The sequence below is a fragment of the Helobdella robusta genome (assembly GCF_000326865.2).
Source record: "Helobdella robusta unplaced genomic scaffold HELROscaffold_2, whole genome shotgun sequence".
NCBI lineage: Eukaryota > Metazoa > Annelida > Clitellata > Rhynchobdellida > Glossiphoniidae > Helobdella > Helobdella robusta.
In genome coordinates this window covers 3,381,547-3,453,635 of record NW_008704083.1, presented here as the reverse complement: position 1 = coordinate 3,453,635, position 72,089 = coordinate 3,381,547, and the positions used below count along the sequence as shown (strand labels likewise).

The 72,089-nt window shown below is 31.3% G+C and overlaps 9 protein-coding genes across 9 annotated transcripts in view; 1 reads left to right on the top strand and 8 right to left on the bottom strand.

Annotated features, from left to right (window-relative positions):
* The window catches only part of HELRODRAFT_160279 (hypothetical protein), a gene marked incomplete at both ends in the record, with an annotated part of 1,475 nt that extends 1,404 nt beyond the window's left edge, over positions 1-71 (bottom strand). Inside the window, one exon of the mRNA XM_009017253.1 lies at positions 60-71. Within this exon, the coding sequence (XP_009015501.1) occupies positions 60-71 (12 nt within the window). The remainder of the gene's footprint in view (positions 1-59) is intronic.
* A 1,905-nt stretch (positions 72-1,976) lies between these two features.
* HELRODRAFT_64615 (hypothetical protein) lies at positions 1,977-3,062 on the bottom strand (the record flags this gene model as incomplete). The annotated part of the gene is made up of 3 exons (XM_009017252.1): positions 1,977-2,087; positions 2,704-2,879; positions 2,939-3,062. Coding segments are annotated over 3 exons (411 nt in total), but the record flags the coding sequence as incomplete, so codon positions are not given.
* Positions 3,063-6,813: 3,751 nt separating this feature from the next.
* HELRODRAFT_144824 (hypothetical protein) lies at positions 6,814-7,209 on the bottom strand (the record flags this gene model as incomplete). Its single annotated transcript, XM_009017251.1, has 1 exon — positions 6,814-7,209. A coding segment is annotated over one exon (396 nt), but the record flags the coding sequence as incomplete, so codon positions are not given.
* A 1,050-nt stretch (positions 7,210-8,259) lies between these two features.
* On the bottom strand, positions 8,260-8,847 carry HELRODRAFT_64996 (hypothetical protein; the record flags this gene model as incomplete). The annotated part of the gene is made up of 1 exon (XM_009017250.1): positions 8,260-8,847. A coding segment is annotated over one exon (588 nt), but the record flags the coding sequence as incomplete, so codon positions are not given.
* Positions 8,848-26,864: 18,017 nt separating this feature from the next.
* On the bottom strand, positions 26,865-30,580 carry HELRODRAFT_160277 (hypothetical protein; the record flags this gene model as incomplete). Its single annotated transcript, XM_009017249.1, has 5 exons — positions 26,865-26,921; positions 27,574-27,617; positions 28,468-28,628; positions 28,874-28,941; positions 30,509-30,580. The coding sequence occupies 5 exons, from the start codon at positions 30,578-30,580 to the stop codon at positions 26,865-26,867; spliced, it is 402 nt and encodes a 133-aa protein (XP_009015497.1).
* A 2,547-nt stretch (positions 30,581-33,127) lies between these two features.
* On the top strand, positions 33,128-33,691 carry HELRODRAFT_63876 (hypothetical protein; the record flags this gene model as incomplete). Its single annotated transcript, XM_009017248.1, has 1 exon — positions 33,128-33,691. The coding sequence occupies one exon, from the start codon at positions 33,128-33,130 to the stop codon at positions 33,689-33,691; it is 564 nt and encodes a 187-aa protein (XP_009015496.1).
* Positions 33,692-46,070: 12,379 nt separating this feature from the next.
* HELRODRAFT_160275 (hypothetical protein) lies at positions 46,071-49,321 on the bottom strand (the record flags this gene model as incomplete). The annotated part of the gene is made up of 4 exons (XM_009017247.1): positions 46,071-46,619; positions 47,188-47,289; positions 47,375-48,351; positions 49,225-49,321. 4 exons carry the CDS (start codon positions 49,319-49,321, stop codon positions 46,071-46,073), a joined length of 1,725 nt encoding a protein of 574 aa, XP_009015495.1.
* A 4,084-nt stretch (positions 49,322-53,405) lies between these two features.
* On the bottom strand, positions 53,406-59,982 carry HELRODRAFT_123852 (hypothetical protein; the record flags this gene model as incomplete). Its single annotated transcript, XM_009017246.1, has 3 exons — positions 53,406-53,573; positions 53,664-53,768; positions 59,749-59,982. Coding segments are annotated over 3 exons (507 nt in total), but the record flags the coding sequence as incomplete, so codon positions are not given.
* A 4,708-nt stretch (positions 59,983-64,690) lies between these two features.
* The window catches only part of HELRODRAFT_64267 (hypothetical protein), a gene marked incomplete at both ends in the record, with an annotated part of 7,897 nt that continues 498 nt past the window's right edge, over positions 64,691-72,089 (bottom strand). The window contains 4 exons of the mRNA XM_009017245.1: positions 64,691-64,847; positions 64,931-65,145; positions 69,451-69,825; positions 71,964-72,076. Coding sequence (XP_009015493.1) covers positions 64,691-64,847; positions 64,931-65,145; positions 69,451-69,825; positions 71,964-72,076 — 860 coding nt within the window. The remainder of the gene's footprint in view (positions 64,848-64,930; positions 65,146-69,450; positions 69,826-71,963; positions 72,077-72,089) is intronic.

Here is a 72,089-nt window from a genome sequence, read left to right as displayed (position 1 = left end):
TCATCATCACATTTCATCTAATAACAGGGCTATGGTATCTGCGTTTCATAAAAACAAACTTTGGGGCACATTTTTGCTTTCTGTAATTTTTATTTCGTTTTTTGTTATAGCAAAAACTCAAACTCTGGCACCATGCAATTATAAATTTATTAGCAACAAAGTATGAAAAGTAATGAAAAAGTTAAAATAATAAGGGGTCATTCGAGCATTATGTAACGCTTTAGGGTAAGGCTTTAAGACAGTGCTACAAGCAAAGAGGGATAGCGACTTTGGTGTCAGCTGTATCTTATTTTGTATTTTTTGTTTAAAACTTTGTTTTTTTCAGTTAAATTCAATAACTATGGCTGGAAAAAGTAAAGCTGCCAAAAAATCTACTACAAAGTGACAAAGAATCGGTAATAGCTGAATTCATTCACCATGGAGCTTCTTTCTCCGCTGGTTTGGCAGAAAAATTTTTAGGGTCAGTAAATTTGTTTGCGTTTGCATTTTAATAGCTCATTGACAGATCTCGCCAGTGTCTACTTCTGTCTTGTAGACAGATCTCGCCAGTGTCTTCGATGATTTTAAAAATTTTAGGGTCAGTAAATTTGTTTGCGTTTGCATTTTAATAGCTCATTGACAGATCTCGCCAGTGTCTACTTCTGTCTTGTAGACAGATCTCGCCAGTGTCTTCGATGATGGATTTACATGTCAAGTTACCGACTAGAGAATATAACCAACAGCTTCATATGATGAGACTAATTAAATATTTGCACACTGAAATCTCTTCTGGTTTCTAAGTTGCAGTAGATTCAAAATCAAGTCACGGAAATTGTTGTTGGAGGCATGAAATTGAATCACAACACTGATACTTCAAGATCTTCACTGGCTCTAATCAACAAAAGAATAATTAATAAAATCGCTGTCATCATGTTCAAAGTGTTAAAAGAACTTACACCAGAATATCTGACTAAGCATAATGCAGAGATCTCACTTGTTTAAAAATTTTGTTTGAATACTGATACTTTTAAAAAGTTCTAACAAACACTCAATTAATATTAATTTCTACCAAGCATTTTGAAATAAGATTTTTAATCATTTTAGAAAAAAAACTAGTATAAAGATCTAAAAAGAATAATTTTGTTAAAATTAAAACTTTTTATAGAATAAAATATATAAACATTTCTAACAAAACTTGTATTTATTTGGAAGAAACATTTTACATGTAACAGGAGCTCATTAGTTTCTTACAAGGAAACGAGGGAGGGAAAAACTATTCTCATGTCACCCAATATTTGAATGGCCCCTATCGTCCCAACCAGGGTCTTCCCGATCAAACAGTGTCACACTAATAAATCAGCACGCCATTCATTTGAATCATCAACATCATCGCCATCATCATGTACGTTTATAGGCGCTCAAACCTGCTATTTTTTTAATCCAATTGGTAATGTATCGATATATAAACCCTATAACCATCATCAGCCGACACTAAGAAGCACAAATGAAGTATTATATTGACATGCTTACAACATCGACATCCTTGTAGCTCAAAGTGGCTCTGTTGTTGAAAAGAACGTCCTTCTCATCGTCATAATCATCATCGTTTTCGTTATCCTTACCATCATCAACCCAATTTTTGATGTTTTCATTATATTGTTCGTTTTTCTTTTCTACATTTTCGGACTTTTTTGGAACATCTGAAAAATTTATGAAAAAAATAACGACTATGAAATGATAAATTAAAAACTTGTGTAACTTCTTTTGAATAATTCCCTCAGAGATATCAATAACACACGTGAATCAACGCATCACACAAATTGCATGTTATGGATAAAGATCTCTTTGCATCTAAGCTGCATTATCTCCCAGCATTTAATATTTGTTTTGAGACAACATGGTGATATAAAATCATGGAAAGTTTTATTATTAAAGATATAAAAGTAATGTATAATACCATAAAAATCTGCACTTTATTAATTAGAAAAAACGCCTTTCTACAACCAGGTTTTGCTGTTTAACTGTTCAATTAAACAAATTATAAAGTAAAATAAACCTTTTTGACAATTTTCAACAACTTCTTTGAACTCTCTCGCTACATCTGCTGTCTTAAAATTTAAATAATTTTAATACTTTTAAAAAATTACACATTGATTTTCAAAAATAGAATAAAATAAATAAATTCCATAGATCATAAAATCATCTCTGATAAAATTAAATTTACAATTGTTTAAAGTTGATGCAAACAATCTTCAGTTGAATTACAACTGCAAAAAGGATCGTTTCCAAATTTGATGGTAGGCTGTTATGGACTTAGAGATTTTACAGAAAAAACTATTCTAATTTGCTAGATTTTTTAATTTTTTATTATACAATTTTTGCAATCTGCTCGTTTTTTTAACATAGTTTTATATTAAACTTCTTATGCCAGCAAGGCTGCAACTTTCTTATCAAACACTAAAAACTGACTTTTATTTTTATTGATAAAGCAAGAAAAAATAAATGATAGAAAATCACAAATGCATAATAATTAGGTCAACTGGTTGGCAGCACACGGCACTCACACTAATGCTCAAATGTCATTTTTAAAATGAATGACAAGATAAGGAAACTGAAATGTAACAACTTTAAAGATAACACAACATCAACAAGCAAATAATATGTAACGAATCAAATTTCTAGATACGGCTAGTGAAAAACAACACAAGTTAAAAACAACTTTACCTTGAATCTGATAGCAAAATGCTCCATTTTAACTTCTCCGTCAGAAAAATCATTGGCAAACCAACACCAGGCTTTCTCTGACGTTTGCATTGGCTTTAGTTTTATGTCCGGCGTGAGCAGGTGGTTGCAGACGACTTTGTGAATTTGATCTCTTCTAAACAACAAACGGTAGACACCTGTTGAAATATTTTAAATTAAAAAACAAAAGGACAATAGAAAAAAGAAACAAAATTACGACCGTTGGTTTTATTTTTGAGTATTTTCATATCACCAACTCCTCGCTCTTTCCACTGATTGTCATCAAACCTGTACAGCACGCTCCTCTGCTTATGAACTTCTGTTTCATCTTCTTCTCCTGTTTGCAAACGTGCCAATGAAAGAATGTAAAATAACAATTAATTGTATGGGGGAAAAAGAGAAAGAAAAAAGAAGAGAAAGAGAGAGCATAGTTAGAATTATTTGAGGAATTTGAATTTTTTTTAGCAAACTGAAAAACTTTTCAAAACTGTAAATTTTGTTCTTTTGACCGCAAACAACTTAATGTAACACATGAAAGATACCTAGTGACAATCTGACGAACGACCAATAATTTTTCTTTGAAAATGTTTACATTTCTATTTTTTAATAAGAGGATTGAAACTGTTATCAGATACCTATCTTATACTTACTTACATTTGCTATAGTAGCTATACTGGATGATAATTAGTATTTAAAGGTTGAAAATCATGCAAGTTTCAGGGATAGAGAGATGAAAGGTTAGATAATCAGTTCAAAACAGTGTCACGGTGCAGGGAGATGACTGTGACTGCCATTCAAAACCAGCAGACAGAACATCCAAAAAATTTTTAAAAAATATTATTTTTATTACCTGTTTTTAAATCAACTAATTCAGGTAATTGAACAATGGGCTCGAAATGAATATCATCGGCTTGTGATGGCTCCACTTCACCATCCTCATTATCATCTGTTCGTAACATGCAATATAAATAACTGAATGGTTATAATTTATGAATTATTAGGAAAATTATACATAAAAACACACACACACATACACTCATATAGAATTATTAATGTCTTTAGCCAATTTTTGTAACTAAAAGGTAACTGTAAGTTTCCGATTAACTTAATAAAGACCTAGCCGAAAACAATGAAAAGCATGAAAAAATTATAAACATTACACAAATGATTAACTACTGTTTCAAAATTGAACTCATCATATTTCTGCTAAAGTTGTATTTTATTTTGTATCTATTTATCACCTTATCTATCTGGATGCTTTGCAATGGTTTATGGCCCAAAATTAGAAATTAGGCAAACAAATCATCAATCAAGTAAATTCCTATTTCAAAATGATGTCAAAGGTTTTGTTTAGCATATGAAAATATAAATGCATCAAATCATAATTTTAAATCAAGCAGCTAAAATATAAATTCATGAAAATGAGTCTCATGAAAATTTACTTACAATTTTTTGATTTTAATTTAAACAAAATAATTATTTCCTAAAATATTTAATTATCACCTCAAGACTTATAAATGACAAGAAACAACTTATCTATTGAAAAAAATTATTAGCTGTTGGGGCCCAGGGATCATTAGAAACAGATTAAAAAATAGATATAAAAGAAAACATTGAAAATAATTAAAATTTGAAACCTGATTTCACTGGAATGGTTTTATCACTAGAGCCACTGAAGAGTTTTTCACCAGTCCCCGTCCATGAAAATGAAGAATCTGTCAAAAGAAATTTGCAAATGCATTTCAACAGAAATTTGTGACCTTTAAATTTTTGCGAAAATATAATCTAACAAACAACCTGTTTTAAATGCATCTGTTTTAGGAACCAAACTAGAGAAATCAATAATTGCAGTTGCTGCAGACCCAAATATAGAATTTGTTGGAGGATGTTGATTTGTATCTTTTGATAGAGATGATGCATTTATAGAAGTTGATCCAAAAATTGTCGGTGCCACAGATGTTTTTGAACCTGGTGGTCCTGTCACTATTGATGACGATATAGTTACAGCACCAAATACTTTTAAACCATCTAAATCAAGAAACAGAGCCGTCAACAGCAAAAACAATAAAACATATGCAAAACATACTGACCATTTGCAGAAGTTGATCCAAAAATTGATGGTGCCACAGATGTTTTTGAACCTGGTGGTCCTGTCACTATTGATGATGATGTAGTTACAGCACCAAATACTTTTAAACCATCTAAATCAAGAAACAGAGCCGTCAACAGCAAATACAATAAAAAATATGCAAAACATACTGACCATTTGCAGAAGTTAATCCAAAAATTGATGGTGCCACAGATGTTTTTGAACCTGGTGGTCCTGTCACTATTGATGATGATGTAGTTACAGCACCAAATACTTTTAAACCATCTAAATCAAGAAACAGAGCCGTCAACCGCAAATACAATAAAAAATATGCAAAACATACTGACCATTTGCAGAAGTTGATCCAAAAATTGATGGTGCCACAGATGTTTTTGAACCTGGTGGTCCTGTCACTATTGATGATGATGTAGTTACAGCACCAAATACTTTTAAACCATCTAAATCAAGAAACAGAGCCGTCAACAGCAAATACAATAAAACATATGCAAAACATACTGACCATTTGCAGAAGTTGATCCAAAAATTGACGGTGCCACAGATGTTTTTGAACCTGGTGGTCCTATCACTATTGATGACGATGTAGTTACAGCACCAAATACTTTTAAACCATCTAAATAGAAAATAGAACCCATCAAAAGCAAAGATAATAACAAATACATAAAAAACACACTGACCATTTGCAGAAGTTGATCCAAAAATTGATGGTGCCACAGAACTTTTTAAACTTGGTGGTCCTGTCACTATTGATGACAATGTAGTTAAAGCACCAAATACTTCTAAACCCTCTAAATAAAAAAAAAATAGAGCCGTCAAAAAAATATAATAGAATGTACAAACAAAGCATACTGACCATTGAATGTAAGCGCCTTCCCAAATATTGGATCATTTGACGTTAATTTGGAAGAGCTGCTGCTAAGTGACGTTTGAGGTGCAAACAAGCTGAACGTTGAAGACACATTTGTTGTAAATGAAAACAGATTGGATGTTTTGCTATCTGCAGTTGTCACTTTATTTGTTGAAGTTTGTTGATCAGAAATCAGTCTGGAAGGCGTCAATGAGAAATCAGGCGTTGCTACTGGTGACGAGGATATCTTTGACGACAGTGCTGAAGAAGCACCAATATTAGATGTAGATGGCAACACTGAAACAGAATTCAAGCAATGAGTGGTTTGTGTCTTCAAAAGATAAGATTCTAAAAGCCAAAATTGTATCACAACGTAAAATTTCAAATCAGGATATGATCATAAAACTATAACTTAATTTTTTGTACTTATAAAGAGCATTAATATGAACTAAACGAAAACACAAACGAGTATAACTAACAATAAGATAAATATTTAACAGAAGTGCAGGAAATATAAACATGAGTTTCAATTAGAATGAGCCTTTTTAAATAATCAACCTTATTGTAGAACATTGAAACCTATTGGTGCCAAAACTTAAAACTCTACACACTCAAATTTATCACTAAAACTTTAATTCAACTCAAAATTTGATATAAAAAATAAGATTTAAAAACTTAATTAAATTAATTAATTAAATTCGCTTTTACATCAACAAAAACAATTACTATGGTAATGAAAATTAGAATGAAAAGACTTGGGCAAATTGAGAAATGTAAAGTTTAAAAATGTGACACAATTTTTGAAAACATTTGAACTTTGATTACCGCTTGTTTTATCAATGGTGTCAAAATCAAATTCATCACTATTGCAGCCAACACATCCTGGACATTGAGGTGCTTTCAAATAGTTGAAAAAACTTGGAGGTAACATGAAATTCGTGGAGAGGTTTCTCAAGTCGTTTGATGGCATTTCAGTGTGTGTGATCCGGCAATCATCTATCATTATATTTTGCAGAATAGTAAATAAGCAATAAAATAGTAATGACTCTAAATAGAATTAATTATATTCATCCTTCTTACCATCGGTTTTATCGAAGGATGGTGCATTTTTGCAATTTTTCAATGAATCAATGACCGTTTCAATGCATTGCTTGAAAGATAATGCCACTTCTTCAGTCTTGAATTTGATACAAAACTTTTCATGTGTTACATCCCCATCAGCAAAATCATCAGCATGCCAAACGAATGCTTTGTTGTTTGAATTCGGCATCAGAATCAGTTCCATTTGGGAACTAATCCAATGGTTGCAACATATTTTCAATATTTTCTCACGACGCATAATCAATCTAAACTTTGTTTCACATTTTTTCAAGAGCTTTACCTCTCCGACACCTCTTTCTTTCCATTCATTCTGGCAAAATCTATAAAGCTTAGCTTTTTCAGCAAAGATAACTGTTTCATCTTCTTCGCCTGTTTTAACTTGAAAATTATCAGGCAATGAAACAACTGGTTCAAAGTATATATGATCGTCATCTCCATCAACATTTTTGTATAATTCTCCAGCTTCTGGTGATTGTGGAGATTGCGGACTGGCGCAAATGTTTTTTACATTTTTGCTTGCATCATTTTCTTCAGTTTTCTTAGAAACAACTCCACCAAAACTAAATGTGGGAGTTCCAAAACTAAAATTACTTGTACTAATATTTGGTTTAGCAGAAGCTTCAAAATTAGTTTCGACTTTTGAAAAGCTTGAAATTTTATCAAAATGTGATGATTTTGGTTGGTCGTCATTTTTGTCAAAGGTATAAATTAGTTTTGTAGAAGTTGGCAAGCTTATAACTCTTGTTGGTTGTACAGCAGAAATCTGTGATTCATTGTCTGACGTTTCTTTAATTTTTCCAGAAGCATTAAAAGCCATTGTATTGAAAAGAATGGTAGACGTAGATGCAACAGATGTGGTAGTGATTATATTATCACTTTTTGCACATTCCTTTGTCCCAAAACCAGAAAAATTAATGTTGAATCCTGTTGGAACAGCAAAACCACCACCATCAACACTACTACCAAACGAAACAGGGTGACTTTTATTTTCAAATCCTGAATTGAAACCTGAAGACACAAGCATATTGCCAAAAGTAAACCCACCTTGAGGACCTAATTTGACTGCTGGACGGTTTGAACCTGAACTATTTTCACTTGTATTTGACTGAGATGAACCTGAAGATGTTGGATGAGAATTAGGTTTGATGGCTGTACATGACAGACAACTCTTTTCAAGAGGCGGATTTTTAACATAACAAACAGAGCATGACCACTCTCCCTCTTTGGGTTTAAATAGCTCTGATAGCTTCATTTGTGATGAAGAAACAGGGGGTTGTACATTTTTTGGAGCATCTGCATCAGTGCTTTTGCCTTCAGCTTTCGGTTGTTCACAAGCTAAACACTTGAGCGTGTCCTTTGTATTCTTTACATAGCAGCTATTACAAATCCATTCATCATGCGAAAGTTTGAATAAACTTGATAAAGGTTTTGTTTCCAAATTTTTTGACTTTTCAGGTGAAAAACTATTGCCTTTGCTATCTTCTTTTTTAGTCATCATGCTAAATTCATTCAATCGTTTTTGACAAGAAGTGAAACATTCTTTAAACTTGGTAGCCTGTTCTTTAGTTTTGAATCTAATGCAGAACTTTTCCTCTTTCATTTCTTCATCGGCAAAATCTTTAGCCAACCAACAAAAAGAATTTTCAGATGATTGCAATTCGACAAGATTCATGCCTGGCGTTATATAATGATTAGCGCACACCTTTAGCACCTGTTCTCTGCGCATCAAAACCCTAAATTTATTATTCAGATCATTTGACAACAATTTAATTTCGCCAACTCCTCTTTCTTTCCATTGTTTAGATGCGACATCCATTCTATATAATTTGGCTCTTTCTCCAAACAATTTAGTATCATTCTCTTCTCCTGTCACAACATTTACTATAGGGAGAGACACCAAGGGTTTGAAGTCTCCAACCGGTTCAAATTCTTCTACTGCTTCTTCTTCTATGTCTCTTGTAGATTTGTCAATAAGAGATGCTTTTGAATCTGTATTAATTTCACTTACCTTAACCAGCGGAGTTGGAAGGATAAATGATACAGAGCTGTTACCTGAGGTGGTGGGAATCATAGAAGTTGAAGCAAAAGTAAAATTTTCAAAAATATTTTTAGGAGCAGATTTCTTGATTTCTTGTTGAACTTTTGAACCATCTTTAATATCAATCACAGGTTTAACGACTGGAGTTTTGTTAAATGACAAGCCTCCAAATACTGTAGAAGTGCTTGCAACTAATTTAGAATTCTCAACTGATGTATGAACAGTGGTTTTATTAGTTAGATTAAAAGCAGGTGCTGTGTGAGCTGATATGGGATTGCCAAACGCTAAGTTATTATATAAATTAGTATTTACTGATGTTTTTGCCAAACTTTGGATATTAGATTGAGCTGATGCTGACGTGTTCATATTTAATGAGACAGAAAAGGATGACACATTTTGGCTGACATGTAGTTCGTTAGAAGAGCCACCCGACGAATCTGATTTTAAAAGTTGAGCTAATGAAGAAACGGGACGGTTCGAATTTTGAGAAAATTGGGTGGATGACGGAGGGACATGAGTTATAGAATCAGAAGTTTTAGCTGAAGCATCTAAGTCAACAAACTTCTTCAAGTCATAAAATTGTTTTTGTTGAGAGAAAAACCCGGGTTCAATAGCTTTACACACTTCGGGCAAAATATTTGGTACTTGTTTGAAGCCATTGCTAGAAGAAACTGGTAACGTATTCTCAACCATGTAATCTAATTCTTCATAATGCTGTCTTTGTGGCATTTGGAATGATCCAAGCATTCCAGTTTGAGCATGAATCATTGGATTCAACATTGGCTGGTGATGGGATCCATTAGCTTGATTCATTCCATCTGGCAAATACATTTGATTTAATATCGGTTTACCAGTTTGTATGGAATGTGAAAATATCCCTGGCTGAGGAAAAGAAGATAACGAATGGGGAGGGAGGGGAGGAGGAGGAATCATAGTATTCGGCATTGGAAAAGGCATTGCAGGCATCCATGCATAGCTCTGAGATTCAAGCACCTGAAGTTTTGTTTCTAGTCTGATAACTCGTTCCTATGAAAAATTGTATGAAAAAATAAAATTATGATTTAGCCATACTTTAATGTTAATATTTTATCAATGAATAAAGTTTTGAATAATTAGGTACAAACCAGTAATTTTTGATTGTCTTCAACAACACTCCTGAATCTCTGATCCATAAAATGGGTCAATGTTTCCAATCGAAATTCAAATTTGTCAAGATTGGATTCAGAAATTTTGTTTCCCTGTAAATTGTTCAAACATCTAATTCCATGAGTATAAAATAATAAAGCAATTAATTGTAACTTAAGAACTTTTACACATTAAATAATTTAATATTATCAATTCAGATTTAAACATATCATACCAAATTGGTTTTCTGAGATGTTTTATTAAAGGGCGTACTAGCAACGAATGAAAAATCCTTTTCTGGTGACAAGTTACAATTGGATTTGGTAGATAATATTTTGATATTCTTCTGAGGGCTGCAACTAGCTTTTGAATTCTGAGATAGATTTTTTTCAGTTTCAATGTTCTCAATGCTGTTTTCATTTTCTATGTCAACTGACTCTGAAATCATAAAGTTATAAAAATATAAGACATTTTTTAACACAGAAAAAAATAATATCATATATCTATTGGGATCTTACAAATTTAAAATTGCTGATAATGAGAAATTTTTTAAATCGCGGGACATAATTTAAACAAGAATATAAGCTGATAAATAAAAACATTCATTAACGAATAAATTATAGTAATATTAAGCATTTGAACTGGAGATCCACAAAGAGAATCAAATGAGTGATTCTCAAGTAATTAGTGATATGTTACTGCAAATGAAAAAAAATTATGATTTTCAAATAATCAGTAATATATTACCACAAGATAAAAGTTAAAAATTTACCTTCATATCTACGAAGCTGCTCAAGTTTGGCTTCTATTTCCTTAAGTTCTACAGAAACTTTCATCTCGAAGTTCTGAAGTTTTAATAAATTTAGTTATTATTATTCATCAATCGATCTATTAATGCAATGTTTTAAAATATTAAATTTAATTATTTAAATTTATGTACGTGCGTGTACATTATATATATATATATATGTGGGTGTGTGTATATATATATTGTTATATAGTGCTTTTAATTTTTCTGATGCTGTCCTTTAGTGGTTTAAATTGTATTTGGTGGGTCAAACGCAGCAGATTTTGTTGACGGGAGACATCTCTAAAATTACTCAAGGCTCAGTCCTTACGTTCTATATTGTCTTTTATTATATATGTCAGAGGTTCTTGAAAAGATCCAGTCGTATGGGTTTTTATCTCATGTCTTTGCCGATGACATTCAGATAATTGTTGCCAATAAACCAGAACTGATTCAGGCAGAATTGGATAAGTTTGTTGATTGTCTATCAAAGATTAATTTATGGATTCTGAGCAGTGGTTTGCGGCAAAAATTCTCAACAACAACACACGTTTAGACGACATTTTCCCCGAGATCGGGGGTTGCCGTTTGGCTACCTATGATGAAACCGAAATACACCTCGACACCATTCACATCTGTCACTCGCCTCATTATCCCGCAACCCGCTTTCACTCTGTCCTTCTCCACCTGCTCTCTCCATCCCAATCGCGGACGACCCCTTCCTATCACTCCTTCAACCTCGAACTCCAACCCTCGCCTAATCCCGACCCTTTCATCCCTTCTCAACACATGTCCATACCACCGCAATCTCGACCTCCTTATCAATGTCACAATGTCCTCATTCAGTCCCATCATCGACATCAGCTCTGTACCACTCCTCCTATCCTTCAATTTAACCCCACACATCATCCTCACCATAGCTCTTTCAGCCCTCTGCAGTACACTTTCCTCCTCTCTTCTCAACACCCAAGTTTCACAACCATATACCATCGCTGCTCTCACACATGCTTTATATACCCTCCCTTTCATCTTCATTGACCATTTCTTTCCACACATTACTCCACCCAGTTCCCTAAATTTCCTCCATCCCACACGAACTCTAGCCGTAACAGCGCTCAAACATCCTCCATCCGCGTTCAGCTTAACCCCTAAATAAACAAAGCTTTCCACTCTTTCAATACCACCACTCAACCCCGTCCTTGAGTCCGTCCTATTATATTAATCACACCATGAACACACTTCTTACATTTGAACGTGCCTTCCACTTTTTTCAGTGCCCCCCTCACTACATCTTAGGCACCCACTTCTGACATCCTATACACAATACCGAGTTAGCCTTCACTCTCCTGTCACATACCCCACAGGGGTCTATTTTACTTATCACTCGCTCCTCACCTTACCCACTCACCATTACCTTCGTTTTACCAATATTAACTTTTAACACTTTCTATCTGTCAAATTTTAACAGCAATTCTTCCATGCTATCAGCCATCAAGACTAAATCATCTGCATACAAAATCTCAAATAACAACCCATCCATTATGTTTCCACACACAACATCCATCACAATTGCAAACAAAAACGGTGATAACACTGATCTTTGATGCACTCCTACCCTAACACTAAAAGCGTCCGACATTCCCCTTCCGACCCTCACCTTTGTCTTCGCCCCTTCATACAGCTGCATCACAGCTTTAACAAGTCTCTCATTCACTCCTTTCTAAGTCAACGCCCATTCAATGACCTTCCTCTGTGGTACTCGATCAAAAGCCTTTTCTAGATCCACAAAACACATGTACAATTTTCGTTTCTTCTTTCTATAATTCTCACTATCGAAAACAAATGCAATCATTCTGAAAAATAGTCCCATAAAATTTATTCAAAAAGCTATCGATCTTGGCCTAAAAATTATCATAGAGGCATCACATCAAAGTGCTTGCATCAAATCAGAAAGCTCAGGTCATTGGATATCATTCCAATACAGACATTGTCTTATGCGTTTGTGCACTCCAGACTCGATTTACTGCAACAGTCTGTTTAATGAACTACCTGATAGGTCTGATGCAGTGTTACAATCTATAGAACTTGGATAATGATGAGTACAAGTGAAATCACAAAACACGTCGATCTACCACACATTAGTGAACTACTGATATTTGTGCCAATAATGGAAAATATAATTTTCCAACTGATTGCAAGTGAACAAACCTCATCTACCACCACATCACTTTCATCCTTTTCAAAGCAGGCAACTGCATCATTAAGAGCATGTTTGGCCTTAGTCAACAAATTGATTTTTGTATAAAGCCAGTCTTCAGCCATTGTGTCATCCAATGATGCGTTATTTTCAATATCATATCCCGACATTTCCTTGTAAGCCTAAAAATGTATGTTCATTGTAAACAGTTAAGTAAAATGCAGACTGACAAAAATAGATCATAATTTTCCTGACATAAACCGTCATTGTGTAAAATAATTATATAAATATAAAATGGAAAGCCAAAAAAGTTAGCTAATTTATTTATTGTATTGATCTAAACAAAAAAAATTCTCAATTAGAATTATCTATTTGCATTTAAAAACCCAATATTTCTACATTTGAACTTTATAAGCTACAAAGTTTTTATGTCTTGACTATGACTATGTACAATGGTTACAGCAAGAAATGGAGCAACAACGAAAGACAGTCAGATAGTGGGAATTACTAGGTCACTTAACAATCGCTGTACAAACTATTCTAATAAGTTAATAACCATCAAATCAAAACAGACCTGAGCCAATTCATAAAAAGCTTTAGAATTTTTAATTCTGCTCAAGATTTTGACAGTTCCCTCTAAATCACCATTGCTCTTTAGTTGCAAAGCTTGAAAGAATCTGCCTTCATCCAGGTACTTCTTGAGAACAATGTCTGAAGAAAACGTATTAACACGTCTGCTTTGAAACAAAGCATTCCGAATTGGAACAACTGACTGTTTGCTGAATATGTTAGAAAAACATGAATCACGAAATGAAAGAATATGCTGCCAAAAATTATTTAATGTACATTAAAAAACAGTTAAAAAATGTTCAAAACATTGAATCCAAGAAATCTGACTAAAAATGGTTAACATGTTCATTCTAATAATAATAATAATAATAATAATTCGAGTTTAACAACATACTTCAGAAGCCTTTCAATCATATGAATAGCTTTTTTCCAAATATATTCTGTTCTTTGCAGAAGTGAGACCACGTCTGATGAATATTCCTGCGAGAAATCTTGCTGTTCCTTTTCACTAAGCTGAAGATAAATTTCAATGTATACAAACAATTTTCATCACACGTTTATAAATATGATGTAGCAATTTCATTTAACTAAAAATGAAAACATGTAAACGTAAAAATATTGCCAAATTCTCTGGAAAAGTTAAGCAAATACCAAATTAACTTATAATTCACATAATTCAATATTTTCTAAAACCGTTTTTTGGAACAATGTCCGTATTTTTAACTATTAAATTTAGCATATAAACTAAGCTTTATTTGAAGATGTTTATAAAAAAGCTCATGCCTCAAAAATAAAACGAATACGTTGAAAGCAATATCAAGAGATATGCTTCATAGTTGATATTTTTTATTTTATAAACTATTTTTACTTCAAAAATAAAATTAATTTTATTATGAAAGTGTAAAAAATAAATAAAAATGATGCCAAAGTAATACCATGCTCTCAAAACATTTGGCAAGATGTGTGATGAGATGGACATCCATGCCATGGTTGCCAAGCAGTCGAACAACTTGAAGGCCGTGAATGAGTGTTGCCCGACACTGGGCAATATTATCAGAACTGGTCGATCAAAATAATAATTAATTAAATTTATTACTTATTACAAAATCAGGATAAATTGATGCAATTAACACAAGATTATGATATTTCTAGAAACAGATCAATAAAAACAAGAATACAAATCAAAATTTTCAACCACATGAAGTGTACACCCGTAGAGCACTTATAGTTAGACTAAAGATATAACACTTTTGGAAAAAAAGGTTTTTTAAGAAATCTAGTTTGAATAATTATAAATGGTTATAAAATAAGACAATTTGTTTTGCTAATTTTTTGGTATTTTAGAAACCTTTAGAGAAAAAAGATGCATGGTCTACTTTATTTTCAGTTATATTTATTTCATTCACAACATTCACCTTTTTACTTCAAAACACCTGACAAATCTATATGTATTTCAGTAATATCCTCCAACCTACACACAATTTTTTTCCATTACAAATTTCTTAAATTATAGATTTTGCAAACGAAAAATAAAACAAAACAACGCAAAAACATTTTTCAGAAAAATAAAAACCGAAACTAAAAATTTTTGAAACCTGAAACAAGACAAACTATAAACCTAACAAAATTCTTTATTATATGTTTAACACTCATTCAAGTTAGATTACATCTTACGTAAAAAAAATTTGAAAAATATGTACTTTGCTGAAGAGGAAACGTATGCAAACAAAGATGACCACCATTCCATTTGGGCTTCAGTGCATAAGTGGTCATGGAGAGGAGCTGGCAAAAGATACGGTCTGTCTGAATCATGCAGTTGATTCCTTTCGTTCTCAATCAGTGCACTACAACGTACAACTGCTAATAAAAACATCTACAAAAAAGAAAAAAATCACTGCTTTGTTACTTTGTTCAATGCCGTTAATAACAATGATAATTAATAATGATTAGAAAATATTAAAACATCATGTAAACAACAAGTATATTAATGAAAAGGGAATGAAAGGAAGGAGATGATGTTGAATGACATGCAAGTAAAATGCATAATACAGAAATGGAAAAAAGAATGTACACATTTTTAGGGAAATATTCAAAGAAACTGAAATGACTCTTCAGAAGTTGAAAGACAAGCTTGGCAATAAAGTCATTAGAACAAGAATGCAGGCAAAGACATAAAAAGAATGAATGGGCGTGAAGATGTTTGAGCTATGAGCAATAACAATAGAAAGAAAACAGAAAGCTACATATACTTTGTTGTAGTTATAAAGGTAGAAAAAAATGGAGCAGACCGAATTGAGACCTTATTTGTGTTCAATGTGTGTAAGAAATATGAAAGATAGTCTTATACAAGGGAGAATGGAAGATGTGACACATGAAAGTTAATGTACATATCAATGAAGCATAAAACGAAGGGAAGAAAGCATAAAAGTAACAATGAAATCTTAAAAGACACTAACCATTGCATCAAGTTGGCATACAGAATCAGGAGATACAGTATCAATATTTTGGCAAGAGTAAGGTAACTTTGGAAGTACTTTGAATGGATCTACAATAAGAATTTAACCAACATCAATATCAACATTAATAACAACAACAAACAACACACGTTTAGACGACATTTTCCCCGAGATCGGGGGTTGCCGTTTGGCTACCTATGATGAAACAAACCATTGTCACTTCTGTCATCATAAGTAATTTATTTGGCTAATTTTTACGCAGGACGCCCTTCCTTACGCAACCACAGTTATAAGCGGTGGGCCTAGCCTTTGATGATCCAACATCACTCACAAGGCAGTGAGGGTCAGTTTAATGTCATAACCAGGACAACATCAATAGCAATATCAACATTAATAGCAAGTATTTAATCAATTTTGGCAGAAGTTTTTTATTATTTTTTATATAATTGCAAAACTAATTTAGAAGTTTATCAAAATTATCATAACATATGAAAACATATGAATACGAATAAACTTACAGAGAGGCTGAATATCATCTAGATTATTGTAATAATGTAAGCACATCCAAACCAGAATCTGCAAATCCCTTGGATGAGACTCGTGAACAACTAAACAAAAAAAAACTTTTTCAAATAAAAAAACGATTTCAAATTTGGTTGAGATTAAAAAAAACTTGAGTAAGACGAATTTAAATTAAGATTGTTGTACATTAGACAGAAAGATTTGGGTGGCATACTTTTACAGCAGTGATAGTAAATCTAAAGAGGATGTGTTGTGTTGCAACGTGGTGATAAATAATAATAAAAATCTGAAGAACATGATGAGTGCATGCTAATAAAGATGATATTGCAATGAGTTTGTTGAATGATGTCAGTGAATTAAATAGTAAAAAGCCTTCTTTCTTACCTGACAAGAAAGATTTAAAAACATGAGGCACTTAAGACTTTTAGAGAGGAAATATTATCGGGACAAGACAGTGTAAAGCAATAGATGTGAATAAATTGCAAGTTAATATTTTATTTGTTAAAAAAATCACAAGGTAGCTTAGTTTTAGAAGACAAAAAAGAAAGAAAAATTCAAAATGCAGATAAAAATATTATAAAAAAATAAATCCAACCTTCATCCCAAATTAACAATTCATCTTTGCTTGAAATAATAAGCTTATTCTTGATGTCAAACAAAGTTGATAGATTCAAATAAGATTTCATTTCAGCACCAATCAGTTTAACTTGGCCGTACAACACTTGACATAATCTCTTTTTACCCTTTGAAACAAATATTTGATGTTGGAATGTTCAAAAATTTTTAATCCTGCATTTGTAAATTGTAAACACAGTCAAATAAGCATAAGAAATGAATCCAGGATAAAAGATGACAAACCAAAAAAAGAAAGGTTAATTAACTTGAATTATTTTGAACAAATGGCAGCTCATAAAGATACAAATTTTTATCTAAAAGAGTTTGTCTAAAAATAATTTCAAGTTGTGTGTTATTTAATGCACAAACATACCTTTTATGCAGACCACCAAGCCATTTTTTGTGGCCTGCGAGGCCTTGTTCGTAATTTGACAAAAAAAATGAATAATGACATTATAATAATAATAAAAATAATCAAAAAAAGTTGCACCCACAGTCAACATTTTAGAAAATCAACGTTTGAAAAATTTTCGAAAAACAATGTAGCCCTCACAGTAAAAAGTTTGCCTACCTCTGGCATAATGTATTAAAAGATAATCCAAACAGTGAACATTTGGATTGAATTTATGCCTAAAATACATAAGTTCTAATCCAGCCTTTTATACCATTATAATCTTGAGATAGCTTTCATGCTAAAGAGCTAATTTGTTGGTTTTAAAAAGTGGAAGAGTTAAAGTCCAAAACTAATTAATATAACATGCAGCTTAAAATTGATTTTGCAAAAAATTCATTGTTGCATGCTAATTTTCAGATAGAAGCAATTATTGAAAAGAAAATAAAATGTAAATCTATTTATTTGACCAATTTGTAGCAGAACTGATTGAAAAAATTTTGATAAATCCAGTTAATATTAAAATTATTCCTGTAATAACATTAATTAATTTTATATTCTTTCTTTCAAAAAAAAACTTGTAGCAAATTTTTGGGGAAAAAACAAATAATATTAAAAAAGCAGTGTTTTCAGTAAAAAAAAACTCAATGGCGATTGCCAATAGAGAATTGATGCTGATTAAACACTTTTTGCATGAAACCACCTATTAAGCGATTTCGAATGTTTTTTTCTTAATGATTGTTAACTGATGATAAATTATAATTAAAAAAGACCAAAGGACGACCACAAACTTTACTCATCACTACTTACCGCATCATGAACAAATTCTTCTTGAATCCTTGCCAGCCACTTTAGTCTATCAAGCTCCTTATTATATTTGTGGAGCGTGATGTGACCTAAATAAAATATGAACACATTCAATTTAAGTACAGTAAATAAATAAAAATGAAACAAATATCTGTAATAATTAAAAAATGTCATAAAATTTTAATAATTTTAATTAACTCTTAAAAAACGAACATGGCTCACTGAACTCAAATAAAAAGCCCTGCATGAACTAACTCAATTTTTTTTTAAATTACCATCAACTTTGGTCAGTTCAAAACGAGCATCTAATTCAAAGATTGTCAGCTAATTTTGTCATAAAACAATATAAACTTCATATCTTGCAGTTGCATAAACAGGATCTTTTTTTCATTTTCTACCCAATTTACATCAAACAGGAAGTAAAAAGTTCAACTCAATATTTTATGGAATTGTTAGATCTACATCAAAAATATGGTTTGAAAAAAATATACATAAAACGTAAATATTAAACCTGCTTGGGAGCATCTGTAACATGCAATCTTGTATAAACTGTCTGATAATTTTTTGGTGCCCAGACTGACTGTCTCTGATGGAGTTCTTGTTAATGACAGCAAGAAACAAGAATATGCAAGTAAACTGCATGTCTTCCAACTCAGATGCTCCTTCAAATAATTTAACATTTTTCATTTATTGAAAATTTACAATAGCAATAACTGTAGCAAAGTGAAAAATATTTAAATAATTGCAACATTCCACCATATCAGTTCAGCATCAATGAAAGACGCCTCAGACCAACCAAGGTATCATAAAACCATGCAAATAAACGTCTCAAATCAAGTTGGCCTCCCTTCCACAATTTATGCACAGTGATAAGAAAAAAATTGCAAGGAATGAGAAGGTTAATTTTTAAGCCATTAAAAAATGAGCATGACTGAAACTGAATTAAATTAATTATGTTGAAAGAATAAACTAACTTTTTGAGCTTTATTGAGAATGATGAGACCACATAAATAAATATATTGTGCATCCATCTCGGCCAACAATGTCTTCAAAAAACTGTGGTCACTTTTTTTCAATGTTTCTGATGATTTGGATGAATAGAGTTGATCATGCAAGAAAGCCATTTCTTGATCTAATCTGTGAAAGCAAAGAAATATGCAGAACATGATATGCAGAAAAAGGCAAACAAAAATGCAGCATTTACAATAAACCGCCAGTTTTAGTTATGTAAATATTAAAAAATTTGTATATTAAGCCAGAAAGAAAGAAAAACTGCTGTAGTGTAGATTAACAGATAACAAAACAAATTTATATGGAATATTTCATCAAGTGTTTTTAGGTAAATTTTTCCAAACCCATGCCTTGATACAATTTGCTCAAGTCATTTTTATTATCTTGTCCATGTCAAAGTAGATCTAACCTCGAGCCTTTTTGGTTTCAAACATATTTTTAAATCTACTTTTTCCTTCCTTTCAGCATGGCCAACCTGTCTTAGCCAACCTTAGATCTCAGCTCATTCCTTCAACAATACATTTAGGCTCATCCATCAAAGGAGTGAAGGAGTGGTAGGAAGGGGTCGTCCGCGATTGGGATGGAGAGAGCAGGTGGAGAAGGACAGGGTGAAAGCAGGGTTGCGTGATACTGAGGCGAGTGACAAATGTGGATGGCGTCGAGGGGTATTTCGGTTTCATCATAGGTAGCCAAACGGCAACCCCCGATCTCGGGGAAGATGTCGTCTAAACGTGTTGCTGTTGTCATCCATCAAAGGAGCACTGCATCTTTTTAAACATTTTTAAGTGTCCCTTCTTAATTTTCTATTGCAACAGCTCATTTTCATATATCAACAAATCAGCTTCTTCCTCCTGCTTTTAAGTGTACCGTTCCAGTTCCCTCATCTAATTTAAAATTCCTTCTTGCATAAATAACAATATTATTCAAATTTTATAAAAATAGCTTCGGTAACAATGCAATAATAAGCAAACATAACTGCTCACCTCCACAAAGCATCAATACTATTTGACATTTTTATAGAGTTGTTGATTTGGAGAATGACAAACTGACTTAGTGATACAAAGTAGTGGAAATAAAACTGAGGATTGAAATTCGATTTCATCTTTGACTTTTTGCTTTCCTTTAAGAGAGTAAATACATATAATTTTAAATTAATAAAATATTCCAAAATTAAAAGTCATTTTCATACAAAATATATATCTTAAATTAAAATTTTAATAAATTAAATTCCATGTAGAAATGCATATAAAAAATTAAGAGAGCTTTATGATTTTATTTAGTTTTAAATTTGAATATGCGAAACAAGTCATAAACAAAAAATTCCACATTATAAAGTTAAGTTACAAAAAGTTATTCACGAATATGAAGTGGCAAAACTGGTCAGTCTACTTTTTATAGAATTTAAATGACGGTTATCAATTTTCATTACTGAATCACCAGACTTCAAAAATTTTTCATACATTTACAAAACGTCTGATTCCTTAACATGGACCCCTTTAATCTAGCTCTAAATTCCCCTTGCTCAAATTCCTCTTACTCTCTCCATCCAGGTAAGAGTTGATCCATCTGTGAATCTCTGAGCAGTTTGCTTCATTCACATTTCTCAAACCAATACTCAATCAATCAATCAATCTTCATTTAGCGTCCAAAGACCCAGTTTCCCCGAAGTAGGACGTTATTATAATATTACTATCAAGATATTAATGTATAATTATTAAGGGTTAAAAGTTAATATTGGTAAGACGAAGGTAATGGTGAGTGGGAAAGGTGGGGAGCGAGTGATAAGTAAAATAGACCCCTGTGGGGTATGTGACAGGAGAGTGAATGAAGGCTAACTTGGTATTGTGTATAGGATGTCAGAAGTGGGTGCCTAAGAGATGTAGTGAGGGGGGCACTGAAAAAGGTGGAAGGCACGTTCAAATGTAAGAAATGTGTTCATGGTGTGATTAATATAATAGGACGAACTCAAGGACGGGGTTGAGTGGTGGTATTGAAAGAGTGGAAAGCTTTGTTTATTTAGGGGTTAAGCTGAACGCGGATGGAGGATGTTTGAACGCTGTTACGACTAGAGTTCGTGTGGGATGGATGAAATTTAGGGAACCTGGTGGGGTATTGTGTGGAAAGAAATGGTCAGTGAAAATGAAAGGGAGGGTAAATAAAGCTTGTGTGAGAGCAGCGATGGTATATGGTGGTGAAACTTGGGTGTTGAGGAGAGAGGAGGAAAGTGTACTGCAGAGGGCTGAAAGAGCTATGGTGAGGATGATGTGTGGGGTTAAAGTGAAGGATAGGAGGAGTAGTACAGAGCTGATGTCGAGGATGGGACTGAATGAGGACATTGTGACATTGATAAGGAGGTCGAGATTGCGGTGGTATGGACATGTGTTGAGAAGGGATGAAAGGGTCGGGATTAGGCGAGGGTTGGAGTTCGAGGTTGAAGGAGTGATAGGAAGGGGTCGTCCGCGATTGGGATGGAGAGAGCAGGTGGATAAGGACAGAGTGAAAGCGGGTTGCGTGATATTGAGGCGAGTGGCAGATGTGAATGGTGTCGAGGGGTATTTCGGTTTCATCATAGGTAGCCAAACGGTCGTCTAAATGTGTGTTGTTGTTGTTATTATACATACATGTATTTTATATATATATCAAATCAAATCAAATATTGTATTTATATAGCGCCAATTATAATTGCTTCTCATCAGCACTCTCCTCGTATGAAGCATGTTGACAGCGAAGCCATCATCGGTTGAGATCACTAGGAGTTACCAAATAGGTATGTCTTTAGACTTTTTCTAAACTCAGCTAATGATAACCCGGATATACGTAGTTCGATAGGTAGGCTGTTCCAAAAAATAGGCCCAGCAACTGCAAAATCTCTATCTGCTGTTTTCAGATTCCGATCTCTAACATACAGCGTGTTGGAATCAGCAGACCTTAGACGCCCATGTGATGACATAGATGAAACTCGAATACACTTATCTTCTAAATATTTCAGAGCCAGACCATTCAAACTTTTAAATACCATTACACCCAACTTGAACATGATTCTTTGTTTAACACGCAGCCAATGCAACTCCTTTAGAATTGGTGATGCATGATCAAATTTTAATTTGCGATATATCATTCTAGCAGCCTGATTCTGAACCATCTGAAGTTTAGACAACAGTTTATCAGCTATGCCATATAGAAGACTGTTACAATAATCCAATCTAGAGTTGACGAAAGCATGTACTAATAGAGTCATTGTATCTCTATCTACCGATTTTGTGACTTGACATAATTGACGTAGTTGGAACATACATTTTTTAACCAATAGACTGACTTGTGGACCCATTGTCATACGGGAGTCCATCACAATTCCCAAATTGGTAACCGTTTTACTGAAACTTATATCAGTCATGCTGATGTTAATCGATGAATGTTCAACCGCTGACGTTTGTTGCCATGTACCAGCCAACATGAACTGAGTCTTAGTCTGATTCAACTTTAGCCTACTTTGACCCAGCCACAAGTCGACATCAGATATAGTTTTTGTCAGTTTCTCTAATACGGTAGGCATCTCATCTGGGAAACATGAAACGCAAATCTGCATGTCATCTGCGTACCCATGGCAATAATAACCATCTTTATTCAGTAAATCCAATATCTCTGCAACGTATAAATTAAAAAGAATCAGTCCAAGAACAGATCCTTAAGGCACCCCTGACGTAAGTTTCATTGGTTCCGAGAGACCACCTGAGTAAGAAATCTGCTGAGTCCGACCAGTAAGAAATGATTCGAACCACACTAACGCAATCTTATTTAAACCATAACAATATTTCAGTCTGTCCAGCAGGATTTTATGATTCACAGTATCGAACGCCGAACTCATGTCCAGGAATGTCAACAAAGTTACTTTTTGTACATTAACTGCTGAATAAACATGAGAGAATTTATCCGATAGAGCTGTTTCAGTCAAATGAAACCTTCTGTATTCAGATTGATGCGAAGGCCAAATACCACTTTTATTTATATGATTATTTAAAACTAACTCAACGGCCATATATATATATATAAACAACAATGACTGAAAAATGACCAAACCTCAAGGACATCAATGACCAATCTATACCAAGCCATAGTTTGTTTAGATGCAGTGCTGACAAGATCGATATTGAAAATAAGAGCGCAAGCATCATCCAATCTTCCAGTTTGCCAGTACAACTTCAGCAATTTACAATTCCTGGTCAGGTCTTTAGGATATTTTCTCTAAAAAAATTTAAATATACTTCTTCTAAAATGAATTTTCAAAGACAAGAGTTATTGATAAAAATAAATAAATGCTTTCTTTTAAAAAATAAATAAACGTTTTCAATGAATAACCAGGTTCACAAATGTGATATATTTAGATGAAACTAACAAAGAAGAAATTTTTAATAGCATTTGTATAACATTTGATTTGATTGTCAAATGGGACAAAATAAAAAATCCCATACAAAGGTGCAGCTCACAACAGCAACATATAAACTCCAGTGTACAATGGTACTAATATCAATGACTCTAATTAGCTACATTTGAAAAGTGTGAAAACAATTTAATAAATTATTACTATTTTACACTTACAAGAATGAAATCAACATTAATCATAAGTTGCATTAATTTCATATTACACAAAGTATCTTATATGCCAGTTTATAAATATTGCAATTTTTTAGCATTCAAGTGAGGTTATGGCTATTTGTTACAATGGCATGAAAGTATTGATGGAGAGTCATTGGTCAAAATGCTTCCAACGATTCTTTATCTCAGTAAACGTGCATTACAAATTAAGCAGAATGAGAAAAATCTTGTTTGGATAGATTAACTTATACTGTGGATTGCGGAAAATAATTTTTTTAGTCTTTTTTATTGCAGATCTGACATACGCAGAACCACTTACAATGTTACAGATATATTATCTATATATCTTTATTATGTTCTTCATATCTTAAACCATTTATTTGAAGCAGCCATCTTCTCCACAAAGGCTATATATCCTTTTCACACGACGTACACATGTATTTATGTGCACGCACAAACACCTCATCATATACGCTGAGTATATGACAGCAAAAAGTAAATTATAGTGGGTTATAAGAATGTGAAACTAATAATTTGTCAAAAGTTTATCCCACCCCTGCTGGTTTATTACAAAACAGTGCATTCCACAAATTAATTGTTAGCATAAGCTCTTACATTTACCAATAAATGCATGAACAAATTTGAACAAGACAGACTGACAGACACTAAAGGCAACTTGTGGAAACATATTTTTTGGGTTTTGAAGCAACATTTAAAAAACAAAATGGAAGTTACTCACTGTTTCGGATTCATAGAGATTAATGAGACCTTCTGCATCATTCTGTGAATCTAAGTTATCCTCAGACAGATCAAGGTTTATTTTAGCCTAAATTAAAATACAAATGCAACAGTGAACCAACCATTTAAAATATAAAATACTTCAAAACATTTACACTTATTAGGTGCATTCAATTAAAATCCAAAATTTAATTATATTAGGCTAATGCTCAGAGTAGAAATAAGGGACCCAACAAATTTCAAGCCAGCTGCACAATTTGGTTCTAATGAAATACCTTAAACTAACTGAAACCATGTTCAGGGCATTCTATAGCTTTCAAATGTCTGGTTTCAAGTATTTCCTCAAAAAACTAATTTTTATATTAAAATAATAGTTTTGCAATTGTAATATTTGCAAGCATAGGTATGCATTTTCTGTTGACATCAAACTAGCTAATCAAAATTGTAATTTCCCCAAATTTAATTGCTGTGTCAAAGGTTACTTATCTACTTAACTTACTCATCTAATTCATAACTCATCAAAAATCTATTGTAAATGCCACAGAATTTGTGCTTCCATAAGCTTGTGAAAATACAAGTGTCTTAACCAAAGCAGATACAAGTGTCTTAACTAAAGGGTTTATTTAATGGACATCTGAGACTACCAGACTTCCATCATTACCAAACAAATCTTGTGGTAAATAAAATGAATAACATCTTGTGGTAAATAGACTCATTGTCTCTGCTGAAAGTAAAATACATGATAAATGTAATACAATTACTTTCAATTGCAGGATTGTATCATTTAGAGGAAAGCATGTTTCTGCTCTTTTTAACCAAATCTGTATAAAAAAGTATTTTGAAGCATTAAAATAAATACGAATCCGAAAGAATTGTTGTGGGCCTTGATATTGTGAACACAAATAAAATTTTAACAAAATCATTGCTGAAATAACATTTTGTGACACCTATCCCATATTGGTTTGGATCCTAAATATTTTACTATTTCAACACAATTAAACATTTTAAAACACCAGAAAACATAGCATCACAATTCACAATAAATATTAATTTCTCGAATAGGCACTAACAAATTAAATGGTGTAACTAATTGAACAGCTAACGAATTTATAATTTTTTTTGATGTAAATAATAAAAGCCTCAAGTGAACATTTTTTTAAGCATACAAAAAACATGTATTGTTCATCATGATTGTAGACAGCTATAAAAACAACCAAGAGTAAAAAGAAATGAATGAATTTTTATATAACAAACAAAACACTTCCTTGTATAGTTGATCTTGGTCAAACCTATTCTCAGAATTATGAATTAATACTGACTAAAAATACTTCAAAAAGTTTTCAACGCAAAATTTATTCACTCGATAGGGGGCATGGTGCAAGTTAATTTACTCGATAGGTGATTGTTTTGCAATTTAGATGACGTCATAAATTATTACAAATTATTTTAAAATTTAATTAGTAGTTTTTTTTTTTGATTAATTGGACATACCTTGGAAATTTTTATGTTTAAAAACACCCGAAACAAAATCTAATTTTGCTTTGATAAGGGTGGAGGAAGGAGACAGCAAAAAGCATGGAGGTTGACTAGTAAGGCAGCTTCGAATAATCAGTGCCTATTCTGGTCCCTCAGACACCTAATTCGATACTCTATGCTCATTAGCACGGAGACGTCTTAAGTTCTCAAAAAGAGTCCGCCTGTGTTTCACCAGTTAGGCAGCTTCGAATAATCAGTGCCTACTCTGGTATCTAAGAGACTTACTGCGTGATTCTATGCTCATTGGCATAGTTTCAGAAACGTCTTAAGTTCTCAAAAGTGGATTTGGTACGAGACTCTATGCTCATTGGCATAGTTTCACACGCGTACTAAAGTCACACAATTTGTTTCCAGTGTTGTTCTGACTCTTGTTGTTTTGTGTTGGTTGTGCGAAAGCCAACCAGACTTGACGGCCCAGTGAAAACAGGCCAGGGTTGTGCGAAAGCCGACCGACTGACAGACAGGCCCAGTGAAAACAGGCCTTGGATTCTGTGAAAACGAATCCGTCTCGTTGTTTTGTTTCTTGTGCCATTTGTGGACCTAGGGTTCTTTGCTGGATTCTATACTCATTGGTATAGTTTCACACGCAGCTTGCAATTTCCATAGGCTCCGATTTTTTTGTAATTTTTCCGCATTCATTTCATTTTATTTCTTGGAGTTGTATCAACATCACTATCGGTTACACACGTCGAGGTTGTACGATTAAACGGCAAGAAACATATCCCAAGTCGAAGATCCCACAAGAAGAAGTTCTAATTCCTGTATTCCAGTTTGTTCATTGACATTTTACATTATTATAGAGTTCATTTAGTTCAATTCCTTTTCATTTACTTCCGTCGATTAATAAAATTGTTATTGAATATTTTTCTTTACGCGTTCGTGTGTTACTCAGTAAAATCATATAATTCGAAAAGCCCAGTGCCACACAGGACTGGTCGAACTCACGATAAAAATATACACAAAAATTATTGTCGGACCATAAAAAAAAATTCCCTGAGAAAGATAGAGGAAGAGATTACCTCACACCATCAGTTGTGCTTTTTTTTTGTAAAATTTCCGACACTATACTATTATATTTTTATGCAATGAACAATGTGTTGTCTCAATATATATATATATATATATATATATATATATATATATATATATATATATATAAAGTTAATTTGTTATATATGGCCATTAACAATAAAATTTCCAGGTAAGGCTCAAGATAAGCAGTGCTTATCAGTTAAGTGTTTGATTTTACAATTTAATTTAAAAAGATATGGCATACATAGAATTTAAGCCTAGTTCCAGATTCTGAAAAAGATATCATTAATCTCCAATACCCGGGTCCATTTCATTTGTAAAAAAAAGAGGCACTAATTTCAACTGAAAAAATTATGAAAATCAACAAAAAGCTAACAACCTTGACATCATTATCAGCTGGCATTTGACTGTACAATTCACAAACTGGAATATTTAAAAAGAATAATATTTATAATTTTTGTGGAAATCTGTGAGTTTATGTAAGTGTTAATGTATTAATCGGGTTTCCAAAAAAGGAATTCCTTTATAAAAATAATTATGAATAATAAATAACAAAACTACAGCAGCAATATACGGTATTGGATTTTTGCAAATCCGTTTGGAGCCAGATTTGTGCATTTGTTTAATTTTATTTTAGCTTATTATACCAACACTGGCATAGCACGAAAAATTGATCCTAGCTACTCAATAAACTTCGATTGATTGATCAAATAATTTTATTCCCATGACTGTAATGGTGATGTTGTCATTAAGTCATATACAGCTTATTATGTTCACCATTACCACTCAATTTCACTACGCAGAGCATCAAACGCATGAAAACCAAGACCATCAAAATGATTAAAACAGGTCAGTGCTTTGTTTGCAGAAATCACACAATTATGTTTAAAAAAGCATACTATTATGCTTTAAAAGTTAAGCCTTAAATCATTTTCAGATAAGATACTCAGTGGTCGTGCATACAGACAACAGCAACCAAAATGGACAACCCTTTGCCATTAAGCTTTCCTATAACAGGTCCTTCAGCTACGGCATGATTTACATTTTTGCTAATTTTAACATTTTGTTTTAACTGAAGTTCGAGTGAGAACGTTGAAACAAAAGTCTGATAAAAATTCAAAATTTGAATCCCACACGAACTTAGACTAGATCAACAAGGCAAAGTTACTGCTTCAGTACATGCAAAAGTTTGTTAAACAAAGTAACCTACTTAGAAATTTTAAATGTTAGAATATAATTAATGATTAAAATGAAAATTAATAAATAAACAAACTTTTCAATAGGATATCTGTTTGTGTACTATCAATATCATAACTTTTTTTATATGCCTTCAATATTTGAGCATTGTCAGCCTTTGTGGCTTCGTATATCTGCCCCAACAATTTGTGGGCAGGGGCAAAGTTATCCTTCACAGATAAAAAATCCAGCAAATGGCTAAGCGAACATAAAGATTAATGTTATTATTAACCCAATAATGTTATAAAAAAATTTAACAGCAAATTTAAAGTTTGGCATTCATACAGTTGCAACTTCCCTCCAGTACAATAGAATGCACACCTAAAATTACTAAAGTAGTTAGTGAGGTATGTTTTATTAAGATCCATCGCGAACAGTTCATGTCAAATACAACAAAAATTAAGATTATAAGTTGACAATTTGTTAAGAAACACAAAACCAACTTTGCAGCAATTTTATACTCCTTTATATCGTGATAAATCTTTGCAAACGAATATCCTTTCAGCATTCTCTGTTAAAAATTACAAATGCTTTTTCGTTATTTTGGAGCTTAATTAAAGTTAAAGCATAAATACGATTTGCTAATAAAACAAAAGCACATATTTGCATTTGATCTCAGATGAAGTAGTGACTTGAAAGGTAATGAAATGACTGAAATAATTAAGAAAAAGAAATGAAAAGTTATAAGGCAGTGAAAGTATAAAATATTATGATAAATCAGAAAAGATGATAAAATATTAGCAACAAAATTAAAACATCTGAAAAAAATCTCACAAAAAAGTATATAGTTTTGTTTCTAATTACAATGCCCTATCAAATTTTGACAATTTTCATTCTTGTCTAACATATTTTATCTTATTTTATATTGATCAGTTAGAGAAAAGTGCTATATAAATGATTGATTAACACTCTATTTTGTTCCAATTCTACTAAATAACTTAACTTTTTATCACCTACAACCCATAACCAATATATTATGGAACTCTCCTAACCATTTGAATTATTTAATACATCCTGCCAATAGACATGAAACTTCCATTAACATACTGACAAAAACATTCAGACTGAGAACCCATTTCATATTTCCAATTATATATCAGCAAGAAATTTTTATCAATATGTCAGGGATCTTTCTGGCATAATTATATCATAGGCAGCTAATTAAAACTTTTTTTAATTTGTTTAAATAAACACATAGCAAAGAATTGAGCCATGATGTGAAGTCCTTCACTTTCATATTGTATTTCAATATCCCATGCCACTAATTTTACCCTAGCACCAGCAATCCTAGCTATTTACCAATAGTGAGAAAAAAATCACCTGCATGTAAACATGTGGTAGAGCTATTATAGTAATAAAGAAACAAATTTGCATAATTTTTTGCTTTTCATGCAAAAGTTAATCAGAAGATATAAGATAATATTATTCTTATGCCTATTTTATATGTTAATTTTAATTATTTTAACTTTGAATCAACTAAACACTAAGAATAAGATAAAGTAAAAGTTAATTTAATAGTAAAGCCCCTTGACATCATACATTACTAAGAGGAACTAAACATCATACATTAGAAACAGAAAGCCTAATTTTAATTTAATTTTAAAATTTTAATATTATTATAAACAACATTTTGCTTCAAACTTTGTCAATTATATTATTTTTATAAAATAAATATAAAATAAAATAATTAATTATTTCATTGAGATTGTCAGATTAAACTTTTTTCATCTAATATTACATTATTACATCTGGATCTACATTTCTGCCAATCAATTTTAATTTTATCTACTAATATAATATATTTATATTTTATATCAGCTAAGCCTAAATTAAAATATTAAATAAATAATTTATTTTTAAGTTAAATTAAAAATTTAAAATAAATTAAGGAAATTTGTTACTGTTGTATCTTATATAATTATATATAATATAATAGGCATAGTTTATTTTGTTTGCAATTTGAAATACCATTTGATTTGAATTACAAATTTTATAGTTTTTCATTATTAACCGCAATAAATAAAATAAACAAAATATAAATCAAAATAAAAAAAAATACTCATCAAATCAAAAACCACCTCCTGCTTGGATTTCATCTGTTTTAACTGACTGTAAACGTGAGCATCAGCTTGAGATTTTGTTCGAATCATCTTTCAAACGGTTCCCGTTTAGGTGTTTAGTGAGGTAAGAGAAGAGTGCGAGCCGCAATCACGACACGTTCGTTTACCGCTTCAATTTTTCAATGAAAATTGCGCACATTGACAACCTTTCTTACTTCCGCCACTGGTTTATATTAAATGGCTAAACTTGAATTCGATTATAAATTATTCGAAAAAGTTTTACACCTTTCACATACATTTTTTTTCCTTTTACACCATTTCGGCTTTACAATTTTGCGTATTTACTCAATATCTTTATGTCATTTCTTTTCAAATCAAATATTTTGTTTGAGCTCAAGGTAAAACGCAAACAAAAAACAAAAAGACCAGTATTAATGGCATGGCTAGAGTGAGGAGAGGGGTCGAGGTTTTTTTTATTATTCTTTAAAAATCAGGATCTGACAGGCGAGGAAACTGTTACAGCATGCAAAGCAGTAGTACAAAATTAAACAAATAGGTAAATAAATAAATAAAAAAACGGAGAAAGAAAAATGTTTAAACATGAAAAATAAAATAAATAATAATAATAAAATAAATAAAAGAAAAATAAATTGACAATAAAATGAAGTAATGGCATAAAAACGCAAATTAATAGACTAGATGATGACTTAGTGAGTGAGGTGATCGATAAATAAAAAAAACTAGTTGTGTGAATGATTATAGGTTGAGTCTCTGACATATACTTATAATACCTTTGACATAAAGCTTTTTTAGACCTGTCTGGTGTAGTTTTATAGACTATGGATGGTGGGGCTGGAAATTGGTTACACGCCTCGTATAGTACTCGACTTATATACAAGAAGCACATGGCTAAAGTAAAAAGAGAAGGTTTTTGAAACAAAAACAACAGTTTAAACAATGACTTATACTGACTTTTAATGCAAATACTACTCACAACGTTGGGGGCGCTGGCCTCCAAGCTCCACCTTGATCCGCCGCTGAATACCAGAGTAGATAAAAAATATCTGATGCCGACTCAGACTCCGGCTCCTCAAAAAATTCCGACTTCGATTCCGGGTAAACAATTTCCGACTCCCGTCTCCGTCTTTTTCAAATTTGCCTATTTATTATATCTGTACAACTTGTACATTAAGTTTTCAAACTCGATTTGAAATGATTTATTATACGCGCGCTTAGTGAATAGGCTAAATAAATATGTTCGTTTTAATCGTTTCTACTTCATCTAATTTATTAATTGCCTTCAGAAATCACCATTGAAGTTTTAAATATAGTATTTTTTAAACATAATTGAATACATGAAAACGTGCCCTCATGAAGTAATGCCTCGGTCTCGCCTCGCTAAGGCTACCGCGGTCACGTTTGTGGTTTCAAAGTTAATTTTTATAAATACTGATGTGGTTATGTTTTTTTAAATTACAAGTTATAATTTATAGAAATTTTTAAAAACCATATTAAACGCATGCTTCAACCTGTCAAAAGTTGTTTAATTGAAATTTCAATTTTAATTGATTTATCAATAATATACCGAAACAAATTTATAAAAAAAATGTGTTTTTCAAGTTTCATGAGTTAATGAAATTATTTAAATTGAAAAAAGAAAATTAGCAAAATGATCGCAAAATACGATTCAAATTTATGTGCATACATTAAGCAGTCTGAAAATCAATAAGCTAGCGTTGTTTTTGTGTCTGCTTGTACTAGGAAACATAAGAAGCGCTATCCAGTGGTTATTTCGTTTTAAAACAGTAATAAATTGGAATATCGTAATGAATTTTCAACACAATTTTTCTAAAATTTACTGAAATGGGAGCGTCAACATCTTACCATCATAAGGTACGTGAAAATGATTATTTTCCGATTTCGTATAGAAGAAACGGGGTGTCGGAAAGTTTGTCGTATGTCAAATTTGATGATATTGATAATAAAAACATCAACAATAACAGAAATTTGAAAACAAAATCGTCTTCTTCTTTATCGTTTTTAAATGTCTTCCATAATATGAAAAACGGAACTTCATCAAAATCACTGAATCAAACAATTGATTTTAAACATCTTAAATTGAAGCAACTCAAACCGGTTTGTTTTATCCAGAATAAAAAAAATAGCAACAACGTGGGACCGAGTGATTTCGAAAACAACAACTACATTATTCTGACACCGGGAAAAAAATTGGATAAAACTTTGTCAAAACCACCAGCTGACAACAGTTACAAGCCGTGCATTATTAATGATTCGTGTGATTGTGTATATAACAATTGTTACAAAGAAAAACTAATATTAAATGCCGACAAAAAAAATTTGAAACAGCAAGAAGTCGTTGGTTGGCAAGATTGCTTGAATTTAATATCAAAATTTTCGCTACTGGAGACGTCGTTTGAAAACCAGGCTTTCCTATCTGACAAATCTAAAACAACCAAACTTGAAAACTGCTACAATGCCGATGACAATTTTTTGGAACGCGTAATTAACAACAACATTTTTGAATATGATGGTCAAACACATAATGGATTACGCAAAAATAGCTTTTTCGGCAAGAATGTTCTTAAGAACAATATTAGAAATGTAATTGCAAGTCAAATGAAAACCAGTCCGATTTATGTTTCCGTTTTTTATCAGAACGAAAATTCTCTCAATATAACTACTAACATTTATTCTAGAAAACGTATCATGCACGCAACAACGCCGGAATTACTTCTTTGTTTAGGGGGGTTTTTCAAGAAACGCTGTTCTCACTTGAAAGAATTTGATTCGTCAAAAACTTTATCGTGGTTGAAATACGTCGATCGGTCACTTCTATCCCAGGGATGGCAAGATGTTGCCTTTATCAATCCGGCTAATATCATTTTCATATACTTTCTCGTCAGTTCAGAACTTGAAACACCACTCATGGACGAAATCATCGACGTCAACAATCTGCAGGCATTGGTCCTGACTTGTTTTTACCTCGCTTACACGTACATGGGCAACGAAATAAGCTACCCATCCAAACCTTTCCTCGTCAACCACGAGGCTAGTCAACATTTTTGGGATAGGTGTCTTCGAATAATTAATACTAGAAGTTCCGACATGTTGAAAATAAATAGAGATCCAACATTTTTCGCCAACGTATTTTTAGAGTTGAAATCATATTTACCTTCATAACATGTCTCTAAGCTAAATTCTTCCAATAAACAAATAAATTCATTTATTTCACAATACAATTTTCATATATATATATATATATATATATATATGTGTGTGTGTGTGTGTGTGTGTGTGTGTGTGTGTGTGTTTGTGTGTATGCGTACAGGGCGTCAATAATAACTGTTGCTTCGGTTGAATACTTGATGACGACATTCATTGATATGAAGATAATAATTGCATAAATAATATTAATAATAATAATGATAATAATAGTAGTATTAAAAAAAACTACAGTATTTCATGAAAATATGGAATTTTTTGTCTTCTTTTAAAATATTTAAAAACATCCACTTCCATTTTCTTTATATTTTATTACGTGTATTAAGTTTTTTAGAATAAAAAATTTTCATTCTAGTCAACCTAGCTCACTGTTCACTAGGCTGGTTTATTTTTTCTTTGTGCGATTGCATTTACAAAATATATTTGTCATCAATGTTAATGAATTCAAAAGTTAATTTGATTAACGTTTCAAAAATGCTGATAGGAAACATGATAGTAAAATGGTCACTCAACATTTATTTTCATGATTATGGTCTAGGTATAATCACATTTTCATCGTCGTTTTTAGCGACGAGTGTAGGTGCTTGCTGGTTGGAAGTGGTCAATTTGTTTCTAGCATATTTTATTGTATTTTTTTATTCTGAGTTACATTTTTCATGGTCTGGTCACGTTTAAGGATATATACACATGCGGGTTAATCTTGTATCAACGTTTTTTTTACAATTTTTATTTTATTTGATCTAATTCATATGTACGAGTTACTCTAAAAATGATTTTGTCAAAACAATTCTGTATTAATTACATTTATATTTTTATAAACATATTCACCAGCAACTCTAATTTCATTTTGCATAATGCATGTTTTCATTTTGCGATATTTCATTAGGTTTTTTGTTAGATATATATATATATATATATATATATAGATATATATATATATATATATATATATATATGATGATCTTGTGTCTATATATATACATACACATGCATATATATGTGCGTGTGCGCGCGCGTGTGTATGTTTGTGTGGTTTAAAGAATTTTGTGATACTTACAAGTCTCTCAGCACGTACATTTTATTGAATGATTTGTGTTTATTCAACTTGTGGTGGATTACAAAATTTGACGGTGTTCATTGATTCAAGATTCGTTTCAAGAATAAAATCAAGACAATGAATATATGTGTACATTTTTAACCAAACAAAAAATAAATATAATTTTTTGAGAAAAAGAATTGAAAATTAAAGTGCAAATTAAACCAAAAAATATAGAAAACCAGTTTTCCGATTAAAAGAATAACATGGCGGTTTGATATTTAACAGAGTTATCCGTTCGTGATTTTTCTTATAAATATTTAGTTTTTAGTGTGCAAACTAAATTTCAGATATTGTCAGATTGGTTATTACAGATTCATTAGTGTTGCAGTCTTTTAGAGAGTTATTCATCTAAGATTTAGTTGAAACTAGAAACAGAAATATAAACCTGTCCTTATCTCACATAGTAACGCAAAAAATTAAAATAAAAAATTAGAATTGGAATGAAGGATAACAATATGATATTGAACATAACACCAAAAAGATCAAAAAGCTGGAGTCATGTTTAAAAATTCAAATGGATGTTTGTAGATAAAAAATGCTAGAACTCAACACAGAAGCGGATGAAATGTGACCAGCGGGAAGAAGTTAATCATGCATCGTCAACATCAACGAAGATCTTAGAGTAATGATCAGCATATTTAATAACATAGCAGCAGCAACAATAATTGTAAACGACACAGTCAAAACTAATAATTAAAAGGGTCTCATGCAGAGTAAAAATGGTGAAAGATCACCCTTTAATTTTAAAGTTTCGAGGAAAGAATAACTTTAGCTGCTGCTGAAACGTGCACAAATGAAATATAGATGCAACCGAAAACCAAAGTAGTATACTAACAATGGTCAATCAATCACATCAGCTCGATCTTAACCGTTATCATCACAAAATTGTTGAAACCCAGCGTGGGAAAAAAAATGATTAAATGATGAAAATGGTGAGCGATAGTGGAATTTCGATTTTCTAAATTTCTAATAAATTTTCTCCGTTTAAGTTATATAATAATTTTAAAAATTTTCTAGAGGTTTCGTGTTTCATTGTTGTTTTTGTGAGGGACTATACACGGTTAATTTTGTTTAACATTTACTGTTAATTAAGGCACTAACATAGGTGCACTGACTGGAGGCATCGAGAGTTTAGTACTGCAACCTTTCACGGTTGCTGGATACATGGCGGTCATTTTTGTCGATGGTGTTGTACACTTTTTTCTGTTTGTGTGTTTTGTTTAAAATAAAAAACTTCTTTGTTTGTTTTTAATATAATTGTTTATTAAAGAAACGTTAATTGAAATATTAGAAAACCCAGCGTGAGAAAAAAAATGTTACACGTTAGTCGACAAAAAGCGAAAAGCATACACGTGCAAGTTAGTCAAGTTAGCAATAATATAAGATTGTCTGAAAACTATTGAAAGTCATAAATATATTGAAACATATATAATATACATATATATTATTTCAATACTTTCCCTTGTTTCAAAACATTTTATGACATTAGTCCCATATGTCCACACAGGAGTTTCAGTCGGACTCTGCTTTGAATGGCTTCTTCGTATGTATCTGGTTCATGTACATCTAATAAATATGTCTCAGCCTGCATCACATAATCATCTAACTTCTTAGGTTTCTGTAAGCTTGACCTATCTCTGAGTTGAACTTTAACTGAATTATCTATAATCTTCTCAGTGTCATCTGTAATTTCTTCTTTTGAATCATCATTTCTACTACTCGAGTCATTTTCTGATTTGAGGATCTGTTGTAAAATCTTTTTGAGTCTGATGTTCAAATGTTGTACATTTCATAGGTTTTTCTTGGAAAACTACATCTCTTGAGAATATCATTTTATATTGATTTTTGAGCCATATACGATAGCGTTCGTCACCATCGTAACCAACAAGGTAACCTTTTATGGCTTTCTTATCCATTTTTTGACGTTTTTGATCAGGTATGTGAACAAAACATGTAGAGCCAATTATTCTCAAATGGTTAATTCTCGGCTTTTTACCTGTCTAAATTTCAAATGGGCTTTTATCTTCAATCGACGACTTGCCTGTTCGATTAAGTAAATATACTGCAGCTGAACATAACTCAGCCCACATAGCAACTGGAAATTCAAAATCTGGATTTGAGTACTTCAATGTGAGTGCCATTTCTACTATTGTTCTGTTTTCACGTTCACTACCACCATTTTGTTGAGGTGTATATGGTGCTGTTAATCTTTGCGTGATTCCATGGCTGCGCAGGATGTTTCGAACTTCTTCGTTGTCAAACTCACCTCCATTGTCACTCAAAAATTCTTTTACTTTATGACCTTGAGTCGCTGCTTGAGACAAAATATTTTGTAGTGCCTGTTTCACTTCATTTTTGTGTTTAAGAAAAGAAATGAACCTCATTTTGCTGTAATGATCTTTGAAAACAACAAAATATCGTTTACTATTAAATGATTCTGTAGTGAAAGGACCACAAACATCTGCTGATAGTAGTTCACCTGGTTTATTGGTTGCATTTCTCTTGCCAAATTTTAACCGATGTGCTTTACCATAGAGACATGGTTCACACAAATCCTTGTCAAGATAAACTTTAATGTTTAACTCCTTTTCTATAACATTCTTTATGTGACGTTTATCTTGATGACCAAAACGTTCATGGTAGAGCTTGCACTATTGAATTTTTACTGACTATATTCACTTCAGCCGGTGTATCTGGAGTTAATGAAATCAAGTTTGCCTCATACAAGGAACCATCTACTCGTCTTGTCCCTTGTACTACCACTCGGTTCTTTATACTGAGTTGACATTTGGTTGCATATGATTCAAACTTGCTATTTTTTAAAATTTTATCTTGTGCGGCTAATATGGAAAACAGGTTTCTACCTATATTTGGAACATACCAGACATCTGAGAGTTTTATATACTGTTGTTTGTTATTTACTGTTGACAGCATATTTATTTCGCCTCTACCCACAGCAGCAAGAACTTCTTTTCCTGCAGCTTGAACAGAACATGGTGCGACAAACTTTTCAAAAGTAACAAAATTATCTGGATTGTTCGTTAGGTGCTTTGTTGCTCCATTGTCAATATACCACTTAGTGTTGTCTCTCAGTGTTTGATTACTGGCTGACGTGCACAAAACTACATTTGATGTTTCATCATATGCTTTTCTTGGTGTCGCTGAAACATTTTTGGAATTTTTAGAAGGTCTTCCATCACTGACCCACTTTCTACATTGCTTAACCCAGTGTCCAGGTTTATGGCAATAGTTGCAGTTACCAACTGGTTTTGTCCTTTTAGTGAAATCTCTTGATTTGTTGAAACTTGGCTTTTCAACATTTACAACTAAGGCGTTCTGCCTTGATGATTTATCGATTGTGTCGAAAGTCTTCATCTCTCTTTCGAAAGCACAGAGATGAGTGATTAAATCATCTATCGACTGCTTTTCTTCACCTAGCACTAGCCAACTTGATTTAAAGTTTTGGAAACTATTTGGGAGAATCTGCATCGCTTTGCATACTAATAGCAGCTCTGGTAGTTTATTTTCTCCCGATGCCTGAAGCCCACTGTTTAATTCGTTCCATAAAGTCTTCAATCTTGCAATTTGGCCGGATACATCTACAGCCGCTATCCAATTGAAATCGAAAAAATTGCTACAAACTTGGAACAGTTGGTCCTTAGTTGACGCTTCAAAATTTCTTTTTAATTCTTCCCAAACTTCAAACGCTGTGTTCTTGTCCATTATCTTTTGGTATGTATCTTCTGTGACTGCATTCTCAATTACTGATTTGGCATAACTGTTTGCCTTTCTAAACAGATCTGATTTATTTTTAAAATCTTTTGTCTGTTGCTCTGTTTGATTTTCTAGTAATTCTGGTTTCGACAACTTCCTATCAATCACATCAAGTGCGCCCTCATGGTAGTCCATGAAATCTCGAAAACGACGTTTCCAAATGGGCCAATCGGCTGCGCAACTTAACTGTTTTATTTGAAGCTTTGAGTCCATTTTGAAGAAAAAAAAATTGATGTTCTTGCTTCAACGATAGTTGGAAAAGTCCTTTTAGTCACGAATTGCAATCTCTTTTTTTTTCAAAATAACTTTTTCTCTAAACAATTTATTAAGCGTTCTGGGCTCATAACCTGTTTAAAATAAAAAACTTCTTTGTTTGTTTTTAATATAATTGTTTATTAAAGAAACGTTAATTGAAACATTAGAAGACACGTTAGTCGACAAAAAGCATACACGTGCAAGTTAGTCAAGTTAGCATTAATATAAGATTGTCTGAAAACTATGGAAAGTCATAAATATATTGAAACATATATAATATACATATATATTATTTCAATATGTTTTAATTGTTTGTCTAACAATTGTTTGTCTAAAAATCGGGCTAACAATTTGAACATATTTAGGTTAGATGAAATAGGTAAAGATCCAGCTGCATTAGCGTCTTCAGACAGAATTAGAATTGGTGAGATTTTTCTCATTTATATGGGAGTTCATTTAATTTTTCAAAGGTTGAAAGATTTTACAGACTGGGTAAAAAGGGTTCTTTGCCAAGACCAATATTGGTGATCTTCAAGGAAAGGAGAGTTTAAAATATGATAATGGAAAATTTGAGAAAACTGAGTACGATACAGGTTAAATTTAAGGGAGTTGGAATTGGACATGACTTGACCAAAAGTCAGAGAGAGCAAGTTAAACAATTAGTTGCTGAGGGTAAACAAAAAAAAATTTAAAGAAGGGGGGCTACATTTACAGAGTAAGAGGACTGCCGGGGAGTATGATGGTCGTGAGATTGCAGAAAAAATACAAATTCTACAATAAATGTTTTGTATTCGTATTCTAATATTGAATCATTATTTAACAAATTTGAGGAGATAAAGATTTTGGCCAAAACTTATAATTATGATGTTATGTTGTTTACTGAGACAAATCCTAAAAATATAAAAAAAAATATTTTATTTCTGAATTAAATATTGAAAATTATAACCTTTTCACTGAAAACTTTATGGTTAAGGGCTGTAGAGGAGTTTGTGGTTATGTTAGGACTAATGTAAATTCTTGTAAAGTTTCTCTTAGAACTAGGTTGAATGAATTTTTATGTATTAAGCTTTTGGGTCAAAATGTTGATTTTTGTATATTAATTATATAAAGGAGTCCTAGCTCCATTGCTACTAATAATGCTAACCTTTTGAAATTATTAATAGAATTTGTTCAAATTAAATGTTTTAAAATAATAATTGGTGATTTTATTCTAGGGATTGATTGGGAATTGGTGTCAACAAATCATGGTTCAAAATCTTTGGAAAGTAAATTTATAAATTGTGTAATGATTTGTTAAATTTCCAACAAGGCATCGTTGTAACCAGAGATCTAATAAACTTGACTTGTAGCTAGTTCAAGATATTGATCTAATTAAGAATTTGGAGTATAATGCACCAATTTGGAAAAGCGATCATTCTGTTTTGAGTTTCACATGTAGGTATAAGTGGCATAATTTAAGGCATAGTACTATTAGTAAGTATAATTTTAAAAAAGATGATTATAACTCAATGCGCAATTTTCTTATTAATGTTTTGGGTAAGAATTTTGATGATGTGAACAATGTTAATGGCTCTGATATAATAAATATAATGTGGAATCATTTTTCGTATAATTTGTCAGAGGCAACTGATGTATATGTATCTTGATGTTAATCATAAACGGCATAAGATAAATTTTTCTGTGAATTTGGTAGCATTAATAAATTATAAGTGTAAATTATGGAAGAAACTTGTAAAATCTAAATCAGTTTTTTTGTTAAATGAGTTTAATAAAGGTTAGAAAATATGTTAACTTAGTTAAAAATTTGTTTGTTTGTTTGTTTGTCCTGCTTGCATCAATCCACAACAACAAATTCGAAATAGCACTGTTTTTGAAGCCATTATAATAGAGAAAGTCACATCGTTTCAATATCTAGGGGATGTTCTGGATTGTACTGGAACAGCTGAAGCTGCCGTTCGAGCACGCATACGTGCAGCCTGGAATAAATGGCATCTCCTTGCCTCTATATTGATGCGGCGTGACATCCCACTACCACTACGATCAAGACTTTATAAATCTGTGATACATCTGGTGTTGTTATATGGTGCAGAAACATGGCCAATGACAGCCAAACTGGAACAACAACTTCAACGAACCGACATGAAAATGCTCCGATGGATGCAACGAATTAGTCTGAAAGACCACATCAAATCTACCGAAATCCTGCGTCGTGCTGGTTTAGATGATATAAAGGACGAATGCCGGCAACACCGTCTGCGGTGGTTTGGTCATGTCAAACAAAGTGCCATAACTTCTCTTGCAGATGTTGAAGTACCTGGCACACGTCCCAAAGGCCGTCCAAAGAAGTCCTGGTCGCAAACAATCGAGCAAGACGTGAAAGCTCTAAATTTAAATGAAATGGATACAACTAATCGTCTAATTTGGCGCAAAAAGTTGATTGCAAAAAAAACAACGTCCTACCTCGGGAAACCGTGTCTCTGGACGCAAAACGAAGATTGATTGATTGATATATTGATTGATAGTTAAAAATAATTATATATTGAATCTAGCTAAAAACATTAAGATTAATCCAAAGGCTTTTTGGCATTTTATAAATGTAAAAAGAAAATCAAAGGGTAATATTAATATTTTATCTAGGGTTGATAGTTTGGGTAATAAAGTAAACATAAGTAACAATACAGAAAAGGCTAATATATTTGGAGTTTATTTTAGCAGTGTGTTTAGTATGCCTGCTGGGAATAATTTTGCAATGGTTTGTGGTACTAGGTGTGTTTGTGAAATGTCGTGGGAGCCCATTAATGTCAACGATATAATGTTAAAGTTAAAGAAACTAGATATAAATAAATCAGCTGGGCCTGATAATATTTCTTCTAGGTTTCGGTTGAGTGTAGTAGTGTGATTGCGGATTATTTATGTGACTTATTTAATATTTCTTTGGGTTTGCACACAATTCCGGATGCATGGAGGCACAGTATTGTTGTGCCTGTTTATAAAAAGGGTGATGCATGTAGTGTGGAGAATTAAAGACCAGTTTCCTTATGTTGTTTGTGTTGTAAGGTCTTGGAGTCAGTAATTAAAGATCGGTTCATGAATCATTTTGAAGAAAATAATTTATTTAAATGTGGACAATTTGAATTTATGCCTGGAAAATCTGCTGTTTTGTTGTTGCTAAAGATGTTGGATGAATGGAGTTTGATAGTTGATGGGGGGTGGAGAAGTGGATGTTATATATACTGACTTTGAGAAGGCTGTTGATAAAGTTCTACATGATAAGCTTATTCTTAAATTAAAGTCTTACAGAGTGAATGATTTGGATATTAATTGGATCGCTGATTATTTGAAAAATAGATCATTTGTGGTTAAAGTCAATGGTTCTACGTCAGATAACTTTGGTGTTACTAGTGGGGTTGGGACCAATTTTGTTTGTTATTTATGTCAACGATTTATTTGATGTTTTTGCAGATAGAGCAGGTGTGGGTGTTTATTTGTATGCTGATGATGCCAAGTTTTTTAAGAGTATTTGTTCCGAGGATGATAGAATGATTGTTCAGTTGTGTTTGAATGGTCTTTTTGAATGGTACCATGAATGGCAATTGAAGTTAAATATTCAAAAATGTGTGGTTTTTAGATATGGGAGTGGGAATGAAAATGATTTAAAAAACAATTTATATCATATAGATGGAAGTTATTTAAATTATTGTGATAAAGTAAATAACTTGGGTGTAATTTTTGATAGGAACTTGACATTTCACAAACATATTTATAATAGTATAAATAAATGTAATAGTTATTTAGGTTTAATTTCGCGTCATTTTAATTTCGGTCATTTATCTTCATTTTCTTTTTTGTTAATAGACAAATCAATTGTCAGATCAAGGATCGAGTACGCAGCCAACTAGTGGGCACCGTGGACTAAGAAGGTGAGTGAGGATGTGGAACGCGTGCAGAAGCGAGCAACAAAATTGGTGAAGGAGCGTCGTGGCTTGAGCTATGAGGACCGCTTGAGATTCCTGGATCTTCCAACTCTAAAATTCCGTCGTCTAAGAGGTGACCTTATATTGGTATTCAGGATGACCTGAGATCTTGAAGGGTCGTGTTATCTTACTTTGATAATGGCAAAAGATAACAGAACAAGGGGTCATCAATTCAAGCTTACAACGCAAAAGTTTAGGAGAAATTTGCGCAAATTTTCTTTTTGTAATCGAGTGGGTGGTTGACATTTGGAACGGTCTAGGAGAGGATGTGGTGAATGCATGCAATGTTGATGATTTTATAAAGAAACTTGACAATGCTTTGAAGGATATGCCGTGTAAATTTAACTGTAAGCTTGATTGATATGTATACATATATATTTTTTTTCTCGTTCTTTATCTTTTTCAGTTGGGTTAATACTATTGTGGTTTATTTCAGACTAGTTGTTTTATTTCGATAATATTATTTTCTGTTATTTAGAGTTGGTTATATTTTGATTATGATTTTGTTGGGGGCATAGGAACTTTAGTTCGCGCCTTTTATTGAACTATTATGCTATGTTATGTTAATAAATGCGGAATTAAAAATGCAAATGTTATTATATAAAGTGTTTATATATATATATATATATATATGTTGGTAATAATATAATATACCATAATTTTTACAATATTCTATAAATTCTACCGAATGTTTGGCGTTAATATGTTTGTAGTTTGTATTGAAAAAACGAACTACAAACATATTAACGCCAAACATTCGATATAATTTATAGAATATTGTAAATATATATATATATATATATATATATATATATATATATATAATAATTATTGTGCTGGTGGTTGGGTATTTATGTGTTGGTTGTTCTGAATTATATGTTATCGTGCATCTTCTGAGCGTAATTGTGTGTGATAGATGTGGATAAAGTGTGGATGAATGTATCTATGATTTGGTTTAAAGTGGTTGCTGTTTGGTTCTTATATGGCTGTTACATTACTTTGAGTGATTGGGTATGGTCGAGAGTGTGCATCTGTGCAGCATGAATTTAAAGGATTTATCTGTTTTGTTTTAGTTCTTTTTACAATGTATACTTATGTTTATTTTCGAAAGATTTTTGTTTTTGTATGATCACTTAAATGGACAAAAATTTTTTTTTGGTTATGTTGGATAGCGACTCTGAGTAGTTCTATAAAAGTCGCTATACAAGTTTTCTTATAATAATATATATATATATATATATATATATATATATATATATATATATATATATATATATAAGATTTTGTTGAAACATTAAACAGAAATAGGATTAAGAATGTCAGAAATGCAATTATTGACGAAAATTACAGCTTTTTCAGCGTTAATTACCTAATATTGGATTAAGATTGTCAGAAATGCAATTATTGATAAAATAACATGCTGTGATTTTCATCAATAATTGCATTATTATTATTATTTATGTTAAAATTTATATAGCGCTAATTAAAATTAAAAATTTTCATCAGCACTCCATGTTCATAAAATAAAAAAAAAACAACGTAATTCAAAGCAATGATTTATACAAGTATGTCTTTAGACGTCATTTGGCAGTCTATTCCAAAAAAATATACATATATATGTATGTATATATATATATATATATATATATATATATATATCACAACATATCAATTTGAACACCGAAGATGGTATAGAAATACCGAAAAAAGCTTTTCTGTTCTATCATGCATAAAACAAACAAAAATTTTGATTCTGAACTAAAGAAACTTGAAAATGATTTACGATCAACAGTTAGAAAAATCGAAAAGTTAAATTGGAAGTAATAATATATATATATATATATATATATATATATATATATATATATATATATATTCAAACCTAAAATACTGGCTCCAATTTTAACGGAAACGAAATAAACAAGAGTATTTTAACTTTGCGTCGTATACATTCATATATACACAATTATATACGATTACTAGGGTTAGTATTGAGATCAGCTTCAAAAAATATGTGACCGTAGTGTAGAATAACCTTCACCCATGGTATTTTGTACTGATATTGTCCTATTATCATATTCTTTTCATTACCAACCTTTACTGAAAACATGAGCGTTATGGACGTCACACATCTGTTATAACTGTTGCAAAAAAGGAATCTTGAGATAACAATACGCACAGTAGGTAAAATACAATATGATGACGCAAACGCTTTCATTTCAACGTCCCGGTAGGCAGTATATTTCAATTTCTATTAAAATAATTCCAATTAACTAACTTCAACTAAATTTGTCAACTAAAAGAGCATTGGCCACTTGTTACCGCTGATTCACGTCCTTTGATATTTATTTTTTCAGGATTCCTTAAACTCAGTCAAGAGAGAGATCTTAGTTGAGGGTACCTCAAAAATGCAGAATCTTATGGCTCTACCCACTTCAAAATTAAAATATCTCTAACCACCTCATTCACCTTCATTTTTTTTTTATTCAAATCATTAATAAGGATTAAAATTAAAAAAATAAAAAACAGTTTATGACAACCATTTCAACACACCTTAACTGAACTACTGTCACAAGTTATCTAGTTATTTGAAAATTGTCAAATACAAAATGTCGAAAAATATCGAAATAGATTTTTTAAAATAATTAATTGTTTAGTAACAAAAATTCAGCACATGATGAAATAGTTCGCAGGTTGTTAGCCTGTAACTTCGTTTTGCCTTTGTTACGCGTGCGTAGTTGTTCAATTTTTCGAACATTTACAAATCTGACAACATAAACAAGCAACCAAAATGGATTATCAATTCCATCTATGGAATATTTTAAATGATAGAAACAAATAAGAGATGCAACCCTGTCAAATTATTTAAAATTTACTCATAAAACGGATTTCCATAAATTAACTTCGACCTGAAAACGGAAGATTATACTTGCAGTTTTTTCATCTTCGTTCTTTTACAGATTGGTTTCGTGATTGAACTGCCATTTTATTTGAAATAAAATTAAATAAATCAGGTTTTTTGTCTTCACATAATAATTGCTAAAATTCCTAATTTTTTCAGTATTTTTTACATTGTTTATGTACAATCTAAATATATTAAAGATAAATCATATAGTAACGGTAACATGTAACATTTTTATTAAAGCAAAAATTATTTCATAGTATCTGATACTAGCTTTGAAAATAATACTTCAAGGACTAAAGTTTTTCAATTAAAGAGAAAATGAAAACCAACTTACAATTTAGTTAAAATTTTCAAATTAATGTAAATACCAACAGGCGATTTTTTTCTGTCTTTCAACGTGGTCTTCTTTGTAAGAGTGGAGGAAACGTCAAGCGTATCCTTTTTATTTTCCTCCTTGCCAAATGCCACGACATTTGATGCATCTGATGATTCATCATGGGGGTTCCTTCTTGAAAGTTTATTTACGGAGGTTAAAAGTTCGTTCATGCCATTAGAGTTAAATTGATTTTTTTTCAAAACTTTTTCAGGCGATAGATCATCAACGAATTTAGTTTCTCTAGATGAGTTAATAAAACTATTGTTTAGAGATTTCGTATTATACTCTTCTGACATACGACTGACATTTGGATTTTTTGTCGTAACCACGCCAACGTCTAAAATGTCTTCAGTCACTTTGAAATGTGAATTTTCTGGTTGTTCATTGTCGTTTAATTCTTCTTCTATGTAGAATATCTGTAATAAATCTAAGGCTTTTTGCAGTTCTTGAATAGTTGCTCCGTCCCCTTTCGTATGCCACCATCTTTGCATTAAATCAGTAACCTTAAACAACGTGAAACGATTAAAAATTAAATTTCTTAAAATAATTTAATATTAAAACGAACTAAATACAAATATTATAAAAAACTTTTCAGGATACCAATAAAATGTATTTAACAATGTCACAAATCTTCAGTAAAAGTTAAAGAAGCTGGTCAGAAATTAAAGGAAAAAGACATGTGAAAAGCGGCAGTAGATGTGTTTAAAAGGTGTTTAATGTGATATAATAGTATATGAAAGTTATAAAAATATTATAAGTATAAAAAAAGTTAATATACGGTTCAAGATATAAAAGAAGATTAACATGGCTTTGATTTTCATACGAACTACGTTCACCATAACCCTAGGTCATACGATATGTAGAGAATGTTTAACAATTCATATACATTATATTAAAATAACAAACAAATATGATAGACTAAAATTGAAATTTGAGGATTAACATCTTAAAAATTATTTGAACTGTTAAGTAGATTTATGCAGTTCAAATTAAAAAAGATTTAGCATGTACATAAACACATAAGCACTATTTTAATTCTCTGTATTTAGAAGTGTTACGTCTAGCTCTAACGTTTAACCAAATCAATTGCAGTGACCTTGTTTTGTGTCGTTCCTGCTTAACTGAATGGCCAGAGTAGAGTATTGACGCGCATTTTGAGTTTGGATAAAAAGCCTCTTCGGTGCAAATACACCATTTTTAACAATAAAGTTAAGTGAAAATAAATCTAACCAATTAAAAATTTTGCAAAATCATTCACCTGGCTAGTTAAGTTATTAGGGTGTTTTAGTTGAACATCTTTTATTAGTCGGACAATTTGTGACTCTTTCAACAAATCACCAAATAAAATCCAAGCGAGTTCCAACCAATTGTAACCAACTTTAAAGAACAGCACTAGATGCTTGCCAAAATTTGTACTAACATTATGATCGAACGCAGATTCAGAAAATTGGTCAAACAGTTGTTTCTTTATATTGATTCTGCTTCTTGCCATGACCCATTGCGGTCTTATGTTGTAGCTGAAATCACTTTCGGGTGTGTAGCTCTTGCTCGGACGCAATGAAATCGGTAAATCTTTTCCGTCCGGTAGAACTGATAAATACATTGTATCAGATTTTTTAACTGTTTTTTTATCAACTTGCTCCAACCAAATTTTTGCAATATCATCATATTTCTCCAAACTAAATATGCGTGGCTCTGGAAAGTTGAATGGATTGCTGTTCAATTTATTTGGATCTCTTCCCATCATTTTTAACTTTTTGTATTTCATTAAACTTTTGTAAATTGGGTTTTCAATTTTGGCTGCTGACCGATCCAAAGAATTGGTTGATCCGTGGAACGAATCATAATCATTCTGATCATCACTTATAAATGACATATTTTCAATTTCACTTTCAGATTCAGTTAAACTTCTATTACTCAAAACTCTCCTCATTTCATACTCTCCATATCTGCCAGCTGACGGAAATAAATGTCTTGTTCTACATCTTCTTTTATGACGAGGTTTGTAAAGTTTGAGAAGATAATTAAAATTTTTGTCGTGATGTCCAGGTTGTCTCAACAAAAAGCTTTTATAGTGGTTCGTTTTTGTTGCAGTGTTCATTGATTTTAAAGCTGCCTGCTTGAAAGATGTACCTGGACTAGGTAATTCAGGAGGCTCAAAGTCAGAAATTTCAGCTTCACTGTGCACATACCGAGTTTTGTAAGGTCTCTTTTGAAAATCTTCTGTCCCATGGGCTAAAATAAGTGAAAAATAGTTAAATTCACAAATACAATTTAGCCAAATATGAAATCGCAGTACTTTTTACATTATTTAGGTGCCAGTTACAACAAAGAACGTACGAAGATACGCGTTAACTTATAAATTGCATTCAAACCAGATCATTGCAACGTGGGATCGACACTTTAACATTACGACATTTCACTGTGCATTTAAATGTGAGTAATCTGTTGTCAAATATTAAAGGTTATATCAAACGATAAAAATAAATGCTTTTTTTTCAAATTTACAATCCGATATGACGATATTAATTTGTTTGCAAACAAAATTAAGAAGATAGAATGACTATGCTCAAGTTACCAAATAACTTATTTAACAAATAACAAACATGGCTGGCCATCTTGCAAAATTTTAATATAAAATTAAATAAAATAATAGAAACGGGTTGAAAAAGAAATTTAGTGGATTGTCCATAAAAAATAATTATAGTTCAGAAAAAAAATGTTCTTCAATTTTTTAAATGTTGAGACAACTTTAATATTTAAAACAGAATTCAAATTATAATTAATTGTTAAATTATTTTAAACCAGTGGTCCATTGTAAGTAAGAAGGATCACATGATAATGACAGCCATATTAATTAAGCTGTATAGTAGTTTACCCATAAAAACAAAAATCTTTTAAAATAGCTTTAAATTTAATCATGTCCCTTTGGCAGAAGTAAATTTTCATATAGCGATAATTTTTCCAAATTAAAATTTTATTGTAATGCAAAAATATTTGGAAGGTCACATGTTCTACTTGGCGAGTGGAGTTGATGAAAAATATTCCACTTACATGGCTGAACGATAAAGTAATTGAGTAAAATTTATATCAGGCATCGCCACTAACAAAAAACATTGTAAATTAGGCCCCTGTCAAAACCGTAACGTCTCAAAACAACAAAAACGTTTTCGACAGGTTCGTCCTTGCTTCGAGACATAAACATTTTGTATCCGTTTCGTCTCGTTTTAATTATATCGTTTTTTCTTTTTTTGAAACGTCTTGAAAACATGGTGACCTTTTAAAATAAAACTTCTATGTGTTCAAATGTCATAAATAATTTTCTTTGAATCTGCATTGTTATATAAAACGAACAAATTTTCAAAGTTCAGATCTGCTCCCGTTTTCTCATCATCAATATCATCTTCGTAATGAATGTTTAGTTTCGTAATGTCTAGTCTCGTATTGCAAAACTTTCAATCATTCTACAGCGTTCAGTAACTCAAATCATAAGTATTTCTTAATTAACTTGAAATGTTCAACTAATAAGCAAAATTAATATTCTGACTACAAAAATTTTTTAATTTAAACATTTTTTAAAGTTGTCAAGTAGTAAAATCAGAACAAGTGTATTCGTATGGTTTCAAAATAAAAAATAAATGATGAGTAGGTAGGAAGGCATTTTAAAAATTTGACAAGATAAGTATCGATCGAGAGGTTAAGAGTTCATCTGGAACGTAAGTCGTAAGAAAAACAATTTATTCTAATAATGGCCGGATGATAAAAAATGTTAAAAAAATTAGACCTTAGCTAAGTTAAGAAATAAAACTTGCTAAGCTCATTGTTTCACTTTAATTTCATATGATATTTCATGAAAGCATTTTATTTATCCATATTGTATCCAATTATATTGAGAAATTGATGAATGAGTAAAAAAACTATTACATACTTTGACATGGCTTGTTAGGATATTTTGGAAGAGTGGGCTTGGCCTTCTTTATATACGGTATCAAATTTAAGTCAACTATCTCATCTGCTTCATTTTCAGAAGCATAAAATCTAGATTTTCCCCGAGATATTAGATTTGATTTAAAATTTGATGAAGCTTCTAAGATTGTTGGATCAGGAATTGGTGGTTTGGTCTTCTCAGCTGAACGTTTTGGTTTAGTTTTTTGATTCTGCATGCCAATTAAATTAAAATTATCAAAGTTGGTTTGTTTGGGGTGAAGTTTCGGTTTTACCTTTATTATCGTACTGTCCAACTGAGTTTTAGTTTCTTCGATAGTATCTTTTATAATAACATCTACATGATTGCTTGTTTTTTTACTTTTTTTCTTTTTTCTGATAGCAGGTTTAGTTTCTTTTTTTTTTAATTCTTTTTCATTGAATGAACTGTCGGGAGACTGCGCTACTGGAATGCATAAATCTAATCCTAAACTTTCTAAATCTAATTCGAGTTTACTTGTGTCAGTGTTTCCATCTAAATTGACGTTATCAAAACTACCTCTGTTTTCTTTCTTATAGTAGTCATCTGTTGGAACATCTAAGAACGTGTCAGAAGAAGCTAAAGGAGTATCATTACATGCTTCCTCCCACACTTCAGGTGAAAAACCTTTCGGCAAAATGAAATTTTTTTTTATCGGCATTTTATATTTATTTTTCTTTTTCTTTACAATACTTCTACTAATCTCATCACCATCTGAATTAAAATTACTGTTTTCTAAAGAATCTTTAACAATGTTTTTCCGTTTAAAGTGAGGCTCTTCAGAATAAACTTCTAGTGAGTTATCACGTAAATTTTTCTTCCGATCTCTACGAATGGACGAATCATTACCATCATTATTTGGATTAGATGTTGTTGGTGAATCATTTTCGCTAGATTCCGTTTGTTTTTCATCTACGGCCAATTTGATTTTATATCGATCCGGGATGATTGTCGATGCTGTAAATTATGTAAAAAAAAGTTACTAATTTAACATCAAATTAAAAAAAGATTTAAATAGCTTGAAAACAGATGAATAGAAAAAAAATAAGATACCTGAACTAGTGTCATTTAAAGCTTCTTCTAGAGCATCGGTTTTTGTTTTTATGTTGCCAAAAGATTTATAAGGTTTTGGTCCATGAACTGGTTTATTAATTTCATAGCTTGAAATCATTTCGTATTTTGTAAACCGTTTTTTGTTTGTAGAAGGTACACTTTTTTGATACGGAACCAATGGTTTACTCCAATCTGTTCTTCTTTTCAAACTAGCAACATCAAACTCTTGAAAACTAGATTTTGAAATATATAATTCAGAGTCTGAAGCTTCACTGCTACTTTCAATTCTTATCGGCTTAGCTTGCATAAAGAGACTTCTAGCAGAAGACATATCTTTTTTTGAAAAAGCTTTCGGGGCTTCTCCGGAAACTCTAATAATCAAATCATTAATTTTTTTGTCTTCATAAGTGTTTTCATAATTATTAAATTCAGAAGTATTTCGCAAACCATCATTTGTTGAATCGGTGTCAGGCATTATTGTTTTCAATCTGATTGTGCTATCGTTCCATTTTTCAATTAAACTAGATGAAAATAAAACTGAGTTGTTACTAAAGTCTGATGTTTCCTTTTGCATTGATTTAACAGTTATTTGATTATTATTTTTAGTGTTAAAATTTTTACGGGATAATTTATCTTCGTGAGCATGACTCAATTCATCTTCAGACCAAAATGTTTTTATATTATTCATTATTTCAGAAATCTTTTTAGAAGCCGATTCATTTAAAATTTTTTGGGTGTCAGTAATTCCTTCTTCCAAACTTGTACTACTGCTGATTGAAGAATCATCATCTTCAGTTTCAACTTTTATACTCTTGTATTCAGGTTCGGGATCAATAATAGGCATTTTTTCCATTTGTATCTGTTCGTCATAGATGTGTTGCTTCGACAACTCTTTCTTTTTCTTATTTGTTTTTTTAGTTAGTTTCTTATTTTGTAAATAAGTATCAGGAGAGGAATTTATACTACTCTCTTCATATTCTTTTCCCATGAAAACCTCATCAGAATCATATCTATCATCATTTGCTTTTTTGTTGAGTTCGTTGTAAGATTTCATAGTTTCACACCAATCTGATATAATATCTTTCGTATTTTCTTCAAGTTTTGGTTCTCTGGAAGGCTTTCTATGTCGGCTAGCTTTAATTTTATTGAATTCATTTGGTTTATCAGTTTTTTTAGCCAACATATTTTTAGCGTGATGAGTTTCACTTGGTATTGGTTCCTGTTTTTCTATTTCAATAGTTACTGGACCTTTGTCATATTCAACCTCAACAGTACTTAGTTTGCCAGGTATTGTATGTACCCTGACGCCATGCTTGTTCATGTTATCTTTATATACGTTAGAATATTTGTTATTCCTAGCATGTCTCTTTTTTCGTTTTTCATATTGATCGATTTCACTAATGTATTCATCACTCGAATAAAATTGTTGTCTGTATTTTGCTTTTGAAGATTTTTTTGAATGCCTTGCACCAGAACTTTGGTGTCTTTTGTAAGGTTTACCCGTTCGTCTATCATAATTAAAACTTTCATCACTTGAATAATTTTTGGCTATCTGCTTCTCTGAAGTACTGATCGGATTGAACGTAGCATCAGACAAACTACTGAATTTATCTATACTACTTCTTCGATGTCTATAATTTCTTGAAAAGTGTTTAGTATGGTTTGTATGACCATTATATTTCTCAGAGCTTTTATCTAAAATATTTCTTTCTTTGGTATACATTTTATTAGAGGGAAGAGGTGACACAATAAGGTTTCCGTTCTTTAACTTGTGCATTACGATAGCTGAATTACCGGAATTCACAGAATAATCGACACTATGATTGAAGCCTCTATGTACTCTTGAGCTATCGTTCATTGACAAATGCTTGAAAGCATTTGTATTTGACAAATTCGCCGATGTTTGCAACATCTTCATCGGTAAGTCACCGTAAAAAGAGTTTTGAAATAAACTTAATGATGATACATTTGTTGGCGGTTTTGGATTCAACATGGCCGTTTTCAGAAGTTGTTTAGAAATTAAATCAGTTTCTAAAACAAAATCGATTGGTTTCATTCGATTATTATTTTCAACAAACGGATTTGCCCCTACCGTTAAAAGCAATTCGACTATTTTTGGATGACTGTGAGCAGAAGCAAGATGCAAAGCCGTTTCTCCGTTTACATTTTTTTCATTTATGGATGCTTTGTATTTGACTAAAACTTTAGCAGTAGCATAAAAATAATCTTTATCCCTCATTTTATGAGAATGATAGTTGTGCAAAACAATGCAATGCAAAGGCGTATTACCGTCAGAATCCTTCAAATTAATGTCAGCTTTAAATTGATCAACTAATGCTAATACCGTTTCCACATGTCCATGTTCAGACGCAATATGAATTATGCCCTTCTCTTTTTTGTCAGTTAAGCATGGAATTTTAATGTTTATTAGTCTAATGTCCTTAGAGCAAAAAGCCTATAATTATTAACATGGTTACAATTTATCGACTAAAAAGCCTGAAAAATAATTATTAATAAATTAATAATAAACCTGAACTAAATGAACATGTCCTTCCCTAGCTGCGATGTAAGGAGGTGTGGCCCCCATATTTCCTTTCTGGTTCAATTCAGCTCCATGCTTCAATAGTAACTTAACCTATAGCAACAATTATCATTAATATTTTTCTTTTATTGATTTTTTACCGCAAATAGATCATTTCCAAACTAAAATTGAATATACATACATGTCAATATTTTTGCGTTGCACGTTGATTTTGGTGCTTAAAACTTTGTAGAAATTCTTATGATTAATTACGTTTATTAGTTAATAAATGTATATATATTCGCTTCATTTAATTTAAAGAATTGAAATATTGTTTGTTTTGTTTTGTTGAATTTAATTTTGGAATAAGTAATTTAAACATTGTTATAATTTCTGTTTTCCGTTTTTTAAAAAAATCACCTTGACACCTGTGCATGGATATTTTGTTTTGCTGCAAAATATTATAGATAGTTTGGTTTATTATTTTTACTGTTTGCCTGTGAAGCATTATGTCTAAAGATACACGTTCGACTACTAAAGGCATCAAAGTTGGTGTTAATAGCGTTACATGCTGTTTTTGAACAACTGTAGAAATCTCAGATACATTTGCGATGGTTGCCTCAGGTCTTTTGATGGTTTGAAAACATTGACCAAACCAATTCTGGATAAAAATGATAAAATAGAATTGGAAATTAAAAAGATTTCCGAACATACAACCGCGTTATGTAAAGATTTTTGCGAACTAAAACAATTGGTAGTGGCAAATGGTGATAGGTTGAACCAGATCAACAGCGTCGACAATACGCTCGATAAATCATTTGACAATTTCAAGCAGTAGATGAATGAATCTTGAGCTGGTATAGTCAAACAGGGTATCGATGCGGTTGAAAATGACGTCAAGGTTGTGCAGCGTACCCTCGAAGTGGTGAATACTATCAAAGAGAGAGAGAAAACAATGTCATTATTTTCAACTTAATTGAATCTAATAGAAAAGACAATGATTCAGTTTCTGCTATTTTGCGCTCTTTCACTGATAACTCTATCAAGGATGATGATATTTTAAGTCACCAGACAAGGGAGGAAAATTGATGATTCCAAAACTCCACGTCCAGTTATTGTTAAATTTGCCAGTTTTGTCATCAAAAACAGAGTCATGCGTAGTATTTCGAAAATTAAGTCTCTTGAGGGTGAATTCAACAAAATCAAAATCAGTCATGATCTAACACGTGATCAGCGCGTTGAGCTGCGAGAATTGATTGCTGAAACTAAAACTAAAGAAGCTAATGATAGTCATTTTTTATTCAGAGTGAAGGGCCAAGTGGGACGCTGGAAAATAGTAAAGCTTCAAAAAACTGCAATCATCTAGTATTAAATTTTGGTCATCTTAATATAAGGTCTGTTATAGCAAAGTTTAATGTTGTTTATCAATTGTTATCTGGTGGATTAGACATTTTCCTTTTGTGTGAAACGTGGCATGGTTCTCCTGAAGATCCGTCTATTCAGTTAGTCATGCCGCCAGGTTTTAGTTTCTTGCAAGTGTTGAAGCCTCATGATCCTTACCATGGTGGTCTTATTGTTTTTTTCAAGAAGATGTTCAAGGCCAGGAAAATTGAAGTTCCGGTTTTTCAGACATTCGAGGCTATTATAGTTGAATTTTCTTTTGAGCGTCGCCAAGTTTTTGTTTTTGGTATTTACAGACCAGGTTCAAAATTGGTCACATCTTTGTTTTTTTTTTTTGGTGAGCTAACATCGGTGTTGGAACATTTATTTGCATTGGGTAATGGTTTGATAGTGGCTGGGAATTTTAACATCCATATTGAAAGGCCTGGTGATACACACTCAATTAATTTGCTTGAGATATTTGATTCGCTTCAGTTAACAAACGTGGTTAATGAGCCTACCCATAACTTGGGTGGCACACTTGATTTAGTTGCGTCCACTCCTGATATTCCTTTGTCTAATTGTAGAGTGGATCCCAGTGGTGTTTATCCAGATCATGGTCTGATTAATGTTTCATTCTCGGTCAGTGTCAGGCTACCATTGACAACAAGGCGGTTGGTACGCTCTTGGAACCGTTTGGATACACATCGTTTTAAATCACTAATTTTAAACTCTACAATCAGTGGTCCGTTTGAAAGTGATGACGTGGATGATGCATTTGTGTTGTTTGATCGTGAGATGAGGAGGGTTGTTGATGAAGTGGCTCCACTACACTATGTCAACTCTGAACATGTGCCATTAGCCCCTTGGTTCGACGGAGAGTGCAGGGATTTGAAAAGGCTATGTCGCAGATTAGAACAGGTTTATCAAAACAACCCAAGTGATAAAAATAAGAATATCTGGAGACAAGCTATTAAAGATAAATACTGCTTGTTTGTCAAAAAGAAAAATTGTTATTGGAAAGACTTGGTGGAATCAAATAGCAACAAACCAAAACGTCTTTAAAATGCCGTTAACGGTTTGCTTGGAATGGAACAGGTAATGGATGTATCAGAAGTTGATCATAGTTCTCTTGACTTTTCCAAGTTTTTCAAAAGCAAAATTGATGATGTTGGTAATTTAACCAATCATTGTGATGAACCAACATTCACTCCATGTGATCTTGATGAAGAATCTTTTTTTTCAAACTTCTCGCCCTGTACTGACTGCTACATAAAAAAGAGTCATTTTAGAGTCTCCATCAAAATCTTGTTTTCTTGATTGTGTGCCCACAAAGATTCTTAAAAGATTTGTTGATTTGTTTTTACCGTTTTTAACGTTTTTCATAAATTCGTGTTTAAGTTCTGACTCATTTCCATCTGCGTTTAAAAATGCTGTTGTCACACCGATTTTTAAGAAGAATTCTCTTGATAGACATGAGTTAAAAAATTACCGACCTGTATCTAACCTTATGTATTTGTCAAAGTTGGTTGAAAAAATCGTTTTATCTCAATTTGCTTCTCATTTGAAAATTCATAATCTTCTGCCGGTTCACCAGTCGGGTTATCGTGTGTTTCACTCGACAGAAACAGCTCTAATTGATGTTTCGTCAAGGTTGTATTCATCAATGGACGAACAAAATGTGTCATTGCTTGCTCTCTTGGACATGAGCTCGGCGTTCGATTGCGTCGATCATGCAATACTTCTCAAAAAACTGAAGCAAACATTTGGACTATCGGGAGTCGTTCACAAGTGGTTCGTGTCGTACCTTGCTGGTCGCACTCAACAAATTTTATTCAAAACAAATTTGGCAGCTGTCGATGATTTGTCGTACGGTGTACCACAGGGTTCCGTCTTAGGTCCCATTCTCTTCTTGCTTTATACAGCAGATGTTTACACAATAATTGAGTCGTACAATTTCAGGTTTCATGCATTTGCCGACGACATCCAAATAATAGCCAACTCCTCTCCCTCGTCGTTTGGTGATGTGGTCGATGATTTAGTATCGTGTTTATCAGCCATTGATGTTTGGATGATGAGGCACAGATTAAAGTTAAACCAATGCAAGACCCAGTTTTTGCCTGTGGGTACATAGCAACAAGTAGAGTGGATAGAGTGGGTATCAACACTATCAGAATAAAGGAATCTGTCATCGAATTTTGTGCGTCAGCACGAAATCTTGGATTTATTTTTGATACAAACATGACAATGCAATTGCACATAAAATTGTTGTTTAAAGAATGTACTTACCAATTGAGAAAATTGAGACTCATCAAAGGATCTCTAAATATGCATACATTGCAATGTTTAATTCACTCGTTCATTCACTCGAGGATCGATTATTGCAACAGTTTATTCTACGGTTTACCCAAAAAGTATGTTGCACAGTTACAATTAATTCAAAATCGGGCTGCCAAGTTGTTAACTGGTGGTTCATATTTTGATCATGTTACTCCTATTCTCTTCAATCTTCATTGTTTGCGGTTGCCCGTTCAACAAAGAATTATTTTTAAAATTGCCCTACTGGTGTACAAAAGCATTAATAGATTAGCGCCGAAATATTTAATGGATAGAATTGTTCCAAGAAATGCACCGTTACAGTGTCAGAAGTTACGTCAAACGATTTAGATTTGTTAACAATTCGTCAAACTCAGCTTGCTGTTGGTTGCAGAGATTTCGCTGTTATGGGACCGAAGATTTGGAACAGTTTGCCAGTTGACTTGCGAAATTGTCGGTTGTCAATTACTGAATTTCGAAGAAAGCTAAAGAACCATCTTTTTAGACAAACTTTTCATGATATGATTTGATTGAAGTGAAACATTTAATCAACTTTTGCATTAGCACATTTAATCAACTTTTACATTGTTAGCACCTTTGAGAATAATAAAGGGTGGTTTATATATAAATAATCTAATAATATATATATATATATATATATATATATATATATATATATATATATATATACACACATACATACATACACAGTGCGGCTCAAAATGATAGGAACGGTTGGTATAATCCATTTTCTTCAAAACCATTGTGCCGAATTAATTAAAATTTTTACCCCTAATTTTCAACATTTAAACAAACAATGAAACATAAAAAAATTATTGTTTTAAAAAAATATTAATTCAGATTATTCAAAAAATACGATTTTACAACAGGTCAAAATGATAGGAACGATTTTATTTTTAAGTTTAAAGCAGCACTTTTAAAATAGTATAAACATTAAATCTCACCAAACGTTGTTTTGTTTGCATTAAGCGCGTTTTAGACTGATTTGAAATTGATTAAAATTGTTTTTCATTATGGGCAAAGGGAAAAGTTAAACAGGAACCAAACAATTCAAATTTTGACATTAAGATCCAAAAAAATATAGTCTGGGAAAAATTTCAAAATCATTAAACGTTTCTAAAACAGTTGTTTTTAATTTTTTAAAAAATCCATTGACTTATGGAACCAAAAAAAGTACTGGCAGGCCACAAAAACTAACAAGAAGAACAAAGGCTAATCTAATTCTTCTAATTCGAAAAGCCTGTGAGGGTACAAGCAGTTCTCTTGAGTTGCTAAATGACTTACAATCGCGTTTTATATTGTTTATAGTTATTAAATTTACTTTATTGGTTTTTCTGTTTTAATTAAATAATTTATATAAATTAATAATTAGTTGTTCCTTTATATCAAATATCTTACATACCTTATATATAATGCACTGAAGATGAGTTATTTATAACTCGAAATAGCTATTTGCAAATTTATTTAATAAAAATTTTTTAAAAAAACAATAAAATGTCTAATTTCTCGGTAATTAATAAATTAAAAAAAAATATGAAAAAGTTGAACAATGTTGAAAGTAGTGTTGAATTTTTGAAATATATATATATATATATATATATATATATATATAAGAAGCAAAATTATTACATTCATAGTGGACGGTACGTAACCGACACTAGTCTAGAACCAGCCTAATACGATACATAAAGTAGAGAGGTTAAATTACAAAATTAAAGCTCAAAATGGGTTATATTTATTAACAATTAACATCAGTGAAGCTTCCCGGTCAAAGTTTATCTATACCATGGAGTGGAAATTCTTTAATTAAAAAGTCTATGTATTTATATAAATTTAGTGAAGAGTACTTTAGCGGTTTAGTTTAGATCCCATTTAATTTATGAAATTTTTTCTTTATATTGTGTATTCACTTAGTAAATTGTGTAATCTAAATCAATAGTAATTAATTAATTACGTAAACAATAACATAATTAAAGCAAAAAGTGGAACAGAAAATGTTTTAATTTAATCTTCTCTATGTTGCTTATGAATAAAAACCCTTTCAATAAATTAAAAGAACACGAATTTCAGAGATGGAACAACGTGTTCTCATAACCAATAGCAATGCTCTAAAAATAAAAAAAAATGCTATTGATTTTTGAATGAAAACGGTGAATTTTTTATTTCAAGATATTTTGAAAAAAATTGAACTTGAATTATAAGTCCGCTGCTTCAATTATTTTGAATGTGCAAACAATACTAAAATAATGACACAATTCAATTAAATTCACCAAAATTAAAAATCTAACAGTGAGTTGAGAAATCTAACCAATTAAGCTATCAAATATCAATTTGGTTCATAAGTTCTCAAATTCATATATTATAAATAATTTGTTACCATTTGTAAATGTCCATACAAAGAGGCAATATGTAAAGCAGCATTTCCAAATCTATCAGTTAAGTTAGGATTTCCTCCTTTCGCTAACAACATTCTTAAAGCTGTCCAATTCGATCTTTTTGTTGCAATAAGAATAGGTGTTTCGCCATTGCTGTTGACAGTATTTGGGTCAGCGTTGTGATAGATGAGTGCTTCAATGGTATCTATAAAACCCAGATCTACAGAAATGTGTAATGGGGCAACTGATTCGCGTTGTCCAAAACTAGAAACAGCATGGTGAACAAAATTTGGATTTGCTCCAACACTTAGCATGTACCTGCAAATTTTATCAGGTGAAATTTATATCACTTGATAAAAAAAACGTCAATCAAAAATCTGTGGCGTAGTCAGAAATGTTTTGTAAAAAATTGGATACAAAAAAGTTAGTTTTTCACTAATAATTGTTAATAAATATATGAGATAAGGAGGAACATGTGTATATAAATATATATATATATATATATATATATATATATATATATATATATATATATATATCATCAATCACTTTTTTATTCAATCAAACAAAACAAAAGCATGAATGATTCGGAGACCAAAAAAAGAAAATTAATTCTTGTGGGCTCGGCCACCGTGCAGCTCAAAATTGCTTCTCAATGATAAAATAAAATTGTCAATAGGAGAAAATGTATCAATGTTAATGAAATATGTACACACTTATATACATATATATACATATACATTATTATCCTTGAAAAACAGAACTTTTCGTAATTAAAAAATTTTTCAGTTTATTTTTAAAAAGATGCAAAGTGTTACAATCTTTAATTTCTTGTGGAATCGTCTCCCATATTCCTGGGCCGGTGTGTTTCAAACTCATGCAGAGTACTTTAATTCTGGCTGGTGGAGCATAGAATATATATATATATGTTCCAGTCGGTCATATATAAATATATATACATTGACGTTTATATAAGAAAAAGACCATATATTATAAAGTATTGTATGAATTCTACTGATATGTTGGCATAAATTAAATTAAAGTTTGTCTTTTCACTTTTCCTGACTAGAGTTTTCTGGAAATGGTTAAATTTTTTGAAAATAGAATTATTATCCAAGTTCATCATGAAAATTTAATGAAACTGTTGTTATCCAAAACCATCATGCAGATAAGGCCTTATTTCGATTTTTCATAAATCATCTTTAGTGAAGGTTTGGTTTAGTTTGATTGGCTAGTTGATTAATGCCAGCAATTCGGTAGAATTCATATAATACTGTATAAAATATGGTCTCCGTCCAACAAACACACACATACACACATACACACATACACACACACACACATATATATATATATATATATAATTAGGATTGAGATTACTGAAAAAAGTTTCTTATGTATAAGACAAAAATGAATAAAAACGTAGTTAAAAAGCTGAAAATGCAGTGATATTTTTAAAAAAATATATATAAATATTGTTGTAAATCATTGACCCTGTAACTATCAGCACCAATGTTATAATTTCAATGATCTCTATTTTCAACATCAGTATTGTAGATTCCAACTATCGTCAAGAGTTCGTTTATCCGTAGGTTCAAGATTTCCGATAGATGAACACAACTGCTTCAAACGCAAACGTTGTTGAACGTTTATTTGAATATCAGCAGTAATAGAAACAATAAAGCACATAAATCACATTTACGACTTCGCTTCTTCTGCTCGAAACCTGACTTGTAAACCTTCTTGTAAACCACGACTGCTGGACCTCACTACATAAGACTATACTATTACTATAGCCGATTTTATAACCAAAAGATTAAAAATATTGCAAAGATGACAATAGTCAAACAAGAAATAACACGCCACAATTCGATCATTCCCGCGGTTATAACATCACTCCATCTTAGCCTGTTAGTCTCCAACATAGGCGTTATTTCCTTATTCTGATGAATAGTAGGCTAACTATTCAAATGGAAAACTTTCATCTTTGTCCATTTCTTTCCAGGATCATAGGTCCTGTAGATCACGTCATTTATCCTGTTGGTGATCTTGTAACGATCTTTCCAATTTCTTGTGAGTTTCGCAGAGCATCGCCTTTATCTGCGCCGTATCTAGAACCAGACCAGGTCATTGTTCTTGACACCTGCGTTATTTCTTTCCAAATCATACCGCATACTAACAATATATATACTGTAACAATAACAATAAGCTCATTGCGCTTCTCAGGTTATTCGATAGGGGCGCTCCACAAATCCTTGAATACAGATTGGATACCGTAATGTTATAGCGTTGAAAATATAAAAAAAAACAATATGTGTGTGTGTGTGCATATGTTTTTGTGTGTTGTGTATCATGTGTGTGTGTGTGTGTGCGTGCGGCATTTGAAAAACTGAACAGACGACGACCACCATAAGTACCAACAATATTGTTTTGTATGTACAAAAGACAGTTGAGAGCTATCTACATTTTTGTATGGATGCAAGACCTGGACAGAACAGAAAGCCTATCAACGTGAATAAAGTAGACACTGACAAATGCTTACAGCAAATAATATTATAAAATCACTTGCCCCATTTTTTTAGTGAAGAAAAAAAAACAGAAAAAGTAAAACAACCATTTGAGTAAATGGGAAAAAGTTTTTTGGAAAAGTACTTTTGGAAAAACATCAAATAAAACCAACAGTAATAAAATAGATCAAACAGCAAAATCTGTAAATATCAACTGTTTACTGTGCGATCAAAATTTATATTTTTGAAAATATCTTCATCAAAAAATCCTAAAGACTAAAAAAGGTGAATGATGAGTAGCTAAATTCATCAAGAAATAAAACATAAATAAATAAAAAAAAACACAAACTTTATAATTGATGGATCTTCTAGTCTTGCTGCCAGAATTAAAGGGCAAGCATATGATTTCAATGTTCGATGTTTTATATCTAATATGCAAAGTTGTGCAATCTGGCTATCATATTTTAAACATTTTTCACAGATTGTTTTAAATGTTTTTAAATCATTGTCTTTCACTGCATTTAACAGCTCTGTACCATAATCTTTGATTGTATTAGTAACTCCCATTTTTTACATATATTTATCTACCTTAAAAATTAAAAAATAATAATATTTTTTATTTATTCAATCATCTATTTATGATCAATTTTGTAACATAAAAAATTAATAAAGAATACTATAGATACGAAATTAAAAATAAAACATTTTATGAAAAACATGAAATAAAACTGAAATTAAGTAACAATCTCAAATAAAAAATTAGTTTATAAAAATATATATTATTCAATTATTTCCTTACAAAAATTAACTAAATTACCATAGCAGCATTTAGTATGAGAGTTAAAGCTAGGCTTGTGAACAAATTAAATATAGATTATTACTATTATTAGATTTTGATTATCATTATACTAGGATTACGATTTATAAAACGAGAAGTAACAGTAGGAGTTAGAAGAAAAAGCTAAAAGAAAAGAAGCTCACCTATACAACCTACTTATACAAATACATATATCATATTATGTATAATATAGTTTATAGTATGTTATATCAGATATCTGTGTACTGTACATTTACCCATTTAGTTAGTTTAGTTTTTAGTATAGTTACAGTCCTATCTATCTATTCTATAGTAGTCTATCTATTCCTATTGCTCTATCCCTAGTATAGAGTGTAGTAGTCTTTCAATTGTATTTTTTATTGACTATATATAATATTTATAAAGTATAATCAATAATAATAAAATAAAAAGAGCATCATAAGCATTAATTCAATATTTTAATAATTGCTAACTAAATAATAAAATAAATAAAAATAAAAAAAAACGGCATCATAAAATAAACAAACACTTATCTTAAAAATTCAAATATAATTCAAATAGAAATACAATATGAAAATTTACAAATAAAACATTTCAAATAAAATATTGAAAAAACATTACTTTTAAATAATTAACTAAATGGATTACCTATCAAACAACAACACAGATCGGAAAAGTGGTAACAATATAATATAATATAATATAAATAAACATATAGTACAGGTGTGCTAAACATAAACACCAACAGGTCGACAGGAATGTTCGAATCGCAGGTTTAGAATTAAACATACAAAAACTTGTAATTATATTTGTTATGTAGGACCATATTCTATTTATGTAATGACCACTATGCACTTAAAATGGTATACTTAATACTTATTATTAATTAATTAATTAATAATAGAAAAAATTACCTCCCGGCGGGTTACTAAATTTAGCAAAAATAGCAGCGCGTTTTGAGTATTTTATCTTTTTGAATTTATTTCAGAAATATTCGTTCATAAAAATCTCTACATCAAGAGCGATAACTACCCGAACGTTATATTTACTAATAATTCAAATTTTGATGAATCTTAATTGCGCGTAATTTACATACACCGATATAGTTCAATGTTAAACTAGCATGAATTTTTAGTACAAGAATAAATTAGTACCTACGTGAAATTTAGTTACCGCAATCAATATTCACATCCTAGTTTAAAGTTTCCTGTAGAAACAAATTAATATGGATGGTTCATATACTTAGAATACTTAGAGTATAAATATTCTAAATAAATAAATAACTATAAACACTCTTAGATACGGAAGGCGCAAGCGTTTCCAGTCAAAGTTAAGTTTAAGAACCATACCTCAATTCTTTCAGTAATATTCCACGGTCATATATTTCATTCTAAATTTTAGATCGGCGGCATTCTAATTCAAATTATGTTTATAAAACTATTGATGATAATTTTGAAACTTTTATTTCAATAGATTGTTGTCAATATTAGAACAATCATTTTAAATGTTGGAAAAAATTTGATTGAAAAATTTGCAAGTCCCGTAAGAAAATAATTATTAAGGAATGAGCAAATATGTAGCTAATTTTCAAAACCATGTAAATATAATTACTAAAACAAATTAATTTTTTATTATAGATGTCAGTATTTGTGATATTTTTTTATCGTTTTCTAGAATATTGTTCTTGACAGTAGCAATTAAATCAAGTTGTTGAAAGATACTGGCATTAACTTCTTTTAATTGAGATTTCAGTGGTTCCAGTGAAGCTATTGAAATGCTGTGGCAATTATTTATATTATGAAAAATTATATTTTCATTAACACAAAAAACTCTGCAATGGAAAATATTGCTATAAATTACCTCTGTTCTGATAAAAATTCCTGTCGATGTTTTTTGCATTCTTCTTTCCAATTGTTTAATTCTTTCAACATTGAATCCATATCTTCTTGCAAAAAATCGAGCGTTTTGCCTAGCGGATTGATGTTTCTTGTAGATGATTGCATGAGGGTTTGAATTTTATCAATATCTTTCGTCATCAGATCACGATCTTTTTTATGAGGCGTTTCAATAAAATCCTGTTTCTAAAGTTTAAAGTGTAAACTTTAATCATGATTGAATGACGAACTTGTAATAAAATCGAAAAATTTCAAGAATGCCAAAATAATACATTATTCTAATTTCCTGTTAATTTTTAAAGTAATTTATCTCCTAACTACATTTTCATGTTAATAAAAAACTATTTAAATTTAAATTCATCAAGCCAAGAAATATCAGGCCTTTAACACATACCAAAACATTCATGTCAGCCAAGGCATGTTAACGACTTTTTTCCGTATATTAAGATTTTTTTTCGGACGAAATCATGGCTTTGAAATATACCATAGCTCAATTAAATTCAACTTTAAAAAATGAGGTAACAACAATTTATAACATAAAGATAAGCTAGTTTATTCACTTGAAAGGAAATGCCATTTAAATACTCTAAAAGTGGAGTTTTTAGCCCGTGTTCGAAGTTTTTTTCTTTATGCCCCATGCTATTTATCTTCGTTATTAACGTACATTTACAGTGCAACAGAAAAAGGGCAGATAATTTTTCTATGAAATGGCGGAAAATCATTTGAAAATTTGGAGCATAAAATTAGTGAAAATAAACGGCCAATTTTAATTTGCACGCGGGCGTCCAAAGGTCTATGGTCGGCTCTTTGTATTCGGTATTTAACAAATTTTCATAAAATCTTTTTGCCAAGCCGGTGATAACACCGAAGAGAAGTGTGGAAATGACAAAATAAACAAAAGGAAGGCAGCCACCGATGTCCCAAATTTTAGCCACATCTTTAACCTTCTTGTTTCTTCGTACCTACTGCCATCTTAGACGTTATACATACAAATAATACATGTTTACATCAACTGTTCTTCCACTCTATAATTTTAGAGAGCTTAATTTTTCAAAAAGCGTCATAAGTTGACAAATACATAAATAAAGGTTCACGTTTTAGTTCTTTTATCTCTTTGCAATCATCAAAGGAGGTGACTCCAAAAACGCCCAAAAGACCATTTGTTCAACTAACCACAGCAAAGATTAACCCATGAAAGCGCTATATACATTCAACAATACAAAGTCAAATGAATAATATATTTATATTTACATTAACTTTTTTTTATAGTAAAGTCAAACATTGTTCGGGAATCAGAGTTGGATTTTTTCAACGACCTTGACTTTTAATTTTTCTGCAACTCTCTACCTTCTTCTCAGAACGAATTTCAAAAACAATCTGCTTGTAAAATTCATTGAAGAGAACTGTTAAACATCGCGGTAATGGCGCTTTAAAAAATCGATTGATTGATTAATCAAACTTCCCTATTAAAAACTTTTGCGAATCCGACACCGATTATTAAACTTCGCAACTTTTTGCTAGAAATAAAAAATGATCAATAAACCAAAAACTAAAACAAATTACATAAAATTTATGAGAAAATATAAGAAAATGCTAACATTCTCTGATTTTTCGTTCATATTAGCATTTACTTCCAATTCCTTTTTCGTTTCCATGATTTTCTTCACCAAAATTCCTTGATTGTTTCAAAAAGTTTTTTTTAAACATATCAATTTTAGACTATAATAAAATGAACGTTTACCGTGATCCTTGCTACTTTCGTCAATTTTTTCATTTTGAAAATCACTTTTATTTTGTTGATTCCAAACAGAGTCGTTGTCGTTTGTTATGAAGTCATCATCATCGTCATCATCGTTATCCGAACCACGACGTTTGTCGACAATAAGATTTGGCCTGTTTAATCATATATCATAAGCGTTCCACAACTAACTCAATTTGATTAACTTTAATGAACATAAAAGTAAAAGTTTTATAAACATACACTGTGCCGATGTCTTCATTGGTTGGCTCGCTTGATCTCAGTTTCGGTGGGCCGGGTCGCGCACTGTTTGGTCTAGTCAACCTAGAAACATAACAAAATTTTCAGGGTAAAAAAAAGATTTATTTTCTATTTCTTTTTCTAATTTGATTTATTATTTGAATTAAGTTATACCGGTAAAACAAATTAACGAAATTGACTTTTGTAACGGCTATTAGGTCAAAAGATTGTTGGAACACAATAAGTTAAGTTTCTGCAGCGATCATAGTCTCTTTTGTGCTGAAAACAGAAGAACGAAATTGATGATGAAACTGATTCAAGTTGGCATCGCAAAATTTCCAAACAAAAACAAAAGTCATTATGAAAATAACCTAAATTGACAAAAGCCTGTGTCCCTCGCGAATGCATTATTCAAGAGAAGTGTATAAATGGTGTCCCACAATGCGCACAAGCGATCAAATGATGACTTTTATACAAAGATTGAATATGCAGAACTTTGTAGACAAATTTGTTAAGCGATATGCACAAATATTCAACTGCCTCAAGTATCAATTGATCGAACCGATATTTAAAATAAAATAAATAACTAAATCACGTTAAGGCGCAAAACCTTGGCAAAATGTTATACATTTGCATTGAATAAAGTAATCAAGTATTTAATTCATTGCATCAATCAGTACCTCACTTAATAGCCAAAGTTCACTTTCTACAAATAAATATAACTGAATAAAAATATTAAAATACATAAAAGCAAACGCAATATGTATATAATCTGTAACAAAAAATGCATGAACGGCTATGTAAATAGTCTGCAATAATGCAAGAGTACATGATGGCGTTTCTCATTAAAAAAAGTTAATGAAAAATTGCATTGAATGCCAAAAAATGTTCAAAATAATTAAAAAATTTATCCAATTTGCTAAAAGGTTAGGAATACAATTTTAAAACGTCCCGTCCGATCACAAGCCCATACAATCATCCAATTTGAGACGGAAATCAATGAACAAAAAATTTAAATGATAAAAAATAAACTAACTACCTTGATCGATTTTCTGGTGTTTCTTTTCAAATGAAAAATTCAATTAAAATTTAAAATTAAATTGATATTAAATTGATAATTAATAGCAATAATAATTTTACAAACGTATTAACAAAAAACAAAAAAAAACAAAAAGTTAAAAACTTATATATGAGCAAAATAAATTAAAAAAAAGTGTTAAAAATTGAAATAAAATAACTTTTTGAAAAAATGAAATAATTTTGTCTCCTTGAAAATTCTATTGCAATTTCGTGCATTAACACAAAATAAAATGGCTCTCAATCTGTTAAAACACCATCTAGCAAATTTCAAACCTTCAACTGATTACTAAAAATATATTATGGTGATTATAGCTTTGATGTTTAATTGAATAAATGTTTTGCTGTTACTGTCAAGTTTTAACAATTGAATATTAAAAGCGGATTTGTTCATGAAACAAAATATATTTTTATCGGTTTATCACGATAAAACAAACACTTATCTTAAAATCTCCTGAATTTTTTTGTTCGAGTGAAATTTGGAATAAAAAAAACTTAGTTTAAAATGAATAATTTAAAAATTAAATTTCTGTGTTGAATCTTTTTATTTATCGAAACGTTCTCTTTCTTAACTACTTTAAAATTATCTAAAATTCGTAAAATTTTCACATGTCTAAAAATGTTTGCAAAATTGGTTTTTGGAAATTTAAGTAACTGGTGGAGAATAAAAAAAGAATGAAGAAAAGGAAACCAAACACTTGGTTGGTGCTTATATGACAAAATAAAAAAAAGACATGAGAAATGCTGACGAGAGTTTGTTAAAAATGTAAAATCTTAATATCAAATTTGGGTGGGTTACATCAATTTATTTAACACTCTGTTTAGAGGTTATATCATCCAGCATTTCTTAAATTGCGGGTTCAGAAATACTGGAATGATATAACCGTTATATTCAGTTATATTTAGATTTTTAAACCATGATAGATTAAAAAATTTAACATTTTGAAATAAATAAGCTGATTCAAATTACCGAGCACATAAAATCATTTTCCAAAGTCACCAGATTAATTTACTCATATTTTTACTTTACCTTCAACTTTTCTCTGCCTAGTTCCTTTAGCTGAAGATGGTCTTTGTAGTGTTTTCAACTAGAAATCATTTGATATGAGTCTCCAGCGATTATTTATTGTTAATCAAGTTAAATGAAAAATTTTCATAACAGTAACCAACATAAAATTTAGTTTCGATTTGTATATAGTTAACTAAATTGAAAATAAAATCCTAACAAATAGAAAACAAACAAAAATTTTAAAAATTAACTAAACAAATATAGCTAAATATTAATTAAGAAGGCTTACTTTTATCATCCGACTAAATAATTAGGTGCATGAGAGAAAAATTCAGTAATCTTTTTATAATAAATACAATTGAAATAACATAAGAAAAGATCAACATACATTGTTAGCCATTCTTTCATGATTGTTTTGAACCGAAGAAATATCTTTTTGACGATGTTCAGATCTTTCATTTTCATCTGTTTTATTTCTTTTCTTCCCTCCATGATTGTTGTTTTTCGATGAATCGGAGGCATTTAACTTATCATTTTCCGCGGTTATATTTTCTGATTTATGCCTCTTTTTATCTTTCACCTTCATTTCCTGGCTGGTTGAACTACTTTCCTTCGTGTCTTGAGGAGCAGTTAGTTCTGCTTCATTTTCTGATTTGTGCTTTCTTTTATCTTTGTGTCTGCTTTTTTCATGACCAGCTCTATCTTGATCTTTCGTTTCCTCCTGTTCTTTGTGAGATTTTTTTTCTCTATCTCTCTCGCCACTGCGAGTTCGTTTTTTGTGTTTGCTGATGCTATGCTTTTTGTCCGATGAATCAACTTCGGAAAAACTTTCTCTGCGAGATTCATTCTGGTTGGTATTTTCCTTAATTTCAACATTTTTTTTCTCTTTGTGCACCGAACGTTTGTCATCTCTACTTTTAGAATGATGTTTTTCATTTTCATCATTTCTGTTTTCTTTGCTTCTGTGGTGATTTTCATTAAGCTGTCGAAATGTTTTTTTTATAACAACATTCAACGTTAAAACACTACATTATTTATTGGGTAAATTGATAAAAATGATGAAAATTTGAAATTCACCAATTTTGTTTTGTGAGACTCAGCGTTATAACTTTTTCTTCACAAAAATTTAATATTTCTAAGACATTACGATCCAATTAAATAAAGTAAATGAGATGGAGCGTTTGACCTGAACGTTGACCTAGAATATTACGTCATTTCACTGTATTTTTACGCTTTAAACGCTCACCCTGTATGAATTATACTGGACGCGTGACGTCATTGCTTCTCTCCGGTAGAGCGTATAATTGGAGAGATGCGGCAATGCACTACCAGTTTCAAATTCCATAGGTAATTTTAATAATTAATTTCATACTATTAACTTTCGAAAAACCTTAATTATTAAATTTTTTATAACCCGTAAAACTTTAGTCATTTTTATGCTAATCAGACTTTGTTAGGATACAGCAACGAAATAGCTAAAAAAAAACTAAAAAAACCTGAGAGCAAAGCTAGTAGGTGCAAGGCAAAATCTCCTAAAAATGCAGCTTAGAGCAAAACTACTGAACTTTAAATAAAAAGTGACTACATATTAGTGCTTCAGCAAAGTTGTTTTTCTAATAAAATCTCAAATTGACATCAACCAAAGTAATTTTGTTATTTATTCATAAACTTTTTTTTTTTTTTTTTTTTTTTTTTTTGTTATTTATTCATAGACTGCAATGTCCTGGTTATGACATTAAACTGACCCTCACTGCCTTGTGAGTGATGTTGGATCATCAAAGGCTAGGCCCACCGCTTATAACTGTGGTTGCGTAAGGAAGGGCGTCCTGCGTAAAAATTAGCCAAATAAATTACTTATGATGACAGAAGTGACAATGGTTTCATTATAGGTAGCCAAACGGCAACCCCCGATCTCGGGGAAAATGTCGTCTAAACGTGTGTTGTTGTTGTTGTTGTTATTCATAGACTGCAAATAACTAATACCCATTATTAACATTTCAGCTTTTGCCTGTGAAACCTAGGTTAAAAAGCATATCAACTGATCTGCTAGAGAAGTAATAGAGTTCTCAGAACACAAGGACAAATAACTTCAATTGCAATAAGGAATATGTGTAGGAAATCATAAAACAGACTTACACCAGCCTTAGTGTTGTTTTCAGAGTTTTTTGATTTCCTTTTCAAAAGTTTATTGACGTAGTCGTTATTGTCTACCTGCAAACAAATTATGTATATTTAAAATTTGTTAATTTTTGTCAAGTTCCAGGCACCAGAAAAAATATTTATTTATAAATTAATAATTGAAGTTCTGTGAAAGAATAATTATAAGATAATAAGTTTTACAGAATTTTGAATAACTAGATGATACATTTCGATTTCCACATAAATAAGAGTACATTCCTAAAAGTGACTGGCAAATTTTTTTTTAAATTTGTATAGGTAGTATATAGCTTGTATCATTTTAATTTTTAAAAAATTGGAATAAGTAGAAATGTATGCATACAACAATTTTTTATATTCTAAAAAGCAATAAATAGTAATTTTCTTTCTTCAAAAGAAAGATGCTTAAATTTTGATCAACAAAATTATTCTTACTGCCAGACCAAATGTTTTAAATGATGGAGCATGAGATCAAACAATCATTATTTTCAAAAAATTTCACATGAAAAAGGGATCATTCACTGAAGCTAGCCATAAACCAGGCCAGCCTATCCATTCGGCAAACAGTTTTTTTGTTTGTAATTGAAATGAATTTATTTTAACACAAGTGAAGCATGAACTATATTACAGTAACTTTTTAACATCTCACATAAAGTTATTTCTTGCAAAATAAAGTTTAAGAATGGCAGATTGGTTTGCAAGTTAGAGGTCAACATTTGCATTATTTATATTGTTTACTTTTGTTTACATTCAATAGATATATGAAACAAAACATACTTTTTTATTTATAGCCTTGGCTAGTAATTGAAGCAATTCATTAGTTTTTTCTGGATCATTGCCAGCTATTATTTTTGATGGCTTGACTGAGATAGTTGTATCATTCACCAATGCTAATAATAATTG